General features: G+C 38.7%; 2 protein-coding genes across 2 annotated transcripts; both read right to left on the bottom strand.

The window, feature by feature from the left end:
- Positions 1 to 15712: 15712 nt before the first annotated feature.
- LOC122348174 (cholecystokinin receptor-like) lies at positions 15713 to 46342 on the bottom strand. The gene is made up of 6 exons (XM_043243449.1): positions 45970 to 46342; positions 38379 to 38627; positions 25765 to 26026; positions 22007 to 22131; positions 17270 to 17790; positions 15713 to 16598 (listed from the first exon to the last, which is right to left on the bottom strand). Exons 1-6 carry the CDS (start codon positions 46121 to 46123, stop codon positions 16506 to 16508), a joined length of 1404 nt encoding a protein of 467 aa, XP_043099384.1. The 5' UTR covers positions 46124 to 46342; the 3' UTR covers positions 15713 to 16505.
- Positions 46343 to 46877: 535 nt separating this feature from the next.
- Positions 46878 to 50054, bottom strand: LOC122348303. The gene is made up of 4 exons (XM_043243620.1): positions 49826 to 50054; positions 48141 to 48479; positions 47525 to 47643; positions 46878 to 47227 (listed from the first exon to the last, which is right to left on the bottom strand). Exons 1-4 carry the CDS (start codon positions 49908 to 49910, stop codon positions 47129 to 47131), a joined length of 642 nt encoding a protein of 213 aa, XP_043099555.1. The 5' UTR covers positions 49911 to 50054; the 3' UTR covers positions 46878 to 47128.
- Positions 50055 to 72089: the final 22035 nt, after the last annotated feature.

The raw sequence follows: 72089 nt of genomic DNA, 5'->3' as shown, positions 1-72089 counted from the left end.
GGTCGAAGACAAAAGGCCTGGGAATGCTGGCACACATCCGGTCATCACCGTGGTTGAAGGAAAGAATTAAGAAACTATTAAACTAGCTCACTCATCACAGCTTTATATCTACATTTTTTGCTGACACTCACCTTCTACGAATTTATTTTAAATAGTTTATTATCTTTCTATCCTAGAAATCCTTGACTAATTTCTCCCCACTTCAGACAATAAATCTGCATCATGCCTTTTTAGTCAAACATTTTTGCATGAAGATATTTTATCTCTGCACCGGGCGAGAGGAGACTATTTACTCGTAAAGTAAGATCAAATCAAAAGGACTTTATTCGATGAAATCCTCCATGATGTTAGTTATACCCTTCCAGTGTATTAAGGGTTGGACTGATGGTAAAGACGCAGGAGTCTCAAATATCCCTGCAGGACTGTGGTTGTCATTAGTTTCTGGTTCTGAAAGTAAATTCTATAATCCTGTAACATCGACAGACTTTTCAACAGACCACTTTCCCCAAAGTTTTGGTCTATTTGATCTACTTCAATGGTGTTTCTTTTAATAACGCTACCAAAGTATTCTTCAGGTGCATCTCATCTTGTTTGTTTCTGGGCCTGATAAGCAACTTCGATGTGCGAGCGTGTTTTGAACAGAATACTGTCCTGCTTCTGACCTATCACTACTTTTGTAACACGATCATGTCGCTTTAGCCTTGAAGAACCAATAATACAGATGCATTACTTTTTCCCAGCATTTATTTTTAGTGATGCTTTTCCCATTTTAATTCACAATCATGTTGCTCAAGTAGCATTTATTTTATTTAAGCAAGAGACCAGAAAGGAGGAAAAATATGAGTACATGAACAAGACTTTGACAGCACCGCTGACTAACAGAAATAATTCCGCATCTGCTTTAAAGTTGAGCATTTAAAGAGGGAAGCGTTTAACGTCAGTGTATGTTCTTTAAAATACATGCTTTAACAATCTAATCGGTCTAAAGCGCACTTTTAAGGATTGTCTTTATTCTCTCTCAATAAGTAATGGGTTTGTTTTTGGGCATAACAAAAACCTTAACATTGGCGCCACTGACCAGGCGTCTGAGATGGTCTGCTTTATGATGAGATGCTATGAACTTATTAAATTAATGACCCAGCTCTAATTTTGACTTTAATCAATCAATCAATCATTTTTATTTATATAGCGCTTTATCAACACAGGTTGCATCAAAGCACTGAACAATATAAAGTAGAAGAGTACAATGACAGGGATTAAACAGTTTGTTATTAAAATGCAGAGACGGTCTCAATCACTAGGTGTTAAGGGGTCCCCAACAAAGAAGACAGAGGAACCAAACCCCATGCATACAGAATGGAGAAAAAAACTCTGGGGAGAAACCAGACTCAGTTAGTCAGTTCTCTCTGACCGGACGCCCAGCACTTAACTCCTGTTCAGTTTTAAACGCAGCTACACATATCACATATTCAGACTCGTGTGCTCTGTGCCCTACTTCTGTCCTGTTAACTGTCAGTGTTCAGGTGTTTTGAGTTAATTCTCGCGTACTTTGTGTATTTAATTCCCATTGATCCAGTCCATTTGTCCGATCGTGTCTTTAATAATGCGGTGCTCTTAGTCTGTCTGTAGTGTTATAACTTGCTTCGGTGTAAGATTAAAACTGTTTGCACATTTGCTCGTGGTAGCGCTTCTTTCTCTTGAACCACACCGTGATTACAGGTATGATTACTCAAAAGAGGAATTTGTTTTCGCTGACAGAATCTCCACGCTGATGACAGAACTGGATTGTGCTGCCGCACCCTATCGCTTTAGCAGCAGTAATCATATTGATAACTAGGATCTGGCAGCGCTGATCTAATGGAGTCTTGTAACCCGAAGGTTGAGAGTCCAGGTCTCAGTGATGTGGGATGGGGATCAAGGCCCGTGTGTGTGTGTGTGTGAGAGTGTGTGTGTGTGTGTGTGTGTGTGTGTGTGTGAGAGAGTGTGTGTGTGTGTGTGTGTGTGTGTGTGTGTGTGTGTGTGTGTGTGTGTGTTAATTGGGGACGCCTATACTTGATCAAAAGCACACTGCATAAAACTGCTACACAGACGATTTCTCAAATGTTTTTTCAGATAATTTATATTTAGGTTAGCTTTATTAACTATCCTAACTATCCTATTAACATTAAATCCCACATTTGTAGAAGTGCTCAATTTCATTGACATAACTACTGTGTTTTGTGGTTATTTTGAGAGTCATTGCTAATAAAACTACTTGACAAAAAGTAATATACTTCTAGAAGGAGTGATATAGTTTACTTTAAGATTTGATAAGGTCTCCTAAAACCATTTTAATAATAGTATTTTGTTGCTCCGCTTGCATCTCTTTGCAGTAATTTTCACACAAGCAATGTCGTATGTCGGTTAAGCAGCTTCTCATGAACCACTCCTACGCACTGGAAACTCTCTCAGCATTTGTTTATTGTGTAATTAATTTAAAATTAATTACATTGAATAATTTCCTTCAGACTGCTTTTGATTAATGCTTGAAGAAATACTTAAAATGCCTCTGCATATGTATGAGCATAAGAGTCGTTTGTGATCTTATCGTTTATAGATAATGAGATAGATGGTGGAATGTCTCTGAGAAAGAGATGATTTGTCTGACAGAAACGCTGATAGAATTCTGTTTCTGTGGCGACAAAAATGCTGCTCTTCAAAACCTTTGAACACAATACCTGGCAGCATGTGAACAAAGATGTTCTTTAGTCCCGGTGTTCAGGGTCTGTGTAAACACCGCGGGCCAACCTAACCCATGCTCGTGGGAAACACACGCCTAGATACATTTCGTAACACACGTTTTTGGCACCTTACTGCATGTGTCGCGCTAGTTTTACAGCGAAGTGTCCAGGATCAACATGACCCTGGCATGTTTTTATTATGTTGATATAGGTACATTACAAAGTTTCAAACATTTACTATTTCCTGTTTATTACTAATTTAAAATATGCATGCAGTGTTGCTAAAAGTCTTTGGAAATATCTCAAAACTAACTCCAACCCCTAAACCTTCCAGATAGTGTCAACAAACAAAAACTGATGCAACCGTGCCATTTTAAAACTGCTGCAAGGTTTTGTTGAACTTCTGTAGTTTCACAGGACTCATACTCTTTTTACCTCAATTGAGCTACCGAACTCTACAAAAGCATCAGTTTTGACTTCAAGTAACTATAGAGAAACTGGACTTTATTCAAACCCAACTGTCACTTGTAAATCATACTTTGTGTGAAAAGGAATATAATTTGTCACTGCATCTAGTGTCTACTAATGAGGAACTGCAGCTATTTGTACATATATTTTACTTTTGCAGGAATACCTAGAAGCAATGTATTTCCTCAGATACCTGACATGTAATGAGCTGTTTGTTTCAGTGTCTCAGAAAATCAAGTAAATCTGCGAGAGCCAAGCAGAAAAGTAACAGCCAGGAAGGGATAAAATCTGATGGCAGATATACAGGACGAGAAAACAAAAACACTTGATAATTAGCATTTAAGACTAACAAGAAGATTAACTTTATTGACTATAGATCAACAAATGTATAGATCACAAATATGCAATGCATTCCAGCAGATTTATAATATGTTTCTTCATGAGTCAGACTCAGGATATATGTAGTGCTATATGCTGTAATATATATATGATATACTGTATTATTATAGCATTCTAGTTATATATAGCTTATAATATACTTTTTATACACCTCTAAAGTTGTACTAATGCTATTGTTTTACTGGATCCAATTACAAACTATGATACAGAATGTTAATAAAAATAAATAAATGACATTGGGAGTAATATGGACTTGCATTACATTGACCACAAAAGAAACCAATGACAATATGATTTAAAGTTTTTAGGAATAAAATAACTGAATGCGCTTTTCATTACTAGAGATGATTTAGCCTGTTCTGAAGGTACAGAGCCAGAGCTGATCCATGGCAGGGTCAAGCGTTACATGTATGAGTCTTTATTTGAGCAGACCCGCTCTGAATCCATTATTTTGAATATGTACTATATGACTGGTTATGCATTGCTAAACTGCTGGAACCAGAGCTTACACAGTAGCAACCAGGACTGAAGCGGCCAACACGCTGATCCTGCTGCTGACTTCACCTGATGAATATTCTGTGTTACAAAGAGAAGACAAAAGATGGTTATTTGCTGAAATTTGCTTTTAAAGCCTCTGGAAGCCTTATTTTTGAGAGGTACTGAGACATTTGGTACCCACCACCTGTACCATTACCACACTGCAAGTAAAGATCTGGAAGGGTAACGTGTTGTTTCTGGCTGCTCGAACTACAGTGTTCACTTCATTCAAAAGCACTGCAAAAACAGCCGCCTGCTCCTAATGTAAGATCTATGCTGTTTCGGGAGCGTGGGAATTTCTGACTTGACTCTGGCTTCACTGGAGAGTTTAGAACAGGGAGACACTCATGAAAACGCTCCAATTTGTATCTAAGAATTCACAAACATACACGAGATATGCATACCTGAGTGATTTGTTAAGGATAAGTGAAGGAATGATGTAGGTAATCAGCAAAGAAGAAAGGTCTGGCTGTAAAACAAAAAAAGTTGCTTGACAATTGACAAAAAGCATGTTAATTTCTAAATTCATACGGAAACATGTCATGACTCACCCCTGTTTTTATCAAAGGCGACCAGATCGCAACTCAGTAGAACTTTATTTGCAAGCGCAGCCACAAAGGTTCCGTTGGTGAGGATTATCAGTGGAATTATCTTCACTGATTCTACAATAAAAGTTGAAGTTGGGATTATCACAGATTGCTCAGTTTCTAGGCAGCGCGGAATCTAAAGATTGGGGATATCAGAAGAAGTCTTAAATTGCTATTTTATCTTACTAATGACAACAATAGAGGTGACATCAATGGTGAGGTTAAAGCCCGACGTTGTGGGGTCGCGAGTTGCTTCTTTTAGTATCTGGTCAATGTCGCTGTTGTTGGAATCGGCCCAGATGTTTGATCAAATACTAATTCAAGCTCTGCCTGTACATTTTCTTCTGCACGGGGTTCTGCAAAAGCTCTGGAAAGGAATCATGCATGGAAGACTTGATGACATTTCAGTAAAACTGGGGCTGGTCCATCTAAGGTGGTCCAAAATCTAAAGGCTGGGACTGCTTAAAGTTGGAGCCCAAATAGTATTTTTAAACATTTTAACAGCAGAATCATAGAGGGCTTAGGCCTACATTCAGTCCTGTATCACATATAATGCTTCTCCAAATGTTGCTGTGCTTTTGAAATTGAGGTAATCACACTGTTTAAAAATTGGTTAAGTAACTCACTGACCACTTGAGATGGAAGTGGACCCTTGATGTCAATGGGATTCAGGATTCTTGCAAATGTTCCAGCAGGAGATATGTTAAAGACCGCCTTTAAGTAAACCTAGAAGAAAATGAATTAAGAAATGAACAAGAAACCAACTAACCTGAAAGCAATCACAACCGTCCTAATGAAAGATTTCCATACTTCTGTTTGTATACTTTGTCACACTATGGAAGAACAAGTTTTAAAAGTGTCATTAAATGTCACATAAAAGCAATTAGACTGAATACACTGATCAGATAGTTAGATAAAATTCATTTGCTAAAAATGGCTGTCAGAAGATCACAGTGGATACTAAGTTGACACTCAATTTAACTTGTTTAAAGTCGAAAATCAAACAAGCTGAGTCAAGGTAACAGCCTTCAGTGTGGGAAGTGACAACCAAATGAGGCACATTTGGATGAGATACTTGAAAATTAGATCTTGCATATGACAGACTGACTTTATGTTTGATTTGAAGACCGTGGCACGGCACGGTGACATGTCACGCCATGCGAAGTGTCCAGATATTTTGAAAATACACAAAAATGCGTCTGGCTTTGCTAACTCATCAAACCTCAGGGGGCTCATAACTTCTGTGCTTCCGTGTAACAGAAAAACACCCCGAAACAGGCTATTGATATTGACTCTTGTTCAGTAAATGCTTTGTGCTTCCAGTACTGCAAAGACTTGCTCTAGCCATTTTTAGCATGTTCCGTCTGACTCTCTCACCTCATTAATTAGTGAAAACTTGCGTCAGCTTGTACAGGAAATGACCTTAGTGCCACGACATACTTTTGAAAACGAAAGTTTGAGTCATCAGGCTTATTCTGATATTTTTTGGGAGATCCATTTTTGCTCTTATAATCATATGCAGTGGTGCTGTGAGGGGATGCGAGCAAGTAAAAGTAATAATCTCACACCCATGACCAGGGGCGCCGCTACATGTGGATTGTGACAGACAACAGGATGCATTAGCAGATTTGGATTCATTTGATCGTATGTCCGCGGTCACTATTTGTGTGCTATCTGTGCTCTTCCGTTTCCTGTTGCAGCTCCTAATGAGAAACCACTTCCCATGATTCAGTGCCTGTAGGGAAATCAAGCATAGCTTTGCTTCTGGCGGGTCACGTCAGTCAAGTTTGCATTAGAAGAGCCATAGGAACATGAAGGCTATCACTGCATCCATATATATAAGGTCCGTTCAGTATTATTCAGCAGCTTATCGCATTGCCCAAGAACCAATCCTCCGTGTCCAGTTTCTCATTTTGTCCACAGTCAGGACTTGGCCTTCTAATATTCCTCACTGAATCAGACTCCTTTATCTTGAATTAGGTTGTTACATTAAAATATCATTAAGAATCTTAATGAAATCTGCTACATTTATATTGGATCTGTTCTGCTTAAGTTTTTGTCCAGAACGTATTCACACCGTCGGTCCAAACAGTGTGCTAATTGTCAGTCATCTTTTACAATAGTGTTCCTGACAGAACTGAACAAATAATTCAGACTGATCTGCAAATCAATTTAGACTGGTTTGTCAGTTGTTTTGTTGTTGCACTTAGAATAAACTGCGTATTTTGTTATTAGAATTGTACTCAGAAGTCTAACCACATTTAAATCTACTCTTAAAAGGAAAAATATACTCAATGTATGTGTATGTATCAGAGCAGTTACTAACCATCTCTGTTCCATTTGTTTTCTTTTTTTTAGTGTATAGTTTTTAATGACACATTAATGAAATATTAAGTTGCTGTTTAAAATGTTGTACTCTCTGTATGTCTGAAACCTCCAATAACAGAGATCTTTGTTAAAAAAAAAACAAACAAAAAAACAATCTCCCTTTAGATAAATGTTTGCACTCTGTTTTAAAGAACACTTTAACACTTTATAATTACATTTTCATATATGTAAACAGCTACAAATAACATAACAGTTCATTTCAAGGTTGAAACTTGTTGACAATTTTAATCACCAAGCAAAGCTTTGAAAGAGCCTAAAAAAAACCTATAATAAAACACTTCTGTAGTACTTTCATTACATACTTCACAACATCTGATTGAAAATGACTTTAAATTAAAGTTAATACAGCGGTCTACTTTCACACATGGATATTGTCTTTGAGGAGACAAGGAGGAAGTTTGGATGAAAAAATGTATTAATCAAATTTTACTAAATAAATAGACCTGCATTCTTCTTAATGTCATTGAGCTCCTGAAGAGCAGCACGAACGTGGCAAGTCACTGTGATTGTTTAGTATGGCATAATACAACAGTATCATGTTCATAACAGTCATGTAAAATAATGAGAATAGATAGAAAGCGAAATTAACCTCTAATGACCTGAAAAGACAGGAATGATCTCTGAGTAAACTAGTTTTTATTAGAAGCTATTAGTTAAAAGTGCATCTCCATGCGCTTGCAGTGTTTTTTCTGACTGATGATTCAATAAAAGTCAGCTATTATGTTCCACTTGTGTACTATTGTAAGAAGTGAAAAATACACGAAAGATACTTGTTACTGCATTACTGTAGCTATTTTTGTTTCAGAAGAATCTAAAATAAATGAACTAAAATAACTAAACATTAATATTATGGTATTTAATCTGTTTAAAACAAGCATGGGTTATTTATTTGTATTATCTGGTGGTTGGAGAGGGTTCTTCTACCTGTACTGTGTGTGTGTGAATGTTCTAGAAGCTCTGCAAACGTGATTACAATGAATCTATCACAAGTGAGCTGTCAACTTGTCAGCTTATTATTAAAAAGAAGAATGGTGCTTGATGATTTCATGCAGTCTTGCTCACAATGACAATCTAAAAACACTGCATCTTATGTAGATCGCACTTCTTACCAAAGTACCAAAAAAGCTGGCCAAACTTGTCCATCTGCACGAGAGCACGGCCGAGGGGTCACCAGAAGTCAGGGTCGGTCACACACTGTGTAGTCCATGCGCAATTACTGCCTCTCGTTAGAAAAATGTTGTTTTACACCCACAAACCAGTATGTAAAATGGGCCTGTGAGCGCATACAGGGTCATTATGTTTGGCAACATTACAGCAAATTGCTAGACCAAAGGGTGAATTTTACACAGGAGAACAAAAGATCGAATGAAGCAACAAGAGTTGCAATACTGGATGAAAGGAAGAATAGGAAGAGAGAAGGACAGAAAGAAATGTGAGGGCCAGTGAAGATGAATAGCTTGGCTCTCTAGAGCTTTCCAAGCCGTTAGTATGCAGTGGGCGCCATGAAACGCCTGTGTGTGTGTGTGTGTGTGTGGATATGGGTGTTAGTGTGTAAAGGGTCTATTTGGCTGACAGTGAATCCTCCAACACCATCTCATTACCGAAGGCGAAGAGGAGTGTCCATCCATATGAAATGTAGCTTCTCTGCTTTTACCACTTATTTCTAAGGTGAAAATTCTGCATCAATATCTTTCTTTCTTTTCTTCGCCCACCTTTTAAATGTACACTGTGTGAAAAAAGGCTTTGAATCACTGTCAGAAGTGTAATGAGATCGTGATGGCTTGAATCTCAACTCAAAGTTATACGGCCTCTTTTGGCGGTGTAGGCCTGGTACAAATATCTGGGTGTAAATTGAGCTGTAAATTCTGCTGTACTGAATTGAGCTGTTTATGCAGGGAACATGCTTTGGGAATGAGCCTTGAATTTTGTTTTTATTGCTTTTGAGGAAGCGAGTCAAAAGGTTTTCACTTTTCAGAGGATTCTGTGAGTGTATAAATTTGGCTGTGTTCGTCATTTGCTGTATTGACATTGAATAATAAAGCAACTAATGGAACTTTACATCTGTTCATTTCCATCATGGCCAGCCTGAGTGATTCACCTCATCCAAAAACAGCAAGTTTTATGTCAGAAGACAATTATTTAAGACGTCCGCAATGACAATATTGCGTAGTTGGGTTAGCTGATTGTTAGAATTGCTCTTCGGACACACTCAAAGAGGGATCTCTAGCTTAATGTCTCCTGACACTGTAATCTGTCTTATGATAAGATAAGGCTCTCACATAAGCTGACCACGTACAAACTCACCTGTGATATGACCGAGGTTTCGGAGATGGCCACCAGATGGGGCTTATAAATGAAACACCACACATACACATGAGATTCTATCCCTCACAAGACATTACTTTGACCTAACGTCTCCGGGATCAATCCTTACACAGTCTAGCCACAGAAATGGGCAGAATCTCATAACAGCTACAGTGTGTGTGAACTGGAGAGACTTGTTGACTTAGACTGACCCTCATAAAAACAGACCATCTCCCCTTGCGGTCTAGCAATCTTTGCCATCCTTAACACAATTTTCTCTCTGTCTCTCCCCACTAGAGTTTCCTCAATGGGAGATGTTTTTTTAGAGATGAAACGGAAATAAGTGTTGGATGTTTGAGGACCGAGGGTTCAGACAGAGTGAATTGCTTAGCTTCCCCTGACAGCCGTATGCGTCTGTCTTGCGCACACAGCGGTAATTGCATGTGTTTTTGATTAGTCATTTCTCAGTTGAGATTCACCCTTCGCTCAGATAAACGTAACATTGAAATACATCTTCTAGCTCATTACCTGCCTGCGCAGACGTGCGGCTAATTAATAAACATAAGGAAATTTTCTTCTTGACAGGCAGGTGTGAACCGTAAACCTGAGAGATAATAAGGCAATTGAACAGAAAAGGTTGTAAAGGAGCAAAAGAAGACACTGGACCCCAATTACATGGCTGCCACAGGAAACGAGGCAAAACGGACTGATGAAGTGAATCTTAACACAGGCTGGACTCACAGCCAAACGCACCGATCGCACTTCAGCGTAAGGTTTTGCCTTTACTTGAACTCCTGTGTCAGTGCTAGCGCAGTTTTTAACTATACTTTGAAATTATAATTACATTAATTTTATTAAAAGTATAATTTTGCATACAATGACAGGCCGTATGGAGTATGCGAACCTTAATCGTGAATGCTCTAAAGACCGGAGGGTCCTCTTCGGTTCACTTAGTTTTGCCGTGGGAACGTGATAATATGGCGTGACCACAAGATATTAAATTGAGGGAATGTCATATTAACTTATGGGAACATATTTGTTTTGTCAAGGTAACAGCATCGTTATGTTGTGGCCTTCAGATGCTATGATGAGGGAACAACTTCTTTTTTTTGTGACCACGACTTCTTAAGTTGAGGGAACAACATATTTTTTTCTCTTGGCCACGAGTTCATTGCGTAAACAAACCTATGACCATAGCAACCTTATTAGAGACTGATTCATTGTTATTTTATTTTGAATTAAGAAATGATTATAATAATTATTATACAAATTCCTACATCATTTCTTATATTTCTTTTATTGTTCTATAATATAAATTATTATGCTATATTAATCCTGCTATATTGCATGCGATGTAAACAGCATTCTTCTTACGTTTTGCATGAATAAATGCTACATAAAGTAAATAAAATAGGCCTAAAAGAAAATATTTTACCCATCCTATCTTTTTGTAATATTTGTATATCATCATCATCATCATCATCATCATCATTATTATTATTATATTTTTATGTTAGTTTTTTCCTTCCTTTCAATCTCATAATTTTCGATATGCCAGTTAAGCTTTGATTATGCTGACTGGAAGTTTTAATAAAAACTTTTCACTTTAATTCTGTGACAGTGTTTTGTTGAGGAATGAATCAGTCACATATTTTCATTTCTAAATGAAAACACAATATGCTAATTAATCATCACATACGAGCATAAATATCCTACAATTGTATTTTCATAATTAGCAGACGTGTCTATTTGCTAAATATATGGTAGATAATAGCATAATTCTAGGCTACAGAATGTTAATTACATAAAGGGATAGAGACGAATTGAAAGGGGAAATAAATATTATTTAGATGAAATAAATATAAATTTATAGCCCTAAAAAGTTAATTTAATAACAATAATAATATACATATATTAAATTGAAAGATTAAAGTTTATAAAAATATTTTATTCATCTGATAATTTCTCAATTTTCAAATTTGTGATTCTGTTTCACATATCAAAAGTGAAATTGTCCTATATGTTAGATATAAGGCCAATTTAATATCTGAAATTGTTAGTTTCTAAAAGGTTTCATATGAGAATATATTTTATACATGTAAATTTTAAATGAGCACAAATATTGCATTCTCATATGTAGATATAATATAGATAAAAACAGAAAGTAAACGTTCATCAGGCTGCATACATAACAAGTGTGATGAATTCAAACAGCTCGGTATGAGGATGATGCTTACATTATACGGATATTATTTAGTCAATATTAAATGTTAAACAATACAATAATGCCCTTAATGCCCTACTGAGTATAGAGAAAGCGAGCTGAAATCGATGTGAGTGTTGAGATCACTGATATAAAGGAGTCACCAAAGAGATTAATTATATTTTCAAATGTCGCTTTACTTTGGAATTAATTACATTTATTGTTGGTGGCTGCAAAGGTACCTACACTCTCAGAAAGGTACAAAAGCTGTCACTGGGGAGATACGTACCTTTTCAAAGGTATGCTTTTGTACCTATTAGATTCAAATAAAATGTACCTTGAAGGTACATGAATATTGTAGGAACAAATATATAGGTGACAGCTTTTGTACATTTATTTTTGAGAGTGTATAAATAAAATGCATTAATATTATTATTATTATTATTATTATTATTATTAATTCCTTTGTGTCATTCACAACAATCTTTAGGCATTTTAAACTGATACCATCTTACCATGTAACTCTCTAATCTCCCGTCTACCCATAACACACACACACACACACACACACACACAGCACATACTGTACACACACTCCTGTCCTGTTGCTCAAAGCCGTGCAGACAAAAAAAAGACGCAAGCACTTTTGAGTAGCCGCGCTGTCACAACACTGGCTTTCACTGAGAAACAGATTCTGTGAGACATCACCTGTGAACTAAGTAGCTGAATAAACATTCTGTAATGAAGGAGGAACGAGTGGGAGTTTCAAAGACGTGATAACAGAAGACAGATTACCATGGCAGCACAGAGAAAGCTTTATTTTAGCCTTGGCCTCAAACTACAAACCCAGAACACAGCAAAAGACGTTTACACATTGCAAAACAAGCTGCCTCAGGTATTATATCAAACACATAATGCGATCAGCTGGCTTCGAAACAGACATTGCTAGAGTTTCTCACAGCTTTAGCTACAAGAAGGCATAATCATATTAAACAGAGCATACGGAATATAGGTAGGTTTTTTTTCTCAAGATATTCTTCTCAGAAGTCTTCTGAGAAGGTCCAGAAGAAGTCATAACTCATACAATGTCAAAATAAATAAAGAAAAATCTTTTTTAAAATGTAAATGTGGCTTTTTCTATTCTATGTTTCTTTTTTTTCTTTTTTTTTACAAATGTACTTTCTGTATTCATATTGATTTACCTTAAAACCTTTTATATTATTTTTAAGAGAAGTTATGAAACTGTTTGTTAACAGTGGTAATGTATATGTCATTTATTTTTGTAACCTTAATGCAGCCTTAGAGTTTATGGTCTGTTTTTTTATTATTATTATTATTATTATTAAGTAAAATGCTGATATTTTGACTTGACTTAAGACTTGAGCTATGATATAATTTTATGCATGTTTTTGCACATGGCACTCTAAACGATTTTGCAAGCAATTTGTTTTCAAATGTTAATAAGCAGCGAATTATCACTATTATTATAATTTCTTTTTCTAAGACATATAATTTTCATTTCAAAGGATTCCTCTTTTAATTAGTCTTTATATAACAAAAAATAAGCTTCACATCACTGATTCGTTTGTGACACGGGCAACGGCTAATCTAAAATGGGCTTTGTCATTAAATACACACTGAGCGACATCGACTGTTTTCTGTTCAAAACTCATGAAGTCCAAACATTTCAGAACACTGAATTTTCATTCAATGCGCAAAGCATGTACACCCACTTAAAACTTGCCCTTTGAAATCCATTCATCACAACAGCAACTAGCTGGAGATGAAAGAGGGAAACACTGTGAGAAAATATCACTTCAAAGTTTTAACCTTTGAAAACAACCCTATACATTAAAGTTTACTTCAGAAAAAAATGGAATCTTACATCTGTTGATGCTATTGGTCATTTGCAAAGACATTAGAAATGGGAAAAACAAAAAAAAAACATGGCGGACATGTGGAATATAACCTTGAAAGACAATATCACATAACTTTTGTAAAGTACAAAGTAGCACTGAACATAACTGAGCACTGATAAATGTATAAACCGCATTTATATTTAGATGATGGCCACTGGAAAGGACAAATTGCTACAAAAATGGCCTAACTATACAATCAATGGTTATGCACAAGTGCTTACTCACACACACACACACACACACACACACACACACACACACATACACACACAGTCTTATATTTTCTCTCCGTCATTTAAGGCTATGGTGGCCATGGTGTATTGTGATGTTTTAGCCAATACACAGCATTTTGACAACCTGTTTCTTTATCACTTAATTGTGTTTTAAACAGAATGAACTCAGAGTCCCACAATCCTCTGCAATGCAAAAACAATGACCTTTTGCTTTTAATATTAGATGTAGCTATATTGTTTTGTCACTGTTGTCTGTTTGGTACGTTTGGTTGATTCTGTGGTTTACTTGGAAACATGTATCTATTACAAAAAAATACTTTTTACTATCTGATATTTAGTGATTTATCATATGATATCAGTACAGAATAGAAAAACTACTGTTATTTACAAAGATGTTCAAGCATAAACTCCGAGGACAGTACATATATTCGATTCAGCATCTCACAATGTTTTGCTTAAATTATACAGATCACAAAGCACTCCCAAGAAACACATAACACGTTTCTGTATCTATATTTCAGAAGGGGAACTAGCTGAGGATAATTACTCCAAAAAGAACAATCTAGAGCAGACAAACTTTGACGCTGCATAATTATCAGTCAGTTAGTGCTCATTTACATCTATCACAGAAGACAGCAGAAGTATGTTAGAAAACTTTGAACAAGGTCAGAAAGTGTGAGACAAAAGCATCAAAAGTGGCACTTTCATTACACTGCACTGTAAACCCAGTGGGATAAGAGATGACTTTCTGAATGTCGTTCTTTGTTATCTGCCTGATTATCTAAATGTAATTGTTTGTTTTTCTGCTGTTTATTTATTCATGTCGGTTTCAGTATCAATCAGTTTCTATTTGTTACTTTGTTGCGTTCTGTCCGAATCAAACCACCTTTGAATATATGAATGGTTGTCTTGAAACTGGTTCAATATCCTCTGTCGTAGCGCTTGAAATTAACGGCCAGACTCATGTTATATATAATGTACCCAAGCAAAACAAATCTGCAAGAAGAACTGCTCAACTTTCCGCGCGCTTTTGGTGGATGTCACCGACACCAATAGAAATAACAGCAGCTGCTTAACAGAAAACCTGTCTGAGTGTGTCTGAGTGAGAAATAACAATTTCTGTTTATCCCCAAGATTCTAGTTTGATACAGGTCTGCCACACACCCAGGTGGTCCTTTGGAGGAAATGAAAAGTGGGAAAACTGATCGATGAAATGAAAAAGTGCAAGAAGGGAGTGATAATCGCGGAGAGAAGCAGACGGAAATAAAAGAGGTAAGAAGGTTGGGCAATGTGTGAGCACTGAAATACTTGCTCACTGTATGTCCCGGGGGGCACATAAACAAATTATGAAGCTATGAATTCTGGTGCTGACCCCCTAAAGTCATGGAGAAGGTGGGAAGAAAGGAGAAACATAGAGAGAGAAAGAATGCTTCTTTCAATAATAATCGTATGCTATTTTCATATTTATGTAGGCAGATAAAGGTACACGTAAGTAAACAGGTTCTGACCTGCATTCTGATGCTGATATATCTGGATAATTCAAATAAAAAAGCGTTTAGCCACTGTACAGCTCTCCTGTTCTACAAAATTTTGGTAAAGTGTAAAGGTTAAAGTGTCATTTGCAAAATCATTTGAAAAACAACAACCATTTTAATAGGCCATATTTTCAACTGCCATCAACTGGTTATAGTAATATTTTGAATATATTTTATATTATTCTGTTTTCATTATATTGTAAAGATTTTGTGATTTTTGGTGTAGTTTTTGGAAGTTTTTTTGCCTTGGAACACTTTATTTCGCTAGTCCACTTTAGATATTCTACTAACAGTAACTTAGCAACTACATGTCAATTAGCAGCCATTAGAGTATTAGTAGACTTCCTGCTTAATATCTTCTAACACTTTATTTTGAGGGGTCTACAACATACTGACTATGAGAAACTTTGCGATGAATGTCAATTTATTCTACTAACCCTAAACCTACCCTAACAGTCTACTCTGAGAGTTACTACACAAGCATTTGTAAATAAATGAGAATTAGTGCACATTTAGTTGACATGTAGTTTCAAAGTTAGTTAGTACAATGTCAAAAGTGGACTATCAAAATAAAGTGTAACCGGAATTTGAAATTTTATTTCAGTTAACATTCATTTGTGACAAGTGACAAAAATGTTTTTAAGGGTTTTATTTTTTTTACTTTGTAGTCAACTGTAATAACCCTGCTGCCAATACTTGTATAAAATATGGGCATTCAGGCATTTCAACAATCCAATGGATAACAAGATGAACCAAGTACAAGCACACAAACATCTCATGTGCGCTTCATCCTTTTGAGGATGAATTTTAAAACGCTTGGTTTCGCTGTGCAGATCCAGCTTTCATGTTTAGCATGAACCACTGAATAAATTAATTTCAGCACAAACAAGAGCTTAGCTCTCCTTTCATATATTCAGAAAGGGTTTGTTGGGGCAAGGCGAGAAGCCGAATATCCCAGGTGTCTCATCTGCTTCAGCAATAAGGAAGAAATCGATTAGAGCAATTGCAATTTAAGATAAACTGATTTTTTTTTTTTTGTGTGTGTGTTTTAGTGAGAATGTGTGTTAGAACATACAAACAACATTAGTGCCTCCAAGGCTATTACATCAAACTTCCCTCTACAGTTTATTATTTCCATTTAAATCATTATCTCCACTGCCAGGGCATTAAAATTCCAACCTGGCATGCAGCTTGGCAGTATTGACCATGGCATCACTTCAACTGGGGTGAAGACTTCCAAGAGTTGGTTGATTCCGTTGACGACTGAATTGCCTTGCCCACCTGATACATCTTCATGTAGGATAACTTGTAGTAGATGTGCATCAGAAAAGAAGGAGCACAAATTAAACATCGTCTCCTACAAAACCATCTGATGTTCTTATTATCAGAATACACAAAAGAATGACTCAGTTGTGCCATTTAAGAAAGCTCATTAAGACAAAGATACGGTCATAAAACAAAACAGAGAACAAAAAATGATGATACATCACAAGACTCAAAATAGACAAGAAAATGTACCATTTTGTAGCCAAAAAGCTACAAGAGTAGTCTTGTGTTTGATCATGCAACATGCAATATTTGGTTCTATAACATCAAAGATACAATTTCTATGGTATTCTCTATGAACACTTCCCATGCATGATAAGATTCCTCTGAAAAGTCTTACACAATAAAAATATAGCTACATCTTTGCTTGTCCCGTGCACCACAACTTTTGATTGTATCACAATGCTATAAATAAAGACACAACCATAGAAAGACAGTTTACCACTGACACACCAACTTTGGGCAGAAAGACCAGACAAATGAGGTATTCTTTTCCAAATAAAAATGAACACTGACACATCGGACAAAGCATGTTGACACCATGAAAAAGAAGAACACATCTGGTGATCTGAACTCAGTGCATGTCACAAGCACACAGCTCATGGATGAAACTGGAGAGGCCTGCGTTGCTAATGCTAACACGGTCCTACCGTGCTAACGGTGGTATAACTGAACTTTGTTATGGAGGCTCCTGTGACTCCAGTGATCTCATCATCACCTTCCCTCTTCTTCTTCCGGTTGTGGCACGGGCGCCTGCAACACTCAAAGGTGGCAAAGAGAGCCTTCCGGAAGCGGGTGTTCATGAAGCAGTAGATGATAGGGTTGACGCAGGCTGAAGTATAAGACAGCAGCTGAATGAAGGAGATGGGAGCTCCAGAAAGTGCGCGCTGGGCCGACTTTTGGTCAAAAGCTTTCCAGGTGTTAGCAGAGTATAGAGGCATCCAGCATATAAAGAACATGGCAACTATAATAATCAGCATTCGGATCACTCGTTTTTTGGCAATGAGCTTTTCCTCTGAGGTGTTGCTCCGTGGACGGTCTGCCTTGATGGTGCCGGAGGTGGTCAGAGCAGAAAGTTCCATAGCTGGGGGCTTCTTTGGGACTTGGATATAGCATCCATCACTCTCATCATGGCCAGGAGACAGTGCACCATTCAACCCGTTCTTTACACCTGCACACAAAAGACGTTTAAAGGGTTACTCCACACCAAAATGAACATTAATCACTCACCCTCATGTCGTTCCAAACCCCTAAAAGCTATTTGTAATATTTAGGATGAAAACCGGGAAGCTTGTGACTGTCCCATTGACTGCCAAACAATTATGACGGTCAAGGGGCAGAAAAGTATGAAAGACGTCATCTAAATGCAACATCTGTCATCAGTAGTTCAACAATAATATAAAGCTAAGAGAAAACTTTGTAGACAAAGAATTGGTGCAATTTGGCACTGTGATTTCTCCGTAGTGCCATTTTGCAGATCATCCGGTGGACGCTATTCATGTACTTACAGTAGTTCAGTGTTAGAAGCAATGTAAAGATGTTTGTACAAATCAAAGCATTAATACGCATACAAGAGATATCTTTCCATTGCGTCTAACACAGAACTGTGTACGTGAATAGCGTCCACCGGATAAAGCACAAAATGGCGCTACATTAACTTCCGAAACGTTAATTTAAACACATTATTTTTGTTTTCTTTCTGTACAAAAAGTATTCTTGTTGAACCACTGATGGCATATGTAACATTCCCACCATGTCTTTCATACTTATCTGCAGCTTGACTGTGGAAATTGTTTGGCAGTCAATGGGACAGTCACAAGCATCTAGGTTTACATCCTAAATACCGTTGCGTTCCAAGGATGAGTGAAGCTTTAACAGGTTTGAAATGACATGAGGCTAAATGATTAATTATTAATGATATATTTTTACAACGTAGTTTGTGTCAAAGCAGCTTCACAGTATTACGACTCAAATTCCGAAAATGTTGGGGCATTTTTTTAATTTTAATAAAATGAACATTGACAGACTTTCAAATCACATGAGCCAATATTTTATTTACAATAGAACATAACAAATAATTAAATAAATATTATACTTTTATCCACTAAGTTAATTTCAAATTGAATGTCTGCTAGAGGTCTCAAAAGTTGGAACGAGACCAACAAAGGGCTGCAAATGCAAGAAATTTTGAAAAGATTCAGCTGGGAGAACATCTAGACACTAATTAAGTTAACTGGCATCAGGACCCATATTCATGACAAATCTTAGTGCTAAGTGTTGCTCCTAGTAACACAATTAAAAAAAAAATCCTCTTAAAATTAAGGAAAGATAAAGTAAAAAAGTAATTCAGAAAGCACCTTAACCCTTAAAGGAGGTTAAGGATGAGGACTTTTAAGAGACTTAAGAGTTTCTTTAGCTGTGGAGAAAATGAACAAACCATAAAGAGGGTGAAGACCTTTGTTGAATGCCAACACTGCATCAATCATTGACATGATTTTGTCATTGACATTACTAAACAGGCCCAGGAATATTTTCAAAAACCATTGTTTTTTAAACACAAAATCAGATGCTGTATCCCTCAGGCTAAAGAGGATGGAGATCTTCCAGCGTATTGTCAACATTCAGTTCAAAAGCCAGAATCTTTGAGGGTATGGGGGTGCACAAGCATATACGGTATGGGCAGGTTAAATGTTTTGGAAGGCACTATAAATGCTAAAAGGTATATAATGGTTTTAGAGCAACAAATGCTCCCCTCCAGATGGCGTCTATTTCAGCCTTGTGTATTTCAGCACGAAAATGCAAAGCAACTATAACAACAGCATGGTTTCATAGTAGAAGAGTCCGGGTGCTGAACTAGCCTGCCTCTAGACAACCAAAAACTCTTCAGCAGCTGGAAACCTATATCAGGCAAGAATGGAATTTGGGTTGTAAACAGGGAAATAGTGTTAAAATAGGCTGCCGTTCTCCTCTGGCCAGACAAAACCAGCAGTTTAATTCTAGATTGTGCAGAGGACAAAAGATGATTTAAGTGACTGAATTTGGCTTGTTTGTTGCTACCAGGTGGGTTGGACTGAGTATATCAAACTTATGAACTACTAAGATCTTCACACACAACTATCTTTAGGTTTTACAGAGAAATGTCCTAAATAAAGAAAATATAGTGAGCGGCACTTCTATGGGCAAGAAGTCAGGAAATTGGCCAGACTTCTTTGAACTGTTACATCCGAGGTATGTAAAAGAGCATGTCTGAATGCACAACACATTGAATCTTGGGCAACAGCACAACACATTGAAGCAGATGGACTACAGCAGCAGAAGACTGCACTGGGTGCAACTCCTGTCTGGTATCTAAGAACCCGAACTTACAATTCTCACAGAAAATGACAATACAATACAATACAAGATAATGTTTGCTTCTGGTATGCTCAGAATATGGTGTAAACAACATGAAAGCAAAGACACCGTCCTTGCTTTGTTCAGGCAACAGTTCAGGCAATGGTGGTGTAATGGTGCAGGGTATATTTTCTTGGAACACTTTCAGTACTAACTGAGCATTGTTTAAACACCACCGCCAACCTGAGTATTGTTGCTGACAATGTCCTTCCCTTTATGACCACAGTGTACTCACCGTTTTATAACTACCTCCAGCAGAATAATGTGCCATGTCATAAAGCTCAAACCGTCTCAAACTAGTTCCTTGAACATGACAATGAGTTCACTACACTAAATTGGCCTCAAACCAGTCACCAACCTTTGCGATGGGTGGAACAGGAGAGTCGCATCATGGATGTGCATCTGACAAATCTGCAGCAACTGCGTGAACAAAATCTCTAAGGAATGTTTCCAGCACACAGCCACAAAGAGTCCGGTACCGGAAAGGTGTACTTACTGTAATAACATGGCTGGTAAGTCTATATAGTCTATACAAATATGTGTGCGTGTATATGCATTTTTGGACATATATGTCATGAATAATTTTTGACCCTGGACCACAAAACCAGTGTTAAGTCACGTAGGAATAGCCATTGTATGGATCAAAATTATTATAAGATATTTTGTAAATTTCCTACTGTAAATATATAAAAACATAATTTTTAATTGGTAAAGTAGTACGCAATGCTGAAAACTAATTTGAAGGAGAGTTTTCTCAATGTTAACCATACATCAACGGAAAGCTTATTTGATGATGTTTTGAAAATGTTTACAAAATTGACCCTTATGACTGGTTTTGTGGTCCAGGTCACATTTATTACAAAAAACGGAAACACTATAGTACAGGAACATAATTCTTACTGTTAATTAGTTGCATATTAGTATAACATATTGATTATTTATTAGTACTTGGAGCATATATTCCACACCCCTTATCCTACACAATAACAAAATTTAACAAATACTTTGTTGGCTATTAATCAGCTGAAAATTAGTAGTTTTTAGTAAAATCGTGTATTAAAAACACAGCTTTTTTGTATGTTGTTTCGATAAAGTTGCATATATAAATAAAATATACAAACGTCTGAGCTGCAGGTTTGCAGTGTTGCATGAGTAGAGTGCACATTATATTTTGACTTTATTTTTAATTATTTACTATCATGACCTGAGATCATAACCTGTTCATTGCGATGTCCACAGACACTTCAGACAGCTCAACACTGCCGTTTAATGCAGATGGCATGAAGTAGGTTTGGCAGAGCACAACGACATAAGGAGGATGCATTGGCTCATTTTTATAGAAACTGTATCTTGTAACACTCTGCATGCACCTGATACAAGGGAGTAGTGCAAATAACAACCTGTATAACCAGTATCCTGTTTAAATAAGTAAGACCTTCTGCATGTCCCTACTCTCAGTTCTCCAAAGCAGTAACTTCACTATTTGCTCTCTTTGTCTTTATTCAGCCTCATTTATTTGATCACAGCTATGGTGCAAGACAGGTACAAATAGTGCTTTTTAAAAAAATACTTCTGATAAATGCTACCTGCGGAGGTCTTTAACAGAAATGCCCTCAGAAGTACCTCTTTCCACCTCACTGAAGTTGTCTAAAGCTTGTCCCTTAGAGAATTTCCATTCAGCACATCGGTGCACAAACAGCCTTAGTGCCCAGGGAGGTACTCAACATGACCTTAACGCACTCAGTCTTCACCATAAGCGACATGGGTCAAGCAGCCTCTCTCACAAACAGAGAGAAGGGAAAAGAGTGTCAAGCATTTAAGAATGGGGGAAAAAAAACTGCTACCTCAGTCGCAGCACTTACACCGTTACAACATTTTCCAGGTGTTAATCCAGTTTAGTCCAGTTTATTGAAGTAAACAGGCATGCCTCAGGCAACTCTGCTTTGAGGGCTAACTGAAATTGTGGTGTAAGGGCTTTCAAAAATGGTTCATACCACAGTTTTTCTTCTGCTCCAGTTCAAACTGAATCCCTCTGTAAAGTTCTCTGGATATGAGACCGTAGGCAATTATCATCACCACACCTGGGATGAAGAACAGAATGAAAAGCAACAAGACGTACCTAACAGAGAGAAAGAGAGAGAAAATATCGGTCAGTGAAAAATAGTGTGTACAGATGATGAAACCTAAATATTGCAAAATGTCTGGTAATACTGTACTGAGCTGCATTTTCTAAAAGAATGGTACACTTAAGAAGATTGTCAACAATGCTCTCTAATAGGCTTACAACACAGTCCTGGTATGTTTTAGTGTATTGATCAAAGAAGGTTCAGTTGAAATTTGGAGGTGTGTGAAATTAATTTTAAAATCTCTTTAACCTGTAGTTAAAAGAGGTACCTGGATGAGCAGTATCATATACAATGATAACAGTCACAGAATATTACTAAATGTTATAGTGGTTATTTTCAGTGTAATGGTGTAATATTATTGTTGTTTAACTAGCTTTTGACTATTTAAATGATTAACTACACAATCTCATGATTGTGTGCATAAAAAAGATAAATTGTGGTATAGATACGCAAAAACGGCTTGTGTACGCTACGTTATGAGTAGGATCAGGGTTGTGGGGTAGGTGCTTGTCATAAGTATGTGAAAACTGTGTATCATATGCACGCCAGCAAATTTCATATCATATGCTTGTGAAACGTCGAACACGTGTGTGTAATATATACGCCAAAAGTCAATTTTTGCATATCATTTTTATTTGGTATACTATTTATGAGCAGATGGTCAGTTCTGGCATACAGTGGGACAAAGCAATACAATTGAATGTCAAAGTTTAAATTAAAAAGCTCTACCCCATAATATGATGTCATTTTATAATATTCAAATGACAACGTGGGAGTGTTCCCTGAAAGCATCTCCGGTAGTCCGTTCCTCTGATCTTTTTCATCTATCAGACAGCTTTGTGCTTGCAGCTCCTTTCCATGCTGCACTTATCTCATATCAAAGACACTTTTCTCTCCTCTTGTTTCCTGTGTGGCTTTCAAATTCATTACAAGCTCCAGCACAAAAGCAATAAAAGCAATACTAATCCAACCAGGAAGTGGTTGTAAGAGACAAGCGTGTGATATTGGGAAGCACCTTTTTATGCAAAACTAATTATAATGTGTGATATTTACCTGTGTGTTGTGTTTGTTTGTTTTCATTTAGCTATATTTCTATTATATATATATATATATATATATATATATATATATATATATATATATATATATATATATATATATAGGCCTGCTAGTAGGTTCAAAAGGTGATACACTCTCTATTAGCTGCTGGAGTATGTGTCATTTAATCAATCCTGATAAAATGCAAAAACAAGTTGCAGCTTTGAGACTCATCAAGGGCACTTTGCCTGTTTTTACAGTTATATTATGAAAGTCACAAATCCAAGCCCCCTGGAGCTCAACAGCCCTCTAAGCCAAGCCTCTGACCATGACTTGAACCAGCAGGCTGTGATTTGTGTGAAGCTCTTGTTGACTGATATGATGCATCCGACATGAATGTCTGAACAGAGAGAGATCATGAATGCTACAGAGGTCTGTGTCACAGCATCACAGTTAATGAACGAGATTTAATTGCTCTTGTTATGCATTTTGAACTTATTTAGAGCTGAGTCCTGACAGCAGGACACCTGCTTACAGACCAGCTTAAAGCAGCATGAATTTCCAGGCTCTGGGTTACGGTAGTTAGTTCTATTTTGGTCACGCCGTTTGTCGTTGCTATACAGAGTGGTATTCTCTGTCTCAGCAGGGACTGCTTTTTGAACTTTTTTTTCTTTTCACTCATACACTTTCTGTATAGAATTGCACATATACTGCACACAGGGCTTCACCAGCCACTGTGGTCAGTGGCTTTCCGAATTTACTAGCCACACTGCTTTTTCACTGGCCACAATTTCCTTGTTGAGAAATGACATTTGATATTGTTTCCAAGTTGTTTGATCTATTTAAAGGGGGTTCTCCCCTTACTGTATTAAATGCATGCATAATCTTTCATGACAGATTTTAACATTTGATGCATTTATGACAGTACATTCATATTTTTATTATAAATATAGAAGAAAGCAAGTGTCTGAACGTTATGAATGGACCACTGAATCGTTGAGTCAATCATTCAAAAGCGTGAATGATTCATTAACAAAAAATAAAAAAATGGTGCTCTGTGTGTTGCATATGCATGTCTGTGATCTTTTTTCGGAACGATTTTCATTAACCAAATGAAGTACATTCAAATAAATTCTAGAAATTCAAATACCGAACTAAAATATATATTAACTACGAATTTTAACTCTTGTATATAATGTCAAGTTTGCAATCATGTTTTCAAGGAACGTCCCTTTCTTGGTTGTGCCATGTTACTTAACTAGGCTGTATGTTATAAAATAAAAAAAGAATAGATAGATAGATAGATAGATAGATAGATAGATAGATAGATAGATAGATAGATAGATAGATAGATAGATAGATATCAGTATACATTTGTACACAGTATGTGACAGAGATATAATTTATTCTATAAAATTCTACAAACTTTCCTTTAGCTGCAGTCTACTACCAATAATAGCTGACATGCAGTTGCAAAGTTACTTATAGTGGCTATTGAAAGTGCAAAAGCAACTTAACTCCACCATAAAGTTATAATTATGAGTGGGAAAAAGTCGTTAGTTTTTCTAATTGCAGCATGTTAGTGAGAAGCACGGCAGACACAATGGCTGCACTATAATAACTGATGATAATTTTTTTTTATAACACTAGATAATTTGTGAACACTAATTACTACAGTATGGCACAATTAATGTATAACAATATATTTCAAACCACCTTTATCAATTGAATGCACATTAAAAGAACAAATCTGATGCACATACTGTAATCATTTTGTAGAAGTAGAGCTAAAAAATCTTGCTGTATTTTTATGTAGAAAATTTTCTCTGACCAAAGTAATTTGAATGCAACTGATGTCATAATTGCAACTTTCCAACTTGTAAACACAAACGTCCCAGAAGGGCTTGAACGCACCATGCCTTCCTGCTGAATTTAGCATCATCCTTAATTAAATATTCCTGAAACCAGTTAATCAAGGTCTTCAGGTGTATTTGAGCAGGTGTTAGCTAAACTCTGCAGGAAAGGAGCCCTCCAGGAGCAGCATTAAATCATCAAATAAAGGCAGCGACACACCGAACCCAACGGCTGGCCAACGCTGAGTGTCTGTAAGCTTAGTTTTTGTGATGTGTTTCATGCCGTCAAGAGTCAGTGGGAAAGATCCCTCTGTTTTGCCATTGATCTTAGCAAACCAGAGCACTAGAAAAGCAAAGGTTAAGCCATCAAATGACAAAGTCATGTGAACATGCCCAGAAGATCTTCTAACTTTATGTCATTTTACCTGAGAATATCCAATACTATGTCAAATATGACATGGCCATCTAGAATGAAGAAAGTGATTAACGAGATTCATAATAAGATTCATAACGAATGATTCCCAAAATGGTACACACTTTGCCGTTTGTATTGTTCTTTTTGAATGACAAATATAGACTACTACTGCCTGCTGGTTATTTCCTCTCACGCAGACATAGATTGTACACTTCAGCTGGCCTTTGGCTGTAGTCTTCCCAGTCAGTGTCATTGGTTTAGTGTGTCGTGGCCTTAATACAGTATAACAGAAAAATTGTAACGTAATAATTGTAACTCACCAAGTCTGTTCCACCTGGCTGATGGGCCAGTCGAGCCTGCACATGTGAGCTGTGATGTTGTTTGGCTTGTTGAATGGCACCAGTATACTGAACACAGGATAGGGCACCATGATTCCCACAGATAGCACCCATGTGGCAGCAATGACCTTATAGGCATGAGAACGGGTCTGCCAGGCCCTGGACTTCAACGGGTTGCAAATGGCACTGTATCTTTCAATGGCAATGGCAACCAGACTGAAAGTGGAGATGCTTACAGATATACCTGTGAAGTGAATGTAGACAAGGGAAGGGAATTAGTTATATTTACATATAAGCTTATCTAAGCTTACGATGTAAAATATTTGTCTAAACTCTCAGAAAAAAGTTGTTACTGGGGTGGTTCTCTTTTAAAAGGTATAATATGTACACTTTGAGTAATAATATGTATCTTTAAGGTACTTTTAAAATATCGGAACACACCTCATAATTATTGATGTTTTAATTGAGACCTAGCCATGCAGTCTGCATTCGCTAAATTAATAAATAAGGTAAATATGTAAAGTCGTATATCAGTCTACATAATGTATAAATATAGAAAAATATATTGACTTTGCATACTGTTACAGAAGTCATTGCTGGATAAAATGGGATGGTACAGTATTAACCTTCAGTTCTACACCAGTCCGTATTGCATCATGTATTTCTAGGGATTGTGTATTTTATGATTATGTTGCTATGCACAAGAGATCTTCTCACAAGCATTCCCACTTAGGGGGACATACCTGTCACGGTTGCGCTTTCGCGGGACGAAGTGCACGACACGTAAAATAAACGTAAATGGATTTAATTTCAAAATGGTAACAAAGATACAAAAAAGGCAGGCAGGTAGAACAGGCAGGCAGGCAGGCAGGCAGAATCAACACAGGGGTATCAACATCGGGTAGGGACCTTGACGCTCGGACAAACAGAACTCAAAACACAGGACTTAAATACACGAGGTAATTGACAACACTGACGAGACACGGCTGCAGACAATCATACAATTAACATGGAGGAAAGGCAGGGCACAGGGAACACATGGCACGAGACGAAAACAATAACAAAGTCCGGGGAACGTGACATTACCCCCCCCTCCCGGAAGGTGCGTCCTCGCACCTAAAGGGTAACAAACAAACACAAACAAAAACCAAGATGACTAGGATTTGGGGATACCGGGTCTTGGGAGGAGGTTCTGGTGGAGGACGGATAGCCAGGATGGGGCAGGCAGAAGGCAGAAGGGTCCAAGGAGGTGTAGATGGAGGGAGGAGCCAGGGAGGAGACAGGAGGAGTCCGGGCAGGAGGAGATCCAGAGCCCAGCTATGGTGGTCCACGGTGGGGCCGACGGAGGGAGGAGCCAGGAAGGAGACAGGAGGAGTCCGGAGCAGGAGGAGATCCAGAGCCCAGCTATGGTGGTCCAAGGTGGAGCCGACGGAGGGAGGAGCCATGGAGGAGGAGCAGCCATCGACTCCATGGGGCCGACCGACGGCGGCGGAGCAGGTGGTGGAGGAGACTGAGGCAGAGACGGAGAGCCGAAGAGCCAGGGTGACGTCGAGGCGCTGGAGGTCCAAGGCGACGCCGCAGGCTTCGGCGACTGACACGGAGACGGGGACGGGAAGGACGCGCGGAGCCAGAGCGACTGAGGACTGAGGTGAAGCCGGAGGGAAGGAGGAGCCTGACAGAGCCGGTGGGATGGAGGGACGAGGCGGCCGGAGGAGAGAATCCCGAGGCGACGGATGGTCGACGACAGACCAAGGCGGAGCCGGAGGGACGATGGAGCCTGGTGGAGCTGGTGGACTGACGGACCACGGTGTAGAGGAGGGAGCTAGGAGCCCAGGGGGAGCCGACGGGTCTACGAGCCGAGGAGGAGTCTGGGTCTCGGAGGCAGGACGGCGAGGCGAGGATCCTTCACCTCGACGGCGATGGAGACCGGCAGACCCGTGGCGAGCTCCGGATGGTGAGCTGAGGATGAGCGCAGGGGCTGCTGGGATCCATCGGCGTGGTGTGGCAAGGGTGGGAGGGTGGGAAAACTTGAGGCGGCACTGGAGGAAGCGCACAGGGCGCGGGCACAGGAACGGGACGGAGCGCACGGGCGCGGGCACAGAAGCGGGACGGAGCGCGCGGGCGCGGGCACAGGAGGGAGGCGCCGCGGGCGCGGGCACTGGAGGAGCGCGCGTGGCGCGCGGGCACTGGAGGAGCGCCGTGGCGCGGGCACTGGAGGGAGCCGTGGCGCGCGGGCACAGAACGGGACGGCTGGGCGGAACCAGCGGGCTAACGGGGCGGCTGGGCGGAACCAGCGGCTAACGGGGCGGCTGGGCGGAACCAGCGAGCTAACGGGGCGGCTGGGCGGAACCAGCGAGCTAACGGGGCGGCTGGGCGGAACCAGCGAGCTAACGGGGCGGCTGGGCGGAACCAGCGAGCTAACGGGACGGCTGGGCGGAACCAGCGAGCTAACGGGGCGGCTGGGCGGAACCAGCGGGCTTACGGGAAGGCTGGGCGGAACCAGCGGGCTTTACGGGAAGGCTGGGCGGAACCAGCGAGCTAACGGGGACTGCTGGGCGGAACCAGCGGGCTAACGGGACGGCTGGGCGGAACCAGCGGGCTAACGGGACGGCTGGGCGGAACCAGCGGGCTAACGGGACGGCTGGGCGGAACCAGCGGGCTTACTGGGTAGCTGAACGGGAACAGGAACTCAGGATACAGGGGAGGTGTCCAGTCTAAGTCCAAGTCCAAGTCTACATCATCCAGCTCCCTTTGCAGATCCAGCAGCCCCAGGTGGATGATCAGCTCATCCTCAGCCGATGTGTAGTGGGCGGAGCTCCACCCGCGCCTCTCCTCGCAGTCGGCTGTCTCCACCGCGAGGAGCTCCGTTGCTGGCTCGCGCACCTGGTCTGGCGTATACGGCTCGGGTCCTGTTACGCTCCACGGCTCTGTCGCTCTCTCTGGCGATGGGTCCGTGGTCGCGCTCGACTCCGCCCCCGTGTCAGCGGTGGGCTCAGGCTGGGGCTCGACCATGCGGTGAAGGGCTGAGCTAGGCTCTGGATCTGGAGTGGGGCTGGTGTCGTTGTCCTCAGGCGCAACCATCATGGTTGATTTGCAGGACACCAGCACCCACTCGACGTATGCGGCGAGGCTCTCTCGAGGACCGCTCCCGGACAGCTGCGCTTGGCTGGAGGTGTTAAGTCCACGGAAATAGAGTTCGAGCAGAGAGCAGTCCGGGTAGCGGGAGTCGTTGGCCAGTTCGAGGAACAGTTCGGTGTAGTCCTCGAGAGAGCAATCCCCCTGCTCCAGCAGGCGGATGAGGAAGTTTGGGTCTTTGAACTGGGCAAACATGACAAACAAAAAACAAAAAATAAGGGGGAAAATACGCCGCTATTTACTTTTTTTGAGGTCCGAGCGTTCTGTCACGGTTGCGCTTTCGCGGGACGAAGTGCACGACACGTAAAATAAACGTAAATGGATTTAATTTCAAAATGGTAACAAAGATACAAAAAAGGCAGGCAGGTAGAACAGGCAGGCAGGCAGGCAGGCAGAATCAACACAGGGGTATCAACATCGGGTAGGGACCTTGACGCTCGGACAAACAGAACTCAAAACACAGGACTTAAATACACGAGGTAATTGACAACACTGACGAGACACGGCTGCAGACAATCATACAATTAACATGGAGGAAAGGCAGGGCACAGGGAACACATGGCACGAGACGAAAACAATAACAAAGTCCGGGGAACGTGACAATACCTCTGCTAATTTCATCAGATTCAAATACCAAGGCTTATGGAACCTCCTGGATTGAGAACTGCAGCTAATGGGGTTTGCATACATGAATATGTATATTATGCAGTGTTTGCTACATTCCGCTCTGGCACTCTTTACAAATAGTTTTGATGCATTCCCCTATATAAACATGCACACACACACACACAGTATTGAAGTATCGAAGTATTTTTCACCGAACAAGAATGTTTTATGCCAATGTTTTGCCGCACTTATTTCATCATGTTGTGCTAATGAGAAACCAGGGCTACTGCTGCAGAACCTTGATTATCCAGCGACTTTAGGGTAACACTTGGGCAGATGGATTTCAAACCGACTGAGATTACCCAAGTGAATTTCCTAAACTCTCGTTAGATGTTTTTTCTTTCTAGTCCAAAAGAAGCAAGATGCAGTGCGGGAGCACCAAACAGTTTACTGGGTGCAATTGCAAATACGTTGTTTTATGCTGTGCGTGGTGTCTACAAGAAGTTATTATTGCAGAGTATTGGCCTCTTGTTCATTGTCTGTGCTCTACCCTGGGTTTTAGATCCGCTCCACTTTGTTTCATATATACAGCGGTTGATAAATCCTCTCTGCCTGTATTTGCCAAGGCCGCACACACAGCGAGCTTTTCAAAGCAGACCTTCAGGGAAATGTTCAGTGCAGCGTGACATGTTTAAGAACTTTTCAGAAAAGACGAATCTCTGAAGCTCTTCTGCGGTTAAACGGTCAACAGTCGACTTTATTCCGTCTGAAACTATTAAGTTTCACATAGAACTGCTGTTTACTGTTTTTTTTCCTCTTCGGTTAGAGAAACTTTTAAGTGATTTTCTTCACATTACCAAGATATATTGTCTGCATTCTGTGCTCCCAGATGTATTCCAGATCTAATTTTCATCACAAAGAAATTCACGCCGGCCGAGAATGATGCCTTATTTAAAACTTCTTGCTTCCGGCTTGCGACTGTTCGGACGCTCTTGCTTACTGCTCCGCGCTTTGCTTCTTTTTATCTACTTTTATCTACTTTTTTTTCTGATTTTACTAAGTTTTAACTTCAGCATATAGCACAGTGCTCAAACAACACATATTTGGCAAAAACTTTCGGGATTGCAATAATAGCTACTACGAAGAACTAGATTATCTGCCTCCCGCTGCTAGCAGCTTACATTCCGGAGACGGGAAAACACAGCTTCCTATCTTCAACAAACAAGAAAGAAAATGCCTCTTCTGGAATCTACTTGCTGCACAAACTGCCACAGACTGCTACAAAGGATTGTGGCTCTTGAAACGAAGTTACTTGCTGGACTCCCAAAACAAGCAGATCACACAGCAGATCATCACGGACCCCCTCAGCCCATAGCCGGTGAGTCCTGTGAATCGAATCAATCTCGACAGTATATAAATGTAGCGAATCAAGCTAAAGCTGATCAACACACAAATCAGTGGCAAAGACAGGGAGCGAGACCCAAAGGCACTCGAGACACCAGACTGTCACGAGTATCTCATATTGCCGCTGTGGCATCATCTACCCCAGACATGGCCATGAGAAGGCTTGGAAAAACTGGTATTTTACCACCCCCTGTACAGCTCGAGAACAGATTTGAATTTTTAACGAATTTGGGTGAGGAATCCCCGAAAGTGACTGAGCAGGAGTCATATCAGCTAGTAGCTAACACCGCTACAAACAGGCGCTCAAGGTCGAGCAGACAGCGGCGTTCAGATCACAGAGCAGCCGAGCCCAGAACTCTGATAGTCGGAGACTCCATTATCAGAAACGTCAGGAGCAGAACGACAACTACATGCTGCTTTCCTCAAGCGACCGTCTCTGATGTAAACAATGGACTTCAGAACGTTCTAATGAAGCACAAGAATGCAAAACGAGTCATCATCCATGTGGGGAAGAATGACATTCGTAAGGAGCAATCAGAACTCCTGAAGAGGACTTCAGTGAACTTATCGAAACACTTCAAAGAGTTGAAGTCCAGTCGTTCATCAGTGGACCACTCCCAGCAAGAGGAACAAACATGTTTTCACGGTTGCTTGGACTGAATACTTGGCTACAAAGAACCTGCAGTCAAAAAGGAGTCAACTTCATCGACAACTTCAATCTATTCTGGGGACACAGACAACTGTTTAAACTGGATGGCCTTCACCCAAACAAACTTGGTGCAAGAGTGTTAAAGGACAACATCTATTTTTCACTCCGTCATCCATCAGCAGAGTGTGCCAGTCCACTCAACATGAATGGCACACACACACCTGGACAAAGTATGGATGACGACAGGACTTCATATCAGCCTCAGAGTCATCATCTGGTCGACACATCCCACAAGGACACTGAAAACACCACAGAGCCACAACAAGCACTGTTTGTGGACACTATCACGGTTGAGCCCTGCCCGCAGAGCCCATCACAGACACAATGTGACGCACAACAACGGCTCCAGGACTCAGAGCCGAAGGACGACTCTCTGGTAATCAGCCAGGAAGCCAGGACAGCATAATTCTGCCACCGAAAACACCAATGCTCTGTTTACCAGAGACATTATCCCTCTCTCCAGCATCGCCACTTCTCAGCTTCTCACAAAAATGGAGGAACTGGTGGCTAAAACCAGACTCTCCCACTCCTTTGCTGCGAGCCCCCAGTTATCAACTACAAAACGGCGGGCACCACCACCTCCAAGGCCGCTGGGCCCAGCTCACCCTCCTCCAGCGAGAGCTCTTCGGCCGCTGCGACAACGCCAGGCCATCCCTCCTCCATCTGCAGCTGGTAAAGCAAAAACAACTGATAACAGCTCTCAGTGATGTGTTTCGGGTCCCCGCAACTACAGCAAAAACTTTCAGGGATGTTTAGAAAACAAGCGGGAACCCAGTGTGTCTCTCACTATCTCCGTCTTATTACAGGATAGAAAGTCTAAGGCCTTTTCAAGGCGTACAGCTGACAAATCTAATCTGCGGCCCATTAGACAACAAACTCAGACTTCTATAGAAACAAAAAGTACTACCATCAAGCTAGCATTATTAAATGTTCGATCACTAAAAAACAAATCATTTGTGATCAATGATTTAATAATTACAAACAATCTGGATTTTATGTTTCTAAATGAAACATGGCTTGAAGAAAGCTGCAGTGCAACAGTGCTCAATGAAACAGCCCCTCCCAACTTCACTTATATGAATGTTTGCAGAGTTGACAAGAGAGGGGGTGGGGTTACTGCTCTCTTTAAAGATGTCTTTCAGTGCAGACAAGTGTCATTTGGTCAGTACTTGTCATTTGAATATCTAGGGATTGTGTTGAAAGGTGCTCCACGCATCCTGTTTATCATTATTTACAGGCCTCCAAAATATTCTCCAGCCTTTGTTGAAGAGTTCACAGAATTGTTATCAATGATTTGTTCAGAATTTGACTGTTTTGTGATTGCAGGGGATTTTAATATCCACATAGAAAATGCAGAAATCAAAACTACAAAAGAATTTGTAACCGTTTTAAACACTTTTGAGCTGATTCAGCATGTGCATGGACCTACACATCACCATGGGCACACGCTAGATTTACTCATCAGTAAGGGTTTACAGCTTTCGTCCATTGTTATCAAGGATGTAGCACTGTCTGATCACTTCTGTATTTTCTTTGATATATTGATCTCTGCTAACACTGAATCCAGATCTGTCACTGTCAGAAAGAGATGCATTAATGAGAACACAAGTGTGCTATTTATGAAGGCTGTTTCTTCAATGCCAAGCATTTCTGCCGACTGCGTTGATCTTCTCCTAGAGTCCTTTGACTCAAAAGTTAAGAATGTCATGGATGATATTGCACCTGTGAAAGTCAGTAAGAAGACTGGCAGACAAAAGTCATGTTGGAGAAAATCAACAGCAGTGCAGATCATGAAAAGGCAATGCAGAAAGGCTGAGCGGACGTGGCGGAAGACAAAACTTGAAATCCACTATAGCATCTATAAAGACAGCCTGCATGCTTTTAATGTGGAATTAGCCACAGCACGACAGACGTTTTCTCAAACCTTATAAATAGTAACCTGAACAACACCCGCACTCTTTTGCTACGGTTGAGAGACTGACAAACCCCAAGTCAGATTCCCAGTGAAATGCTTTCTGACAGCAAATGCAATGAGTTTGCCTCATTCTTTTCTGAGAAGATCGAAAATATCAGAAAGGCAATTAAAACATCAGATGATGTAGAGATATGTCAGATTCAACCACAATCTCAAAAAGGAGTCACTATGTGTGTTCTTGAAGCAATTGATAGCAAAACTTTGGAGGAAGTAGTACAGCACCTAAAATCCTCAACCTGCTGTCTTGACACACTCCCACATCTTTTCTCAAAAGCGTGTTTGACTGTTTAAAAGCTGACATCTTAGAAGTGGTGAACACATCACTTCTTTCTGGGACTTTTCCAAACGCCCTGAAAACTGCGGTTGTTAAGCCCTCCTGAAAAAGAGAAATCTTGATAACAGTATATTGAGTAACTATAGACCGATATCAAATCTTCCGGTCATAGGCAAGATCATTGAAAAGGTAGTTCTGAATCAGCTGAACAGCTACTTGAACTCAAATGGTTATCTGGATCATTTTCAATCTGGTTTCAGACCACACCACAGCACAGAGACAGCGTTAGTTAAGATAATAAATGATATTCGCCTAAACTCTGATTCTGGTAAAATATCAGTGCTGGTACTACTAGATCTTAGTGCTGCGTTTGACACTGTCGATCATAACATTCTTCTAGACAGACTGGAAAACTGGGTCGGCTTTTCTGGAATGGCTCTAAACTGGTTCAGGTCATATTTAGAGGGGAGGGGTATTATGTGAGTATAGGAGAGCATAGGTCTAAGTGGACGTCCATGACATGTGGAGTCCCACAAGGCTCAATTCTTGCGCCGCTCTTGTTTAGCCTGTATATGCTCCCACTAAGTCAAATAATGAGAAAGAATCAAATTGCCTATCACAGCTATGCTGACGACACGCAGATTTACCTAGCCTTATCACCAAATGACTACAGCCCCATTGACTCACTCTGCCAATGCATTGATGAAATCAACAGTTGGATGTGCAAAAATTTTCTTCAGTTAAACAAGGAGAAAACTGAGGTCATTGCATTTGGAAATAAAGATGAAGTTCACAAGGTGAATGCATATCTTGACTCAAGGGGTCAAACAACCAAAAGGCAAGTCAAGAATCTTGGTGTGATTCTAGAGACCGACCTTAGTTTCAGCTGTCATGTCAAAGCAGTGACTAAATCAGCGTACTACCACCTAAAAAATATTGCAAGAATAAGATGCTTTGTGCCCAGGCAAGACCTGGAGAAACTAGTCCATGCCTTCATCACCAGCAGGGTGGACTATTGTAATGGTCTCCTCACTGGCCTTCCCAAAAAGACCATCAGACAGCTGCAGCTCATCCAGAACGCTGCTGCCAGGATCCTGACTCGAACCAGAAAATCAGAGCACATCACACCAGTCCTCAGGTCCTTACACTGGCTTCCAGTGACATTTAGAATTGATTTTAAAGCACTTTTACTCGTTTATAAATCACTCAATGGACTAGGACCTAAATACATTGCAGATATGATCACTATTTATACACCCAACAGACCACTCAGATCACTAGGATCAAGTCAGTTAGAAATACCAAAGGTTCACACCAAACAAGGAGAATCTGCTTTTAGTTATTATGCTGCTCGCATCTGGAACCAGCTTCCTGAAGAGATCAGATGTGCTGAAACATTAGTCACTTTTAAATCCAGACTCAAAACTCATCTGTTTAGTTGTGCATTTACAGAATGAGCACTGTGCTGCGTCCGAACTGTGCTACTTTGCTTCTTTTATTTTAAACTGTTTTAAATCAATCTCTTTTGCTTTTAATTCAATTTATCTTAAATCAGTGTTTTTATTTTATTTTAATTTCTTTTATTGTTATTTAAATCTTGCAATTATTTTATTTCCTCTTTTGTAAAGCACTTTGAATTACCATTGTGTATGAAATGTGCTATATAAATAAATAAATAAAAAAAAAAAAAAAAAAAAAAAAAAAAAAAAAAACTCACTTAAAACACACAAATGTTGCAGCCATTGTAACCACATTTACCAATCACACAGACAGTGATGTGTGTTCTGAGGTAATTTTCTTCCTTGTGGGTAGACATTAGCAGATATGACCACTGAGGGTAGGAAATCAATGGCTCATAATGGTTTTGTGCATTGATTGCCAGTGGCTGACTAAAACCAGGAGCCCAAAGCACTCTGAGATTAATGCAATAAAGTGAGCAAGGTAACACAAGAGAATGCCACAGAATGCCAGCGGAGCTGTAGAATGTGATGGAATGTTCTCACAGAGGCGGCGTGCTCTTCCTCTGACTCAAGGCCAACGCTTTGCAGAGTGAGAATGACTTACTGCCGTCCAGCTCAGTGCCAAGTAAATTCAGAGACGAAATGCTGATTTAGGACCAGGCTGTGCTGCGCAGACTTATAGCTTCTGCTGCAATATTATAGAACACTCATAAATATGCATAACGCTATGTATGCGTCAATCAGCTTGTTTATTTGCGCTTCCTCACGAAGGGGTTCATTTTGTAATAATGACCTGACTGTACATTTCCCGCTTATTACACAGATACCAAATGAGTAAATAAATAAGCATGAAATATTGAAATTATAATATTATGTGAGAAGAAAAAGACTGCTGAGTGATGTGAGAGAAACTAGCCGAGTGTAAGAGATTGGTTGCCAGGGACACTGGATTGACTGCAGATTGACATTTGACCAATCAGATCCAAGTATTCTGGCAACACGTATAAATATCTAAAAATGAATGTAACTGGTAACCAGAATTTCAAGTAAAAATAAAGTACGCCATCGTCAAGAGTCTAGCGCAGAAAAAGCAGAATGAGAGTGAGATGAAATGCATTGAAAAATTACATTTCTTGCTACAGGCTTGTTCTTTGACAAGAATGCTTAATGATCTTATGCCTTGTTGGCCCGTTTGAATCATTTCTTTTCAGTCTGACGCCCACAGATTTCAGGAAAATGTATATCTCATATGGATTGATGTTAGTATGATGTTGAACATGAAAAGAAGAGAAAGAGACATAATGTGAAAAATAGCAAAGTTAATGACTAATTAGCAAATTAGCTAATTAGTAAAGTGCAACATCTCTACATCAAGTCCGAATTAAAGTGGCTCACCATACAATAGACAAATGGCAGCTAAAAAATGCTCAAAATGACTGCTTCTGCTATCCACCATTTTGTTCATTTAAAGCTTACTGAACTGTAAGACACATATACAAATCTGAGAAACTCATTTAAGTATGGTAAAGACGTGTTTTTCAGATGCTAGGCATGCACAGTGGTTCATTTCCTGAAATCAATCAGTAATTAGAAAAATTCAAGCATCGGCTTGTTCTTTATGACTTTGACCTTCAAACATGTTAAGCTTCCGCTTCCTTTCCGAACTGACTCACAGCATCATTCTGTTTGACAGAAATAGATGGACTCTTTATCCGCTGTTGCAAGGTCAAACGGAAAGCTTTGACATGGAAAAAGAGATGGGCTATGGGATCCCTGAGAGCTTAACTAGAGTTGTTGTGTGATGATTTAAGTGCTTTAAACCTAATGCATAGAGCAATTTTCAGCTTGTCCAATTTATGCTTGCTGTCACAATAGATGAAGACATCCTAATAAACTAACCTATTCAGTGGTTCAGACACTTTCACAACCTAATGATGGAATACTATCACACTGAAAGTGCAGTGACACTTTATTTTAAACACTGCATTTTGTCATAATACAGAGTAATTATCTAATTAGGTATTTAATGGTAGCCGTTGTACTGACATGAAACAAAATGTACTTGCCATGTAAACTATGGAAGTGCCTGTAGTGTAATTATGTAGATGTAATAGGCAATTAAGTGTTACCGTTGTAAAATCTTTTTTTTCAATTTAAAAATGTATTTAAATATTAAACTTTTATATGAAGAGTTTATTTGCAAAGACAAAAAAATCATAGTTCGTTCATTGTGCATTCTAATTCATTTGGGTTATTTTGATTAGTTTAAAAAATAACTTACTATAATAAATACAGCTAACTAGCGAAGACTAGCTCTAAAAAATAAAGCACATAAACCCAAATAGTTATCAAATAAGCATGCCTTAACACTGTGTTCTAAACCCCTAAAACACTGGTGTCTCTTATTTTAAAGCAGTTTTGAAAAGAAATATGTCAACTCAGTTTGCCTGCCAAAATATGCATGTAACCCCCTTTGTAAGGGTTGACATAATAAGTAACTGTAATTCAATTATGCATTTTTCTTAATAGCTGTGCAACAGATTGCAGTTACATTTATTTTGTAAATAAATAACATAATTACATGTAAATTACTTTGCAACACTAGCTGACACACCGCCCCTCACACAATGTTACAACGGGGCATAAGAGCCCTTGAATGTTATTTTCTCCCAAAACATCACTCGGCCACAACAACAGTGCGGCACTTTCCCAAATACATAGTTTTTGATCAAAACATTTGAAGAACCAGAACAAGTTGGATTTGTTTTGCCGTTGTGGACAAAGATGGCTTGTTTCGAAGCTCAAATCACAACAATGATTAATTTGTGGAATTTGCCTGCTGTTGTTAGACGATTCCGTAATGAATAATAATAATGAACGCAGGATTAATGAAAGATTACAAGCTTTTTTAGTTAATTATGTCGGAGCTGTAAAAGTTTGCTTTAGCCTTTAGCATTATTGAACAACGCTTTGGCAGAAAAAAAATCAAACATGAATCTTCCACTTGAGAAAGCTTAATTGAACACTCCTCACCCATGAAATAGGCGACTGTCTTGCACATCGCTGCTCCGAATATGAAGTCCTCCAGCAGGCTGGGGATGAGATTAAAGGGCATGCAGAAGATGGCCATCATGAGATCACTAACAGCCAGCGAGAGCAGGAAGGAGTTGGTGACGGTCCGCATTCTCTTGTTTACCATTAGGACCACAATGATCAGCAGGTTCCCAAAAACACTCAGGAGAAAGACGAGTGAGTAAAGAATAATCCTCACCGAGTCCATTTCTGAGGAGAGAGAAAAGGCCGATTTGGTCAAGGCAATCAATGCATTCTCTCACGACACCAATTTTATATATGAAAAGTTCATTTGTAAAAACGGATGACTCACAGAGAAGTGTTAAACAATCTGTTTTCGCATATGTGTTGTATGGTGTGTGTATGGAGGGGGGGTTCTGTTTACATGCATCATCTCTTCATAGGGCCAGTAATAATGCAGACGGTCCTGAAAAATTGACATTTTTGATTTCGCATGAGGAATCTGTAAAGTAATCACACTCGCAGCCAGGTGGCTCGCTGAGAATTCCTCGCCTCAGGTTTAAACAATCAATTCACCATCAATCACACAGTTCAAAGTATTCTCCGTGCATTTTTTTCACCACCTAGGGTGTAGACGTTATTGATAATCATTCTCTCTGTTTCGGTGGTTGATTCTGGCTCATCTCTCACGCTCCTGACGTAGGCCACATAATCTATAACACTTTGCTCAGGCCTCGTTAAGTCGAAGCAGCCATATATTATGAACACTTTTAAATATTATAAAATGTACATTTGATTTATGGTTTCTGAATTCATAATGTTGTTGTGAGTTAACGCGATTCACTAAAATGCTTAGCCATTGCTGCGTTGTTTAGTCTGTCATCTGATAGTTTGCTCTACGCATAGGGAAGAAATTGGAAAAAATATAACATTAATCATTTAAATTTGATTCAAAGAAACAAATTAAGTTAACTTTATAGCTTAAGGTGTTGTATGTAAATCCATTTCTGCCACAGCAGAGGGAAAAATAATAATAAATAACATAAATGGGTAAATAGGAAAGTTCATATCATCATATCTTACAATTGACTTTTAAGGCATTAATCATCATCCCTATTATTAACTGCAGCTTTATTTGTAAAGGTATGGTTCACCAAAAAATGAAAACTGTCCTCATGTACTCACCCTCAAGTAGTTCCAAACCTTTTTTCTGCATAACACAAAGGAAGATATTTTCAAAAATATTTTGAAAAGTGTGTAATTAGGCTGTTTTGGGTCATGAGTGACTCTCATAGTATTTTTTTCCTACTATGGAAGTCAATGGTGACCTAAACAGCCTGATTACAAAATCTAGAACAAAGGATTTGACAAAATTAACATTTTTGGGTGAACTATTCCTTTAATAACCGAGACTTTATATCTTACTACATCTAGTTACACTTGAGCAGAAATAAGCAAAGCTGTCATTATGGAATCTCCATGTCATTGATCTGTTGATTTGTTTTGTGCTTAATCTGTTCCACTTTATGTTAGGTGGCCTTAACTACAATGTACTTACATTTAAAATAAAATAAATTACTTAATTAATTGTATTTAAAATTAATTGTATTTAATTATGCAATATGTAGTTAATTTCTGCAATTGCATTCATATTTACTGTTGACCCATCCCTTACACCTTAACCCACCCTAAAACCTCCCCAAACATGTAAACTTACCCATATCCCACCTCAATAGTAACGAACGTGTTTTGCAACACAACGTGAACACAATAAGTACATCGTGATATTTTTTTTTTTGATGTGAGTACATAGTAATTAAGGCCACCTAAAATAAAGTGTGACCCCTTAATCTAATACAACTGAAGAAGAAAATGCTCATTTAACAGAGTCATAAATATGCATTCTTTAGCACAGAATCAAGCACAGATTAGCAGGCGTTCATTTACAGTACGCCACTCTGCTGTTCACTCCCTCTTTTGCTGCTGTTTCATAACAAAATTCATAAACATTGCTCTTTGTCCGTGGGCATAAACAGATGGAAGTACAATGGAAACCTCATGAAAGCGTAAAATTGACATTTGTGAAGTTGTGGCCGCCTTTAGTCACAGTACAGTCAGTCAGTCACATTGAGCGGTGTTGGCAACACTACAGTTAATCCAGCGTCATCCCAATGGTATAGCGCATTGCTCATTCTAGTGTTCAGTGTCAGTCTGTGTGTAGTGTCATAGCTGTTACCGTTGTGACAGCTCCTCGCTTTTCTTGTTTCCCTGACCTGCCCTGACAGTTCCTCTGTTCATTTGTCTTGCAGCTCTGCTGGGAGCAGAACCAGTTCTCACAGGAACAGTACCTACCAGCTGGCTCCTCCTGCGTGTATGATTTACTTCAGATCAAATTAAATAGGCACTACTAGGTTATTAAGTCAAAACGAATACAAATTTGGGTATAAATTTATTCATCCAGTCACTTCGGCTGATCTTGATCTTGACACTTATGTAGTGCATCGTCTTATCTTTGTGTGAGTATGCAGCTCACACAAAGATAAGACAAATAACACAAACAACACAAAGATAAGAGCCCGTGTGGGCTGCTGCGGGTTGCTTCGGGGCATGTCTGTATCTTGACACTTGTATCTGGTTGAGTTTCGGTTTAGTCATGGGGTCCAGTTAGGGGTTCTTTGTCTTTCTCTTTATAGTCCAAATACTTTACAGTTAGGTTCATTTACATATATTTGGACACTGACACAATTTTCATAGTTTTGTCTTTTTATGCCACCAGAATAGAATTCAAATAAAACAGTCAAGATGAAGTTCTTAAACCTTAAACAAAAATACAACATAAAAATGCTTAGGAATTGCAACCATTTTTTTTACACAGTCCCTCTATTTTCAGGGGCTCAAATGTAATTGGACAAATAAATATAATCATGTAATCATCAATACCTTTTTTCAAATATTTTGTTGAGAATCCTTTGCATGCAATGAGTCTCAGAACTCCTTCGTGATGCTTTGACAGGCCATTACCACAGCTGACTTCAGCGTTATGGTTTGTTTGTGGGTCTTTCTGCCTTTAGTTTTGTCTTCAGCAAATGAAATGCCTGTTCGGTCGAGTCGAACTCAGGAGATTGACTTGGCCATTGCAGAAGATTCCACTTTTTTTACCTACAAAAATGAATGGGCTGCTTTTGCTGTATATTGCTATATAAGGCTGAGTCATTGTCTATTTGTACTATGAAGCGCTGTACAGTCAACTCTGCTGCACAGAGAGTATATCCTTATACTCTTATCTTATACACTTCTACACTACACTGTCTTCCATCATATCATCTCTAATCAGTAAATCAATGCCACTTGAAGTCATGTACACTCATGCCATCTCCACCAAGTTTCACAGATGATGTTCTATGCTTTGTATCATGAGCTGTTACTTTTCAATCAGTAAATTCCTAATTTGTTGCTTATTAATAGTTAGTAAGGTAGCTGTTAAGTTTAGGTATTGATTATGATTAGGGAGAGAAAATAAGAAGAGAATTAGACGGAGCAGAATAAGGTCATGTAGAACAAGGTATGTGCTTAACCGCTAATATTTCAGTAATATGCATTCTAATAAGGAACTATTTAAGAGAATCTAACATAAAGTGCTACCTTTAAAGTCATTACTTTCAGCAAGTATGAAAACAAAACCGAAGCAAAGCCATAACCCACAATCACTTTTAATTCAGTGTTTCATGCACTGTACTGCATGCACTGCCTGCATGTAAGAAAATAACATTAAATATAAATCTATACTATTTAATTAGAAATAAACTGGAGTCTATATTGGTATTAGTTATTTTGATTAACATGACATAATATGATTTTTGTAATAAAAGCATGGATTTGTCAGCATTAGTGAGATTGAAGGTGTCAGTATAAACACGAAATACACGTGACCGTTATCATCTGTGAGTTTGGATAACTGCAGAGAAACTGAAGCCGACTACTCTCAAATTTCTCTTGCGGTTCTCTGATGGCATTCATCTCAGTGGCATGGTGTTGCCACTGTTTTATGTTTATGGCACTGTTTTATTTCCACGCACTGCTTGAAGTCAGATGCTTGACACCTTCTGCGCGTCACCTACTCTCACACAGAACCTTTTCCCCCCACAGGGTAGTTTGTTGCACATCTGCACTACACAGTTGAGCGCTTGCCCTTCCCTAGCCCAACAACTAACATATGAGCCATTCTATTTTAAGTGAGCAAAGTTTGAATTATGAACTTTTCTTCAGCGTGCGTGAACCGGCAAGCACTGATGTATGCATTTCAATAATTCATCTTTATGATGTTTTATTCATTGGTCAGTTCTGCTACTTTCTTCTGCACGTCTACTTGTATGGAAATTATCTACAGGCATTGCTTGTGCCAGTGTTATGAATGGGTCCTTATTAATTTGATGAATAAATTAAAATTAGTCAAAGGGAGTCAGTAAGTCTGTGATTTTTAGAATGTCACGTAATTAGACTGGGTAAAAAGGATTTGCTGTAATTTGAAGCCAATTAAAAATTAAAGCTATTTTATTCAGGCAAAGTGCCAAAGTCTAATGTTAGGAGCTTCTGTTCAATTTTAGTGCCTAGGAAAACACAGCAACGCAGTGTTTTTTTTTTTTTTTACTTGGTAAAGAATGATCTCATTTTTTCACTACACCACAGTCAACACTATAAAACGTAATAACTGTACTGTTTGGTTTATTTGTTTGTTCGGCAAATGTATAATATCCTGTTCATCCAATAAATTCTTATCAAAGCAACTACGAATTACAACACGATGCATTTTAATTTATCGGCACTTCAGTCTTGCATATAAAAGGCTTTTTACAGAGTAATTAGCTCTGTTATCGTTGCTTTTACTGTATATAGACCTCAACAGTTAACACAGGTAACAGCTGTTAGCATCACCTCCCATCATCAACGAATATATGCATTTACAGCCAGCAGCAGTCAAACTACATTACCACATCATTTATTCATGCTGCAATGGCAATTAGACAGAGGTGTTGTAAGGGAGCGAGGAAGGTTTGGACAGGGGATCCAGCAGAAACAACAACTCTCGTATGATTTGATTTGAAATTGTTAGTTAGAGCAAGTACCCTAACATGACTGCTCTTTGGATGTTATGATACAAGATATGTGAAACGCCACACTTCACACAATGCCACAGCTATTATGATACCGAAACGGAAAAAGAAACAGGAGTAGGATTGGAGAAGACAGCGGAGGTGCTGAAAGACTATTCGCCACAAAATTAGAGAGGTGTCAAATATAATCAGCAAAATATGAATGTTAAGTCAACGTTTGGGCATGAAGTAAAGTGACCCACACTTGGAATTTGTGTTCTGCATTTAACCCAAGGTGCAGGCAGCGGTAAGCCGGGGCTGCAGCAGTTAGGGGTTCTGGGACTTGCTCAGGGGTCACAAGGGAGAGAGAGCGCTGGACATTCACGGCCACCACCTACAATCCCTGCCGGACCTATGTTACGAGTCCGACTCACTATCTATTAGGCCAATAAAGGGCAACGATGCATGCTTTCACGTGATCAAAGAACCATGCCTCTATACTGATGCATTGTCTTTGCAACTGTATAAAAATAAGACATGCAGACAACTGTGGAATTAAAATAATTATATTAAGTGATCCACGTTAAAATAAACAAGCGTTAGCGCTCCTATTTATCCCAATGCCTCTTCATCGGTTACAGTGCAGAAAACCTCTAGGAGCATGCAATTTAAAAAATGACAGCTTTGCTCATGATGACACGCGACTGTTCAAGTCTGCTGTCAATCATTTTGAGCCAATCGCATGAGCCGGAAATGCCACGTGACCAATAACACTAAAGCTGCAGGAAAACAACATGGCGTCACTGCAATGCTAATACAACTACTGTGTCCTTTTAGTATAAGCAGCTTGATTTTTCATGAAAGTGCTTATAAATTTGGTGGGTTGCTGTTTTTTAGGGCTTATACTTGCACTTGCAAGCGCCCACTAATTGCAGTTGTCAAATATCCCCATCTACTGTTCAACCCACACTCTACATGATGTCATTATCAATCCCCATCCTTTCTGCCTTCCTCAGCTCCTCCCCTCTCCTAAGCGCATGCTGTGTGTGCACATACAGAGATGTTTTTTTTTGTTTAGTTTTTTTTTTTTTTTTTATGTGTGTGTGTGTGTGTGTGTGTGTAGCTGGCCAGTTGTATCACATGTGACGCATTTTTATCATTATTATTATTAATTTGTAAAAATAGCAAACATTCTTTAGGTTTATTTTGATGAGACAATAAGCTGATTGTCGGGTTTTTGGTAGAAGCAGATTGCTAGTTTTTATAGGTGCTGCTGCCTACAACGAGCTGTGACAGGAGAGAATAAGCTGATTTATTTACACTTTTAAATCTCTATGGACAAAATCTGGCGCAAATATTGCTTACAAAAAAAACATTATTTCATCAGAATACACTGATATTTCTGAATGAAAGTCAACGGAGTGAGAGGCTCTTTGTAGCCAGATGGTTAGTTGCGTCATCTACCAAATGGGGCCATGCTAAGTGGTAACAACTTAAACCCTTGTGCTTATACGGTGGGATTTTGTAGGATCTGTATTAACAATTGGTTCGCTTAGTACTTTGTGATTTTTCATTACTATACATACGTATATCAAACACAGCAATTATATAACTGGAATATGCAGAACTAACATAAATTTAGCCCTGTTGGGACAGCGTTTATTGAGGGTGTAAGTTGATATGTGTCGCAAATTCAACATCATTCACTTACGTCGAGGAACGCAGGAACTGGCAATGTATGAATTTGTTGAAAATCCGTGTATAATTTCACCTACCCCTGCTCCACATTTATTCTCATGCGTGAATCACAGTCTTGTCAGCTGTGTGCCAGCTTCTTTCATCACTGACACTGTAAGTGTGCACGATCAGAACACTCTCAGGCTGAAACTAGACAATCTCGCAACCTTTTCCGAGCAGCGGAGCCGCCTCACGTGTCGCAATGTGCCATTAATATAAACTCTGGGTATCACAAATGACGGATGTTTGAAACGAACTGAACTGCAGATGTTTGCTGCCAGACAGTCATTCAAGAGGTCGTGGCTTTCGGACACCTATGGACTAGTGACAACACTTATGCAGGATTTTTTGGTCATCTCCTAATGAAGTAAACACTATTTGCATGTTCAGAGAGTATAATGATGCTGATGAGAGCTGAAAATGCAAAGAGCATCCTTGGGGTTTAATTACACTAACCGTTACCTGTGACACAGCTCTTAACGCAAAAGAAAATACTGACTTATTTCTTAAAACCTTAATGAGTATTTGAAATCAGTAAACTAGCTACTGAAGTTTATCTTTAATGCGTTTGTGTCGGTGGTGGTTATTGCTTTGGGAATGTATGATTTCATAATTAATGTTCAGGCACGCCGTTGTAACTAAAATATATAAATAATGAATCGTTTTTACTGGGATTTTTTTATGTATCATACGCAGGTATCATGTTTATCAAGTGGAAACGAGGAAAACAAGACAACATAACGTTAACATGCGTTATTTCTTACCTCTTGGTCGCGTGGGTTTGAATTTCTGAATTATTGACGCATTGCTACAGGTGGCGTTAACTTCCAACGCGGAGCTGTTCACGCTGGAATTGTCTGGAGTTCTTGAACATTCCCAAATCGGGATCTGAGTTTCATTCGTGCTCTGTAAATCCATTGTCCCACCAAAAAAAAAAATCTAGTAATATAGATTTTTAAACCGATACAAAACTATTTATTAACGATATTGCACTTGGAGTTTATTTTAAGCGTGTGAAGGTTATATATTAGCGCGCGCTGAAATGTTCCGCGCACCCATCTCCCGCGTCTGCGCGCGCGTCTGCGAGAGAATGCCTGTGCGCGTGAAACCGTGCTCACCGGAAAGCGCGCTGTGGCTCTGGCGCGCGTGCAGCGTGGGTAGACAGTTCTTTAAGAGTGTTGGCACACAGGGTGGGGTGATTATAGAAAGGAGGAGAACGAGAATTACGAGAGTAACACACTCACGAACCGTGCCCTTCAGGCTCTAGGGGCTCCTGGTTAATGGAATGTAAGCCCTGCGTCTCCCTCCAGTGGATTTTCCGTGTCATTGCCATCAAAAGAGCGAGAAGCTAGAGGCGAGACTGAAAGAGAAAGCAAAAGCTGCTTCAGACATGCCAGTAAGGTTTGAGACCCTCACCCCAGAGCTTTCATAACATTTCACACTCACTTCGTCACTTTCCAGTGTGTGTGTGTGTGTGTGACAGAGAGGGAAAAAGAGAGAGGGCGAGACCTCGGAGAGAAACAGCTTCCTTTTGGGGTTGTTCTGAAAAAATAAAAGTGGTTCGCAACCTGGAAAGTGGACTTAGTAAACCGCTGTGCAGGTTTGGGTTAACATGGAATTTGCTAAGGCCTCCTTTTATACAGGGAAATGCGCATAGAGTGTCACAAAGGGAAAATATTGTTGTTTTGTTTATTTCCAAATAAATGTAACAATAAAAAGAGACAAAGAGAGAGGACGCACAGACACATGCTAGGGGAAGCTAACAACGTCTTGGCTACATTTAATAGTGGGTTAAATGAAAATATAATACATAAGGCCATGTAGTTGATTTTTCTCAGAATGCAGTGAGCCCTTTTTGAAACATCGTGGTCTGGTGTGATGTCAGTGGTCGTTCTTGGCAGGGTGTGTTGAATGTTGATAGTCTCATACAGTGTCTATGTAAAAGCCCTGCCAGGTTGGATGTTGAACCCCCTGCCATTTCCGTCTGCATTCTCTGTCCTTGAAGGGAGCGTTCAGCTTGATCTGTTGTGCACGGAGAGACATCAAACATACGATCATCATCCACGTGAAAAAAAATACTGGTGAATTACACTAACAAAAAGTGTAATTGCAATCACTGCATGTTATTGTTAAAAAATGTAATTTAATATAATAATGACAAAGCATTGCAGCCAATATTATAATGAGAGGCCAGGATTACTAATTGGCGATTAAAAATCGTATTAGTCATATGTCTGCGTGATTTTTCATGAGACGTCGGTCAAATGAAAACTTTTTAAATTATGAAAGTCTTTTTGAAGTGAATAAAAAAGTATTTACCCGCAGAATGAAAACTGTGCAAGTCATAACCACCCCGTATACGCTCATGACTCCCAGCACCACCCAAAAAGCCAGGTGATTGACCTGCTGACAGCCGTTACGCTTTCTAACTGGTCTCCCTGTTGAAACACACACACATTGGGCTTCCATGCTTTATGGGGACAACCTATAGACAAAATAGTTTTTACAGTACAAACTGTATTTTCTATCCCCTGCCCCAGCGGTTCTCGATAAGTGCCCTCAAAGTGGACATCAGGATATTCCTCCATTCCGCTTTTATGGGGACTTTCCATTTTTGTATTGTACCTTTATATTGTAGATATATATTCCATCCCCTAACATTCTATATACTATCTGGGCAGAACTACGCCTTTTTGCATCGTGATAGTTTGTACTCTCAAAGCAGAAAAATGACTCAACTACGCTCACACAGATACACACACACACACACACACACACACACACACACACAAAAAGAAGTGATGCAAAATATAACTGTACATTAACCGGAGCACAGATAATAATTAATATATATATATTACAACTTGCTAATTATATTGCCAATTGATTAATGCAGTTTAATGACAACGTCCCATGACAAGCATAGCGAACATACCTTCAACAAACACAATAGTTTGTGGTTTGTGCTCCACTTTCTGAAACGGAGGAGGAAAAAATCTCTCAGCCTCACAAGTGTACAGGGCTGTGGTGTTCACTGTTACACTGTTCAGGATAAAACTGGTGCTGTTGTTCGTATCATTAACTTTGAAGCTTCCAGAGAAATCTTTCCTCGGGCCGTTGTTATGTTTGATGATGTGTGTATTATTGATTCGGACGTAAGAGATCTCTTCTGGGCCTTTGTATAATTTGAAGACCATCTCTGGAGCAGTCAGAACGGGACAGGGTATGGTGACGCTGCTGTTCAGCGCCACGTGTTGAACCGGCGGCAGATTACCTGCAGCGCAGAGGACACCAAACATCAATAGCATCTTAAAACTGCTTAAGTTTTAACTTTTCAAATCTGAAATTAGTCTTCGGAGCAACACTATACTTATATTACACTGTTTATTTTGTCAGTAGTTCACGCTGAAACCACAAATCAAAAAAGTCGGCACATGCACTTCTTTTTTTACTGCTACCGATCAGAACTGTCAATTATACTTGTTTTCTTTTTTTCATTTCCGGTGGTCTGAGTACCTTTACGTAAAATGAACGTGTACGGGCACTTTATGCCTAATTCGTAAATAAATAAATAAAAGTAACCAGAGTAACAAAACTTTCTTAACAAGAACTTTCTTAATTTTCGCAAGTATCAACTTTTGCCTGTAAGAGCGGAGAAATGTTGTCATAGAGACAAAGTTTCTTTGAACAAATTGCTTTGAACTTCGCTTTGGAAAAAAAAAAGAAAGAAAGAAAGAAAAAGGAAAGACTGAATCATCCTTCTGCAGAATGATTAACTTCCTCATTTGTTTTTCTGCTGTCAGAATATCAGTGCAAAACATGTCAGCTTGTTGTAAAATGTAAAACGTGTTACAAAATCACACCGTTTGTGTACTCTGTTGTATTTTGCAGCCTCACAAATTAGATGTCTGTGGTTAAGTTGGTTTAAATGAGTCTGACTGCGCAATATTTCACTGAGCAAACCTCATTTAATTAGACTGTGGTTTTGATTTTGATTTATGCATCGGCACAAAAGGTGTAAAATTTCCTGAATTTCTTTTTCTACTTTGTTCTACTACTTTCTAATATATATATATATATATATATATATATATATATATATATATATATATATATATGTTGTTATATATGATCATGTATTTATATTAAGGGCATTTCCCACATTTCTGTCATCCCACACACATTTTGCCAAGATGTAAACAAACAACAGTATCTTATAATTGTGACTATACATTTAAAATTTCAACATAATATACATATTTTGACATTATCTCTTTTAATTAGGTTTTCATATCCGAATTAAGAATTTATACTTAGGTTTGATGTAAGTCCAGCATCATAAAATACAATTATCCTGTGCAATATTTTGATTCTCATACATCGACAAACTAAAATGATCAAATTTTCAGTGCCTTTTTTGGGCTTCAATCCTTTCGACTCAAAGCCCCTGCATTTAAACATCAGTCCCAATAAGGCTTTCATCAAAAACAAGTCAAGATATACTTCATATGCTTTCGGCTGATCAGTTAAAAATGATTTAAATTAACATGTTAGGTTACACAGACAAAGGTTATGAACCACTGTACTGAACGTTAAAAGTAAATAAAAAATACATCTCACCTCTGCACAGGCTCTGTGTTTCAGATAGGCTGCTATGTAAGAGACAGAGACTTACTAGGGTCACAGAGGTCCTAAAAATCTCCATCTGTTGATTTTTAAATCTTCACACAATAGAAATGCTGAAAAAGGCAGGACTGCTGCCTTTCGTTTTAGCACTGTTTTGCACAAGCACAGCGCGCTTGTACGGCAGATTCAGCCTCCAGCGTATCACGAGCCAAACAGGAAGTTTCCATTCTCTCCTTGCACCCTTTTGTGGTTGATGTTATTTGCATGTTTCATGAAGTGTGTCTGTTAGCGTTCTAATGGCATCACACAGTAGCTGGTGTTTCCTCGTTCAGGGGAGGTATAAAGGAGACCCCTGTGGGGGGTTTTCTTGTAAATAGTTTGAAGAGTTGTTGGGTGGGGTCATTTATGGTTAAAGCGGTTTTGTACTTGAGAGTAACAGATGCAGAAAATGAAAGAGAGATGAAAAAAAAAGAGCTCCTCAGTGTTAAAACGGCAGACACCCTTGACTGGAAAAAGCATGCATTTGTTTAAAAAAAGTGCATTAAAGGCCTTTTCTGGCAGTCACCGACTTTCTCTAACACACGTGTAGGACAGGAAAATGACTTTAAGCTGATTTAGTCTTCTTGTTTCCTGTTTTTAATCTAAAACTGAATGCACGTCAGAACCAGTGCACTTTCTGATCTCTATGGCAACCGATTCACATAATACCGAAACCATCTCCAGCCCACGTTGCTGCTGATGATCTCTGTTCGTTCTACATTTTCCTTGATGGAAAGAAAGATTCTGATTAATCGTGTTTCTGCTTATAATATTCATGAGATGAGAACACATGCAAATGATGAGGTTTTGTGGTTGCCTTTGTATTTAAACCTAAAACTGGAACTGGTTTCAGACCCCCACATGCACTAGCACCCCCTTAAACATACTTCCTGCGTGAACCACAAAATGTGATAACATTTACAGAGCCTTCCATTCATGAAAGTGTGTGTGTGAGTATATACTGCGTGTGTACTGTATACTCTATCTATCTACGTATCTCCGTCTATATATACATATATATATATTCCTGATGGTTTAACGCCCAATTCTTTACCTTAACTGTTCATTCTTTTGTACTTTACATGTGTCTTTTCTTCTCCACTAATTTCTTTTCTCTTTTTTTCTGACCCTGCTTACCCAATAATCATGTTTCTGTTCAATGGTCATGTCTTAACTTTGCAATTTCTGTACTGTATTAATATTGCATTGGTTCTGAATTTCCCATGCATTTAATAATTGTTTAGTTAAAGAGTTAAATCTCTTTTTTTCAGATTTTATCTGTAAAAGAAAACCTGATTAATAGTTACGCACATCTGAATAATGACAATAATCATATATATATGATTCAGTTCCTAATTATTGTTGTTAAGATTGATGTGGTTTGGAAAAATGCTTGAAAAAAATCAGAATACCAACTTGGATAATAATAATGCAGACAATACATAATACATCAGCTGATTTATGTAATTAATTAGGGAAAATCACTTAACGATCATTTTAAAATAATTGTTATTATATATATTATTATTATTTATATAGTTTTGTTTGTTTTATATTTACTAATATTTTATTCTTATTAACAATTGTCATTTACTTGTTAAAAGCTTAGTGTTTGCTTTATATTTGATGCGTTTTCTGAATGATCCATGTGATTAAAACTAAAAAAGCCTCTTATAATTTGTGTTAAACAAAATATCAAATATGATAGGATTTAAGAAATGTTTCATTGTTCATCTTCCAATCATCATTGCACTATATGTTTTGAAATGAGAGAGTTTTGTTCATGAAACTAAGCATTTAAATATCATCTTGCTAAGGCATTATTGGGAGATATAGAGCTGATTTCTATAGCCTGGTATACTGCTGTACAGATCTCATTGATTTATAATTTAATAATATAACTATCAGCATCTGCACGAAATTGCATATTTTGCCCGCTCAGTTTGGACTTCTGAACAAAACTGAGGTATTTCTTCCCTCTTGAGTAGCTTATTCTCATTGTATCATACAATATAAGAAAAAAGCTCAGTATAAAACATATGCAAACTTTCTTTCTTTATTTGATTTTGCGTATGGTTCAATGAACTATTCTATATTTAATAAAAAAACAGAACAACAACAATAAAAATAAAACTATAATATTATTTAATTTAGTCTTTAGATGGTTAAAGCGCTAAAGAATAGACCGATAGAAAAGCGTGCGACGTTTTCTAATAAACAAAGCACTGTTGCAGTTATGGTTTTGTCCGCTGGGGGGTGAACGTTACTACACTTTCTCACAAATGTGCAGCTTTGTTCTACAAACAAACTTGCTAACTAAACTTGCTAACTTTGTTTTTACATTTCACTCTGGAGTTTGTAAGCTTTTCCACATGATGTGACTAAGAAAAAAAAATCTACAATTATTCATTGAAATTAACTAAAATACATTTAACACTTTGAGAAAAAGTTATATGAGTTAAACATATTCATACACATATTATGTAACATCGCAGAGACATTCAGCACAATTTCAAACTGTCACGCACAAGGAAAGCATCTAAATGCATGAATTCTCTCTCAATTATTCTCTGTAATATCTTAATAAGTTAAAGTTGTTTCAGGTGTGAGTTTAATTGAATTTTTATATGGGACACTATTTGCAATTTTGTATTATAATATATATATATATATATATATATATATATATATATATATATATATATATATATATATATATATATATATATATATATATATTTATTTATTTATTTATTTTATTTTTATTTTTATTTTTTTTTACACAAAGTAGTGTACAACATTGACAAAATTAAAAATGTATCAGATCCAATTTTTTTAGCTATAAAGCCACAGGTAAAAGCCAGGCTCTTTTCCAATGTATATCATCAACTAAAGTCCTTCGAACAGTACAACTTTCCATTTTGCTAAATGTTCCTTTAAAAAGCGAGAAATGTGGCGCGCATGCCCATTATCAGCCCATAGCTCGGGTCCAGCGAATCAACATGACTTCAAAGAGTAAAGCAGACTGTACTTTTATTATTCTGACTGCCTATAGTTCCGTGCCATAATACACGCACATGTGCTGCCTGTTGTCCTCGCGCACCGGCAGCGGCCTGCTGTTGTTCTCGTGTGGAGAGGGGGCTCCACGCGCCTCCCTTGCGGCCGGCTGATTGGTCGAGCGCTGAATCTGGGCAGGACAGGAAACTGACGCGAGGAACGCGCAGCAATCTCCGTTCTCCGAGGAGAGAGAATGGGAGAGGAAACCGAAATGTGTCAATAGAAGACTAGGAGGATTGAATCGGGCAAATGAATAATTTGCCTTTTAGTACATACACCGCGTTATTCATCACCAGGACGTGGATAACCGCCTTTAACGTTCTTCTAAATAATTATCGGCTGTTTTCATTACATAAAAGAATTGCAGAGCTCTTCGCCGCTGGGTAAGTGGCTACTATTATCTCATCTTTCTTATGTCCGATGCTCGCGCGCAGGCTTTAACTGTTGTAAAAGTGGGTTTACGTTAGAAAGGGATGGAAGACCCCAAACTGCCTGAGGAAACCGGTTTAGTTGTATGGCGTGCTGTTATTGTGTGTCCTTATGAGAAATTTGCCTGACAAAAAAAGACATGGAGCGTGTTAAAGAAAGGGGTCGAATTTGTCTTAGTCATTTGACAATGGGACAGTCCCCGCGTGCATCATCAGTAACTGAATCTGGCGACCAGGTGGTGGTTAGTTTGTTGAACTGTAATAAGCTCGTTTGGGTTTAACGTTGTCTTCCAGTGGAGTCAAAAAAAAGCCTCTGGCTGTTCTGGGTGTGTGGCCGAGCAGCTAGTGCGCACGGTCTAGTCTAGTGCTTAAGTGTGACATTTCATTTCCATCACGTTACGTTTATGTACCAACAACACTTTAACGGGGAATAAAAAGTCCGTCACGTGTTTTCATTCAACGCCGTGTGTCTGCGTAATCCTGGGTGTGTTCATAACGCCCGTGCATTTGATGCCCCCTTCACCCCACGTTGGTGAAGGGAGTTGTTTTATTTTCTCGCACTGTAATTATGCGTCCATCTGCGCGCTTTAAAATGAATCTGACTCGAGACGGCGTTGTCAGCTCGCTGGTCTCCACCCTGTCGAGCCCGTGGGCTAGCGCGTACTTCTGGGGTTTAAACCGTACGTCTCGATTCGATGACCCTACGGGGTTGATAAATGAACGAAAGCGGTTTATCGAGGCAGCGAGGCTAGAAATGCGGGCTATGTAAAGATTTCCGGCGTGTTTTAAACGTCTTTTATTTGCGTGTCGCGTGCGCTCTAGGCCATCGTATCCAGACTGTGTTCATTGTCCTGCTACAGTCACTCGGGTCCTAATGTCCTCTTCCAAGTGTTTTTAAATAACGTTTTAATGTCATTCTTCCTCCATTTCCACGACTTGCCATTGAAACCTGTTTATGTTGCCCGTGTTACTGTTAAAGTGGGTGTAAATATAATTGGTGTTTATTCTCGGAAGAATAATCTTGTTAACTCCTGACACACTGAATATGTTAAACAGGGATTGTCCCTTACCATCCTTGGGCTATGAAACAGGGAAATAACATCAAGACAACTTATTTGGTTGTAGTGCTACTTTTGAGGCGTTATTGTTCACAGACACACCTCTGTTTTATAGTTGTAAATTACTTGGTAACCTCATACAAAACATCTTTAATCACAGATATTTTTTTTTTTTACTTTTACGCAAATCACTTATGCACAAATGTGTAACAAATATTTTAAAATTAACATTAAAAATATATATAACGCATAACCAGTCTATTTGTACACATAACTGTGTCAAAACAGTTGGCTGTAACCGCATTGGTGAGTGAAGCAAATCTAATTTGTTGTTTTCCCTGCTAGGACTAAATGACTGACTGCAGCTTAAGTATATTTGACAAGATCCACTGAGGGGTGTCCGTGCTTTCCAAGTGCTCCTGCCAAATAAAAGTCCATGTAGTGAGAGATTAAATTATAGGAAGTTTCTACAATAAGTCCTTGTGGCACTTTTTCACTCTTGTCCTTCTGAGCCCGTGCCCTTCAGTTGTGTCCTTTTTTTTTTTTTTTTAAGTGTGCATTAGCTGTTCACTGTCAGAGGATGTTGTCTACATCCTTGATCGCTAATGGGTAGAAGGTGGGATGCAGTCTGTAATTCGCTGACCTTAAGAAAATAAGTGTTTGGTCCATGTTTCCCCATTTTTCTCTGTTCCTTGTGCAGAGAAAGGGAATCTGTGGTCCTCTGCACGAGTGTGTGGACAAAGCAGTTTAGATGAGAAAAACAGCTGTCGCTAATGCATCACAGCTAGACAAATATCGAAGTCGTCTATGTGTGTGAACACTTTGACTAAACATGCTTTCGTGGTTAATGCCAAATCTGCAGGAGAGAAATTAGCTTCGCATAGGGCAGTTCTATGTACAGCGCATCATCTCCATTCTCTAGTGGCTGCAATTTTAAAAACACATTTTGGTTATTAGACTTCAGCCGGTTTTGCTTTGATTTAATTTAAGAACAAAACAAACAAAAAAAAAACCTTTGAGTTGGATTCGAAATTAATGCTTTTTTTGTTCAAGAGCCGGGGCCACACAAAGGACTCAGATGTTAGTTGGTGTTATTTTACCAAAGCTCCCCTTCAGAAAAGGGGGCAGATCTTCAAAGAGAACTGTAGCCCTCCGTGAAACAGTCACCGGGGGAAAGTGAAACCAGATAGGTCCTCAGCAGCTACGAGGATCCACAGCGGAGCACCTGGAGGCCAGCGAACGCTCTGCTGGTAGAAAAGCTTGGCTGCAATCATCAGGTGTGCTTGGTCCTTCGCTTTAGACCTTCAGAGCCAGCTCTTCAAAGTCGGCTTTCTCAAATTGCCCCAAGTACTTGCTTCCAAAGTTAACTCCGACATAGATCTGAGATTAATTTACCAAACAGATTTGAACAAAGAAATGCATATTTTCTTTTGCATGTTTTGGAAGTCTGTGGCTTTTAAAAGAAACCGCGAGTTGTGCGTGTCTGTTATTTTTAAAACTAATTTACCATGCTTAAACTGCGTTTTACTATCCACTTATAAAATAAATTGCTTCCGAGAACAGTAGGCTTATTTAACAGCGTAATTGTGAAGAAATTCCGATTCAGTCAGGCTTTATGTATTACATTTATGTGCAGAGCAGATTAGGCTACATATTAAATTCATCCTCATTAAAGGAATAGTTCCCCAAAAATGAAAATTTGTCATTATCTATTCACTCTCATGTAAATCAAACCTGCATGACTTACTTTCTTCTTTTTTAGAACTGAATTAAAGATTTTTTGAGAAATGTCTCGGAGTGTTTTACAAAGTCAATGCTCACCAACACCATTTAGTTTGCAGAGTTTCTAAAAATATCTATATTTCAGAGAAGAAAAAGGTATAGTAGTTTGGAATGACATGAGCGGTATGCTGACGGAATGAACGCTTTTGGGTGAACTATTTATTTAATAAATTTAGTGTATAATTAAACAGAAATCAGTCCAGAATACATAGGTTTAACAAACGATTGAACCTGAAACAAAAAGTGAAATCACGGGTGAATGTACATGCATTGTAAGTCAAACTCACACGGATCTGCATAATGGGATTGTTCTGGGTTTGTCCAGCATCTATACATGTTAACAATCATACAGTGTTGTACACTTATGCTATATTCAGTTATGTACATTTAGACAGACAGATGAAGACTGTCCAAAACCCATACTATTATAACCGTGCATGCAATCTCACGTACTCATTGAAACACTCCCAGAATTTGAGCCTTTGTGAACATTCAAACGTTAATGAGATGTAGCCACACACTGACTCTCCTTCTGGACCAGACATTGATAAAGACGCTGACCTCATCACATTCCAGTGATTTTCTAAAAGAGCAAAATGGTGTCATGCTGCTTCTCATATGATATGGAAAAGTTTTGGTGACATGCTTCATTGGTAACTTTATATAACTAAGGCGGACGCAATTGTGCAGATGTCAGAATGGATGGGGAAAGTTGTTAGAGATGGCTTTCTCGTTTCCAGCTATTCTGGAGGAACTTCAGGAGAAAATCTGTGAAATTGGTCATGGAGTGTTTGCAACACATCAGACAGATCTTTACAAAACTTGCTAGTCTGGCAAGAACAAATGAAGTGGCTCACTGCCCAGATTCTGAACTTTATTCTTTCCTTCCCAATGACGTTTGACCCCTCGTGACATTAGTGATCTCAGCATGACGACAGCCCTACTTCATCCAGCTGGAAAACATATCATTCAGTGTTCTTCCCTTCCTTCAGTTTTCTCATTCGGTACGTTTACAGTAGAGTAAGAGAGAATTAAATCTAAAACAAGAAAATGTAATTCAATTAATTAGGCACTTAAATTAATAGAGCGTTAGATGAAGGGAAAGAAGAATGCATGAAATCCAGCATCAGGATGATCTCATTTATTAAAAAGCCGTAAGGTCAAGCTTTTGCCCGGAGAGTGAATGAATGAATGAAAGGAACGAGCGTATCCGGTCACCGCTGTGTGAAATGTCAGCCCTCATCGAGTTATTTATTTGCTGCTTAATTGTTTATGTTTGCAATATTTTTGCTTATTCTTCCTCTGCAAATTCCAGTATGTTTCCATCATATCCTTTTGGAAATGCAGTTGCCATCTGAAAGCAATGAATCTGTACGTTGGGGAAAGATATGATAATAATTTAGCAGTGTCTGGTTGTACAGGCTGATCATTTTACTTTATATGGCTTTAAAGACATTATTTTAGAGAATGAAACGCTCTCTTCATCATGCTACCAGTAGTCTACAAAGTAACTTTAACAACATTTTTAGTTGTTAAAGAATTGTTTTTATCAACTGATTAGTTAGCAATAAATGTAAGTTTGTTCTACAAATTCTTATTTCAGCAAAACAAGAACATGCTTTTTTTTTTATAACTCCGATATTAATATCTTCACACACACCTTCAGATGGAACTTTCTAGGACAGTCTATTTATTCCTTAGTCTTAGTGATACTGCGGGACTGTGACTGTAAGAAACGGCTGTGCCTAACTAGATGAGTTAAAAATATTATATCACATATTTCAGACCTTCTTTTAAAAATATGGTATTTATTTTATACATTATACATTTTACCTCTGTGTCAGTATGAGGAGCGTGAACTTGCAGCCGTGCGCATAAACACTCCAGGGTCATTCATAATGTTTGAGCTCTCCGAACATGTTGAAGGTCCTTTTTTGTTTACTGACTTTTCTGGCTAGGCTTTGAGTGTCCCTGCAATGAAGGCAGAAGAGTCGCCAGTCATCTAATCTCGTTGGTTTCATGGTTTTCCTCAGATAAAATAGTTTTCCCCAGATAAAGACCAGATTTAGTCTAGACCGAAGCTAATTACGCCTAAAGTCCAACCCTAAGTGTATTGCCATTTGAGGTTTCCATTGATTTATTATTGATTTTTGGGGTAGGACTAGATATAGCATGTGTTTAGAAAACAGGCTGTATCCGAGAGATTCAGATTTGAGTGTGGATGACAGAGTGTGGATTTTTGGGAGGGTCTGACCTTTTTAAGGTCCCTCTAAGGATGTCAAAACAAATGGCTGCTTTACAAAGTGCATTAAACAGGATTGATTTACAACTACACATTTACCTCACTCTCTAAGGTACTTCAAGATTGAACTAACATTTAAACTGTTAAGTATATTGTATTAATCTTAAATGTCTTTTTGTCATAGCATTGTATTAACTTGGTATTTACTCTTTAAGATGTCAGACAAACAATAACTGAATGTACATATTACAAAAGGACTATCTATGAGTAGCATTGGATATGTCAGATGTTGGCTCAGAAATCCAGCTTTATGGAATCGTATGATTTGTGGTTTAGTACAAAAAGGAAAAATTGTCATTTGCATGTCGTTCTAAAGCCAAAAGATTTCGAGTCATCTTCAGTACACAAGTTTGAACCTTGAGGTCTGTTCTTTTGATCATATCACTTTGATCATGTCTCTTCAGAACACTTGGATTGAACTGCTTTATTCATATACTTCTATGGTGTATTTTCGCATTTTTGAAGCTTGAAAGTTTTAATGGATGGACAAAAATGATGAGAAAATATTTTTAAAAGAAATTTGTTGGCCAAAATCACTGAAGGTTAAGGTCCTGATAAACTTCAAACAAAGTTCTCTTTTCTTCTTCGCTTGAGGGCAAAAGAAGTTTGAAAAGGCTGAGCAACGGTATACTGTTTCTAATCGATCTGACACACCCCCGTGCTGCTGGGGGCGGCTGAAGATTGATATAAATATGACTCACAGCGCACGATATCGCTTTGATTAAAAACAAAGGTGTATTTGTTGTATACCTTTTAAATTTATATCAGAAAGAAGTAGAACAATTAAGCTTGCTACTTTTTCTTTCATTCTTTTTAATGGCTTTTGAAAACCTGCATCTGATGTTTCTCCATGTTGTTTTTTGCACAACTCCGGTCGCCGACACAAGCTTGAGATGTTGCTGCCTTGCCTGACCTCGGCTGAATCAGAAAAGGGTGGAGTTTTTTTAACACACACACACACGATTGCATAAATTGCCTTGGACCAATGGTACTTTAAAGGTGTTTAGGAGTCAAAACAAACTCCCAAAAAGTTTTCTTTGGTGAGCTGATTTAAACTGCCAAAACAAACTTCGTTTTGGTCTGTTTTCTTCTCGAAATTAGGTCATTTCAGTTCATTCTTCGTTTAAGTTTGAAGTATGTCAAGGCCTTTATGGATTTGAAAAGACATGAGAGGGAGTAAATGACATTTTAATTTATTGGAGACTATTGTTTTAAGGTGCAGTTATGATACATTGGTCCGATTTTATCCTTCACTAAAATTAGCCACCAAAGGTTCAGCCAGATCTCCACTGGCATGTTAGTCATTTTACAACGACTCACATGGGTTATGAGTCAAGGTTTTGGGGGATTTTTGTGCACAAGCAGGTTTATGCCTCTTACATGGATTCAGTTAAGGGTGATTGTGCAGTGCAGTGTCTCTCTCACACACACACACACACACACACACACACACACAGACATACATGCACACGTGGTAGATTCCAAACCACCAGTCACCCTCCTGTTAATCTTTTGGTCACTACGGCTGTTTTATTGTGTGGCTGCTCCAAATTACACTTCCGTGTGCCAGACAGGAAACTTTAAGCCTGTTTCAGGTCAGTCTCACTGTTTGGCACAGTGGGTTTTTGTGGCCCACACACAGATTCAGGGTCAGTCTTTGACAAGTGGCAGTTTCAACAGCATACAAGAGGACTCAGCATTAACAGAGGCGGCTTACTTTTTTTGTATCTTGAAAATTTTGGTGTAATTAACATTCCTTTAAAATATATTTTTCTGTGTTTTGAAAACGTATAAGGTTTTAGACAGCATGGGGGTGATTTTATGGTAAATCGCCATGCATTATTATTATTATTTTTTAAAGGCTGAGTTTGGGTTCATCTGAACCTAGTTAAACACATTGCTTAGGAGTGTTTTTCGTTCATGTTCTTGCAGTCATCTTAATAAACTAATCATCTAGTTGGATGCAACCAATCCTTAGTTTACACTCTGTTTACTTTACCTTTAACTTTGGCTCACACAATTTTCCAGCTGGATTTTCTCAAAGTTGTGCGCGTATCAATGAAAAGAGGTGTTAATAGACTGGCAGCAGCCAGAAGCAAAATCTGGAAAGACTTAAGAAAAATTATAGCAAAAGCAAGTCTTTTCTGACAGGTTCACAAAACTGTATGGTCATTGCATGGAAGATTTCAGAACTTAGTTTTTTTGCGTAGCTGGAATGGAGCCTCATCAGACCCCTACATCTGACGAAATTCCCACAGGGTGCTTTAGCCACATCTCTTTGTGGCTGTAGAGTTTATCAATGCGTCTTTGACAGAATATTGAGAATTTGTAGAGTACTGATTAAATCCAGATCATAGTGCAAACCTAAAAGAGAGCAAAAATCAGGCCACATATTTATGTAATATCCATTAGAGAAAGTGAGCCTGCTCCATAGCTTTAACTGGTACTCGGCCTTTGGTCTTGTTATAAATATCTCTGTCATATATCAGTGGTGTCCCATTAAAGGACGGACGGATGATTATTTGGATCCACTCTTAACTATTGTATCCCGGATATTTCTGTCAGCATAAGTGCCATCCAGTCAATGCTAATATCTTTTGCTGTTTCATGCTAACTTTGATCATTCGCATTGATTTGTCCCCTTTAAAACCAGATGGTTCACAATGTTTACACAACCATCTGAAATCTTCTATTGATTAATATTTAAAGTGCAGTTTATTTTGTGTGTGTGTGTGTGTGCTAATCTTGATAGCGCTCATAGTAGGAATGTTCTACGCACATTTATACTCATGAAATATGTATGTTCTTCTGTGTCTTGCTTTCTTCAATTCAGGCATTTCTGCTGATTCATGTCATCTGTTCTGCTGTGTGTATGCGTGTGTGGTTTAGTTGAGGCCAGTTAATCAATAAGCTAGCATTAGGACATCTCTGGAGAACATCAGAAAAAGAGTGATGTTCACTCTTTTACTCTTGGCTCTCAAAAATCCATTATGCAGTATTAGTGCCAGTTTCTGTCTAGTTTCCTCTTTAGTTTAAGGTCTGCTGATGGGACCTGACAAACTGTCAGCATTGAGCATTCAGCTCCATTTCTCATGTTGCTTTGGTTTTAAAACTTGTAGTATATATTTTCAATTGAAATATGTTTAGCACTAGTATCTTGTTCACTTATTTGTCGTGTAAATCGACCAAACTCATTTAGCAAAATGAATAAATAACCTATAACCTAACATTTCAATGAATTTTGTTAAAATTCTAAATGAGAAAACACCAGCAAATAAATCTGGGAGAGAACCACTGATACTTAGTTTAACCCTCAGCTGTCGTCTTATCTGAGTTTTCAAGCTTTTGTCAAAAGACGCTCTGTACAAAGAGCAAAAGATTTGATGAATGAGAGGATGATGCATATGCGTGATGATCACAAACACAATGAATGAACCGCTCTCAGAGAGAACTTTTTTTTACTTCTGAGTCATATAAGGGAGTCATTTCAAATGAATAAAATCATTCATGAGCAACACATCCCTATTTAATACAAACATGAATGACCATTGCATGAAAGCAGCAGCAGACTGTCAGTGAAAACATCTGTGACACACATATATATATATTTTATATTTATTTTAGTCAGTTTTACTTATAATTCTGTGTTTGTGTTCTCTATGTGCTTTGATGCACAAAATCTATGAAACAAACGCATATGGAAGAAATTGTTTGTGCATTAACTTTGACTAACACATTCTTTTCATCTTTAATTGAGAACTTGTGCATCTGGGACAGAGAAGAAAGAAATGCATTTTTGGGTTAGTTTGCGCTGGTAATTTGACTCCGTTAGTCATCATGGGACACAGTCTCAAGCTGACCGTATATGCTGTATACGGACTGTCCACTCAGCAACAATAGACAGTTCATGGTAAAATCTCTCTACTGGGGCTTTCCTCTGACATCATCTCCACTGTTTTGCCCCTCACTCCCCATTTCCTGTTCAGAGCAGGAAGTGTCTGCGTAGTCTTCCGTCGTGTTGTGTCCATTGCCGGAAATGCGGATACAGTTTTTGTCAAATCGGCTTCACAGAGATGAAGAGGAAATCATATGTTATTATGCTAACTCAATAGTGACAATGGTGTCATTCTAATATACATCTTCTTTGCGAGGATCAAACCGGTGACGTTTACTGACCTCTTCTTTGATGTGTTAGGGTTGGGGTTCTGTAGTTAGGTTCTCTAAGTAGCAATAAAGTACAATTAGTTCAGCTGAAATTGCGTCTGCTTATCAAAGAACATGACTTTGACTTGTTTAATTTATCACCTGAGAGCAGGATACTCTGGACCTGCACAGCAATAAGAGTTCACTCAACCAAATCCATTACAGAAACATGATTTTTGTTTGTGGCTTTTAAAAATAAGTGCTAATTGTGGTTTCCGTGCTTCTTTTTAAAAAGATAAAACATGTTGAAATGTACATACTGTGTAGGTGTACATAAGTGTTAAATAAATTTTGTGACTCGTGATCGTTCACATCACAATTGAGTTTTATTCAGATATAAAGCAGCATCCTCCCCATGTGTCTGACACTGATTCTTCTTACCGATTTTGTTACCATGGTGACTGAAGTCACGGATCAGGGTTGTTTTTAATACTGACTCACTGTCCAAACACTCCCACACCTTCCTTAATTTTAACAACTTTTTAAAGACAGTATTTAATCGGGAAACTGTTTTTCAGCACAGTTGGAAGAATGTGTTATTCGGTTTGTCTAACACGCTTGAGTCACACCCCCAGTGTCTAAAGAAAGATCTAATAAGGGAGTTTGCAAGAACACCACAAGTCGGTGAGCCACGGCTTTGTCATGCGCCACACACGCAGCGTCTCAGGCTGCCATGTGGACAGACGCTCGGCACAGTTGTGCCTCAGTGTGCAGCTGCGATCTGCTTTACTCAATGGGACACACACCCCTTTTCATACGCTTTACTTTGTCTCTCATCAGCTGAGGTGTGTGTGTGTGTGTGTGTGTCAAAGGTTTTGAGGGCGTATAACAGATTGTGTGTTGTGACCTTCTTGATTAAAATAGAGTTCTCACACTTTTTGTTATTCACTTTAAAAAGGAGTTGGAGTCAATGCTGTGTGGTGAATATTTGTTTGAATGCCCGTTGGTTTTAATTAAAATAGCTCTTTTTCTTTATACCTTGTGTGGAGTAAACAGCGTTTGGGGGAAACTCGTTACAAGTAACTTGAGTTATGTAATCGGATTCATTTAATTAACTTTTACTGTATTACAAATTTTTCATTTAGAAATTTTTTTAAATAAGTAACTCCAGTTGCTTTGTTCCCATATCTTGACTAACAGATTGTTTTTGCCACATTGAAGACATCGGAGTAAGTATTTTATAAAATAAAAGGTCAAATTCAATCACCGTTCAAATTCATGTGAATTTTATGTCCTAAGTTAATACATATACCTAAACTTTGTGTACAGTCCATTAGTCTTCCCCTGCTTTTAAACCTTATCGTTTCAGTTAAAGGGTTACTCCAACCTAAAATAAACATGTTGTCATTAATCCCTGTGTCCTTCCAAACCCGTAAAAAGCTTTGTTTGTTTTCAGAACACAATTTAGGATATTTTAGATGAAAACCGAGAGGCTCGTGACCGTCCCATTGACTGTTAAGTAATGAACACCGTAAGGCCCAGAAAAGTATGAGAGACATTAAGAATAGTCCTTCTGACATTTGTAGTTCAAGCTGAACTTTATGAAGTGTCAAAATACTTTTTGCACACAAAAGAAAATAAAATGAATAATGTTGTAATTAAGCACAGTTGGAGGAATGTGCTGTTCAGTCTGCTGGACACGAGTACAGATACGGCACACGGATAGCCAGTTTTCGTTCAATTCAAGCGTAAATAAACATAGAAGACCTATCTGTGTGGTGAAGTTGACACAGCCACAAGCCTTTTCATCTAGAGGGGTTTCAAAGGTTCTAAAATATCTTAAATTGTGTTCCAGAGACAAACAAAGCTTTCAGCTTTTAGTTTGGAAACGACATTGGGAAGTATGGGATTGAATTTTCATTTTCACTGGTGTTTACATTTTCTGATCTTACAGCACACAAGCGTATATCCCCTGTCTCTGTCCTTCTACAGGCACAAGTTAACTTCAATTTGGACATTTTGGAACCAAGTGAAAGAGGAAAAAGCACTATACCAAAGGTAGGTCATTTTATACATCCAGACAAATGCTTCTGTGCCTTCTTGTGATATAGGTTTATATTTGAATGCACAATAAGAGAAATAATGTGCACTAATCATATATTGAAGAAACAATAATAATAATGTCCTAGACAAAATGCTCTGCGAGCGTCTGAAATGTCTTGTTAAACATTTGCATGAAAGATAATGTCTGCAGGAAGCTTGGTGACTGGTTTTTATTTCTGTCGCCTTTTTATCCCCAAGCTAACAGGAAGAATGTCTCGACAAAGATGTCCATTGTGTACAATACATGTGTTTTCAGAGTAACCATTGGAAGTGCAGAAATGTCTGAGACGAAGAAAGGATAGGATGTGAGGTTGGAAAGAATGATGAAGATTTGGGAGACAGAGTGGGTGAAGGTTTAGCATTCTGACACCACAGCTGGATTTCTGAGAATAATGCCAGGAATGAGTGCAACCATTTGAAGCCTTAGAGGATCGAGACAGCTCAGTGTTTAACATGGTGAATGAACTGGAATGCCTCTAGAAATTAGTTTTTAGTTTGTTTGTTTTAGTTTTAAATCAGCGTGGAGTGTTTGTGTATGTATGTTTGCATTTACTGTAAAGATTAATTTTTCCAGCTGCTAAAATGTAAGCATACCCTCTCTGAAGACTGAACTCAAGTCTTGACCCACTTAAAACTGGATCCAAATAGGCAGTGCGCTTTAAAAAACAATTTTTTTAATTTTAACAAGATTAGTTTGGTAAAAATGCTGTAAATTGTCACATGGGACAGTTTTCCCAAAACCTGGTGATATTTCTGAATTAATCATTTATGATATTTTAATAACAAAAACACTTTCAATTGAAAAGTGTATTGTGGCCATTCATTATTTTCATTGATCAAAATACTCCTTTGTACCCTGAATGATCATAGGTCACAAGACATAAAATTTCACAAACTATCATAGCTTGCACAAAAATCATTATTTGCTGCAATGCTTTGCTCAATACTCAAAAATTATTTTTGCAAGCCACAGTGGTGTGTGAACTTCTCAGCGATCTGCTGATAACAGGAAATGTACTTCATATTCCCTGTCCACAGCCACTAGTTTAGAGTTCAGACTAAAAATAGTTTGAAAAATAACCTAAAGTATGCGTAGTCAGGCTCAGATGATAAGAGTCAGTGACACAAGGCTCTCAGGTGACTTTGCTGTGTTAAATCCAGGTTCACACTCGCTGTCTCACCTTTGGCGTCCAGATAAACTGGGTTGACGTGTTTGGGATTACTCTTGGTCACAAATGTAACATAGCTTTCATACGTACAGAGCATGGGGCACCTTTCTTTTCAACACACTCTCAAACAAATAGCTGCCAGCTTGAAGTCAAAGGTTAGAAGCGACGTTGAGTATGACAGTGTGCCTCCCAGTTCTCAGCACCATATTTATTTTTTTGGGGGGAGGACATAGCATTCCCAGCTGCTGGAGACAAGAAGGGTTTGAGACTTTTGTCATGTCCGTGTGTCGGCCTGACATGCGCAACAGTCCCTCACAAGCTTAGCAGCTGGCCAGTGCCACAGTCCAACTGTACATGAAGTGCAAAAGAGGAACTATGTCAAATAGGCAAATGTTAGCACATAACAGTAGAAGGTGTAAAATAGAGAAATGGAAGATTTTTGACTGATCACATTCATTTTCTTTTCCTGCTTCCTTAACATACAGAAACTGTATTGTTTGTGTACAAATATGAGCAGTATGCACATAAAACACAGTATATACACATATACAAAAACAAGAGCATGTGTGCTGTTCTCATGAGCTAAGAACAAAAAAAATTTGCGAAAAGTATATCAATGAAAAAGAAAAATTCTGTCATCAATTACTCAACTTAATGTCATTTCAATAAGTCCTATAAGTCCTATAAGTCCTTCATTCATCTTCAGTACACAAATTAAGATATTTTGCTGAAATCAGAGATCTTTCTGATGTAGAATCCAGATGCGCTGCATGGTGGATACTCACCCAGAAAGAAGGAAATCCTTGAATTAAGCAGCTATTTTTGTTTTGTTTTGTTTTGGGGTTTCTTGCACACAGAAAGTCTCCTCATAGTTCATAAAATTATGGTTGAAACACTGACATCACATTAGACATTTGAACAAAGTTCTTACTACTTTTCTGGCCTTTGAGCATTGGTGATCCTGTTGCTTTCAGATTTGACCAAATGTATTGACATGACGTGAGAAATTAATGACAATTTTTATTAAGTTGTGTGAACTATTGCTTTGAGAATTGGAATACTTAGAGCAATGTAGTTTTTTTAATGAGAAACAATACATAACATAAAGCGGGTTCATTGATGCCCATAATCCAAGATCGCTTGCTTTAACTAACTAAGGGGGTGTTATTTATAGAGAAAAAGCGAAAAGGGTGAATGTTTACCCAGTAAAAAATTAACTCAATGCATTCAATGACCCCTTTAACAGTTATCTTCAAACTTCAGAAAGCCCTTAAAAAAAAGAGCAGTTTTTCCCTTCAGACCTTTCTGTAGTCGTGTAACTACATTATATAAAAAGTACAGCTGCATTGATTCATTGGGCATTTTGTCTATAGTTAGCGTGCTGTTTAATTGGAGTCTGAGATGAAAGCAGTTGCTGGTTTGCAGCTGTATGTTCTACTTTGTCACAGTTATGTCTATGAAATATTTGCTTTATTACATCTGGATGGAGCACATAGCTAGAGGATTTGAAATAGTGAAAGGCTCAGCTTGCATCCAATAAATGAATGTTCTTTTATTACAGATCAAAGACCCAAAAATCCACCCTTGGTGCCGCCCATGAGTGGCAGTAGGCACAGACTAGTGGGCATAATGTGCGTGATGGGATGCAGTAAACAAGCAGTAATTATGCCGTGGAATATGACAGGTCATAGATCCCCACTTTAATGAGTGCAGAAGGGTTGGGAGGCGGTTTTTAGTTCTAATGTTACATGATGTAGGAGTTCAACGGTCTGATGGCCTGCAGGAAAAAACTGTCCTGCAGCCAGCTGGTGCGAGACCTGATGCTGAAGTACTGTCTGTCTAATGGAAGCAATGAAAACGGTGGCTTAAGTCTCTGGTGACGCTTGAAAAGCTGCAGATCCTGACTGAACTCATAAATAGCTCATGCTAGGGCCATCACATGGGGTTTGTGATGTTTCAGGTTTTTCATCCGCTTTGACAAAATGCTTATTTTCAATTTCAATATTCCTCTTTTTGTATCAGACTCTGCGGGCGTGTTTTGGCTGTTTTCTTTTTTTCTTTTTAGTGCCGTGGTGCAGTATGTTTGGAGTGTTCCATCTTTTGACTTCACATTACAAGTCCCCTGGAACTGCAGTAAAGGAGACTGCTTTGCTCATCTTGCCCTGAAGCTAAACACACACATGTTAGACACTTACACATACACTTACACAAAGAGAGTGGGATACCTGACAGTCAGCACTATTTGTATACATGTGCCTTTGGTTTTGTTTGAGCCAGGATGTGGCAGATATATACAAATGAAGAATAGCAGAGTAGAACATCTGGAGGATACAGCTCCTGGAACCATTTTAATCTACTTTTACTCTTTCACTGAAGAGAAAAAATCACATACCATGTCTGTTTTAAAGACCAATCAAAATTGGTAGCGTTTCTGAACTCAGCACAGAGAGCATTCATTATGCAGACTTTCTGTTTTAAGACTTGCATCAAAAGCTGTGATGTAAGATGAGGAAAATTGTTTCAAATGAGCTGGTTGCCTCATGAGAGTAGGGCTGGAGTGAGATATATATATATCTTGTAAAGATCCAACACTTAAAGATCCAGCTTTACCGGCCAGAGATGGGGCATGAATATATAGATCGATATATATACAGACCTACATGGTAGCTGAGTATTAGGATCATATAACCAGTTCATTTTTGCTAATTTTACCCCAATAACCCTCGTTTTAGACACTTTTGCTTATTGGACCCTTTTATTTTTACAAACCCATATAACTTCTTTCTAAATTATATAAATTTATATAAATTAACAGTTCATGGTAAATACAGATGTTAAGCTACAAAATAAATATATATATACACACACATCTGGCACGGCATGAGGGTGAGTAAATTATAAGTAAATATCATTTTTGGGTGGAGTAAAAAAACTCTACGGAAAGATGTTCATGGAAATTCAGGGGATGTTGTAACAACATTTTTTTTTAGTCAGCTGGGATGTCTGTAGACTAACAGACAACAAATGATTTCCCCATAAGGCTCTCTCAAAGTGTTTTCAATCACAAATATGACAGCCTAGAATCTGTATAACGCTCAGTTTGGTGATTCTATAGCACTGGAACAAACTTATGATTGTATCAGTACAGTTGGTGTTTAAGATCTTGCTTATTGCTTGAATATTTTGACTCACTGTGTCAGACAGAGTGAAGGTCAGACTCACGGAAAAGCGACACACCTTTTCCTGGCGAACTTTGGACTTGTGTATGAAAGGATCTCTTTCACACGGCAACCGGCTGTGCGTGTGCGTGTGTGTGTGCGCGTGTGCTTTTGTGCCATTTGGATAGCCAAAGGATATGGCGTGAAGTGCTGAGTGAGAATCAATCCACACCCTAATAAAATGTCTTAAGGCGGCATGTCAAGTGTTTCTCACAATCCACCCCCACCTCCATCTCTCCCTCTCTTTCATACTGCCTGTACGAACCCTATCTGTCTGTTTCCTAGAATTCCAAAAATCTTGTTGTTCTGTAAAAAAAGAAATTAGGTGATGCGTTATTTTCATAGGGCTCGAAAGAGTTTGTGTAGACTAAAACTCCTTTGTGCGTATTATACAGACTTAACCTAGAAATGCCACACAACATGCAGCAGAATGACTGACAGCAGTCAGATGTACTTCAGAGGGCTTTGACTTGTTCCTGGATGCTGAAACATGTTCACACCTTCCTCCAGGACTCATAGTTCTCACTGTATGAGGATCCATCCACAGAATAACAGTCAACTTATTCTCTGAGTTGGCGGTTCGTAGTAGCCGACATTTGGCTGAGGCTGTTTTGATCAGTTGTTCAGTGACTCAGTGTTCACTTTCATTTCGATACAAAGCGACTCTGTGCCTGCACTACAGATATATTTAGAAGTACTCTCTCCAGTTGTTTTCAGTCTTTGCAGAAAATGGTTTGATAACGTCTTTAATACAGAGACATAATGAAAACGGAGATGAAAGGAGCAATGAGGAGCCAATTCTGCAGTAAGTAAAAATGTGAAATTAATAGAGTTTCCAAAGATAAGACTGCAGAATAACAGACATGCAAGGTGAAGGAACCAGTGTGGTGTAAAGCTATTGCATTGATACGTTGGATTCTTTTATAATGATATTAGGATGGAAATACAATGTCAAAATATATAAAATTGTCTTATAGGCTTTCACTGTCATATAAACATTGATCAGTGCGCATCAAATCTGGGCAGCCAAAGCTCAGCTAGTCGTTCATGACACACAAAAACAAACCTTATTGGTTCTCTCATATGAAGTAATCACACCTGAGCTTCTGTTTACCATACATGTTTTGCATTACTGAATTTTTGTATTTGAATAAATGATTAATTTAAATGTTGATCATTTTAGTGGGATTTAAAGATGAAAATTTAGGAGACATTAGTAAAATCCATATACTGCACAATGTCAACAGATAGTTCATATCACTTCCTGCCGTGTGATTCCAGTATATACTTTTTCAAATATATTGCCCTCAAGAGTTTTTGCAGGGTTTTTACGCTTATTTTAGAATGCACTGCAATTACTGAGTCATTCTGTTATTCAGCAAATACATCAGCTCAAGGTGTGTGTGTGTGTGTGTGTGTGTGTGTGTGTGTGTGTGTGTGTGTGTGTGTGTAGGAAGAAACAGTGAACTGGCAAAAAACTGGTGAATCAGCTGAGTAAACATTCTTAATATGTTTTTATGAATGTCTTGCATACTGGTTTTTAACTGTGCTCATTTGAGTGACTGTGTGCTAAATAAAGGGAGATTTGTCCCTCAGGTTGCATGCTCCTCTCTCACTGTCCTCTATTTCACTCTGCTTCTAAGATGCTTCATATTTTCTCTCTCTCTCTCTCTCTCTCTCTCTCTCTCTCTTCCTTAGAGCTAATCTGCGTCCTACTGCACTATACAGGAATGTTGTCATATGCCACTTTTCCTCAGAGACCGCCTGCCATAACGCACATACAGTAATCTAATGTTTTAACTGAGGATATTTTCTGACAATCGCTCAGCACACATGATACCATGTTATTTCTGTCTAGGGTGTGAACCACGTTCAGCTGTGCTTTTACACTGTGTGCTGATGGAAATCAAAGTGTCTTCAGCTTCCAGATCTTCATTTCTCACTGCAAGTTAATAATTATTAATTCTATACACACGCATGTACATAATTCTCGAGCTGTTCCATTTGAAAGTGAATTTGTGTTTTCATTCAGCCTGTCTGCTGTTTTTGTGCAGTCTGTTTTACATTTGAATAGTTTCTCAAAATTAAATCCAGATCAACCTGTTTTTTTAAATTATACATTAAAAAGTTACTTGACATTTTAATTTCACAACAAAAATTCTTGAACCTTTTTGTCCAATAAATAATGCATCAAGTGAAATCAGTGTTGTGAATTGTATTGTATAGAGAGTTACAAAACTGCTAATTGTTACATCCCTAATAATAGGAGCTAGAAGGGATGAGTAGTGTTAACACTTGTCATGGATGAGTTCTCATGCCTCTCAATTCATGCGTTTTTTCACCTCACGTCTTCAAAGATCCAGTTTAACATAGCAACATGACAAGTGAACCTGAAGAAAGCAGAGCTTAAAAACGCCCACTGCTCTACCCACCCAAATCTAAACCTACTAGTGAAACATCCAGTCATTTCTCCCGTGCAGATTACAATCAGACATGTGTAGGGCAGGCAGTACAGTAACATATTCTTTAAATGTCTCGATATGGCGTGATCAGAGAGAGTCATAGGTACGCTTTTTTGGTCACAAATGACTGATCTGTTCGTAAAGCATTTACAGGAGTGTTGTGTAAAAGCGACTTTTACTGCTGCTTGTGAAAAAGGAAGTTTCAGTAAAAGCTACCTTGGTTTCTACAGAATCTGTTGAGAAACGAAGAAAAGGAATGGAATGGAAAGTGTCATTGCAATATAAGTCTTTTTATAGGGACCAGAGTTAGTGTATTAAAATCCAGTGAAAAGTTTCAAACTTAAAAGTAAAAGTTTTATACATATATATATTGATTAGTTGTTTATTTTGTATATTTGGGATAAATAAGACGTGTGAATTCTGTTTGTCCTGACATTAGTCTGCGTTGCTGTTGTATTATCAGTGCTACTCAAGACCACTGGAGAGGACACACACGA

This window comes from Puntigrus tetrazona, chromosome 7, assembly GCF_018831695.1.
Source record: "Puntigrus tetrazona isolate hp1 chromosome 7, ASM1883169v1, whole genome shotgun sequence".
Taxonomy (NCBI): Eukaryota; Metazoa; Chordata; class Actinopteri; order Cypriniformes; family Cyprinidae; genus Puntigrus; species Puntigrus tetrazona.
The sequence above is the reverse complement of the archived record's forward strand: the minus strand, read 5'-3'. Positions and strand labels throughout refer to the sequence as shown.

What these genes read in the sequence shown, in the direction of transcription:
- LOC122348174 (XM_043243449.1), bottom strand. Translation starts at nt 46,123, where the DNA reads ATGGATTTACAGAGCACGAATGAAACTCAGATCCCGATTTGGGAATGT. An exon ending in GACAGTCGCCTATTTCATGG is followed by an intron (nt 26,027 to 38,378) that starts GTGAGGAGTGTT and finishes TTCACTTCACAG; the next exon opens with GTATATCTGTAAGCATCTCC. An exon ending in GGAGCAGAAGAAAAACTGTG is followed by an intron (nt 17,791 to 22,006) that starts GTATGAACCATT and finishes TTTTGTGTGCAG; the next exon opens with GTGTAAAGAACGGGTTGAAT.
- LOC122348303 (XM_043243620.1), bottom strand. Translation starts at nt 49,910, where the DNA reads ATGGAGATTTTTAGGACCTCTGTGACCCTAGTAAGTCTCTGTCTCTTA. An exon ending in AACTATTGTGTTTGTTGAAG is followed by an intron (nt 47,644 to 48,140) that starts GTATGTTCGCTA and finishes GTGTTTCAACAG; the next exon opens with GGAGACCAGTTAGAAAGCGT. An exon ending in GCACAGTTTTCATTCTGCGG is followed by an intron (nt 47,228 to 47,524) that starts GTAAATACTTTT and finishes CGTGCACAACAG; the next exon opens with ATCAAGCTGAACGCTCCCTT.